At 35.9% G+C, this 72,089-nt stretch overlaps 3 protein-coding genes and 1 non-coding gene across 4 annotated transcripts in view; 1 reads left to right on the forward strand and 3 right to left on the reverse strand.

Moving 5' to 3' along the window:
* The first annotated feature begins 22,876 nt into the window (after nt 1–22,876).
* Nucleotides 22,877–26,443, forward strand: LOC112722003 (subtilisin-like protease 4). Its single transcript, XM_025772991.3, has one exon. The coding sequence runs from the start codon at nt 23,171–23,173 to the stop codon at nt 25,448–25,450; it is 2,280 nt and encodes a 759-aa protein (XP_025628776.1). The 5' UTR covers nt 22,877–23,170; the 3' UTR covers nt 25,451–26,443.
* Nucleotides 25,969–27,536, reverse strand: LOC112722004 (uncharacterized). The gene is made up of 3 exons (XM_025772992.3): nt 27,202–27,536; nt 26,913–27,028; nt 25,969–26,730 (listed from the first exon to the last, which is right to left on the reverse strand). The coding sequence occupies exons 1-3, from the start codon at nt 27,337–27,339 to the stop codon at nt 26,244–26,246; spliced, it is 741 nt and encodes a 246-aa protein (XP_025628777.1). The 5' UTR covers nt 27,340–27,536; the 3' UTR covers nt 25,969–26,243.
* Nucleotides 27,537–43,189: 15,653 nt separating this feature from the next.
* Nucleotides 43,190–43,297, reverse strand: LOC112724444 (small nucleolar RNA R71). The gene has a single exon (XR_003163605.1). It is a non-coding gene; the product is annotated as a small nucleolar RNA R71 (small nucleolar RNA).
* A 28,521-nt stretch (nt 43,298–71,818) lies between these two features.
* The window catches only part of LOC112723918 (alpha-amylase 3, chloroplastic-like), a 2,000-nt gene continuing 1,729 nt past the window's right edge, over nt 71,819–72,089 (reverse strand). Inside the window, exon 5 of the mRNA XM_029290013.2 lies at nt 71,819–72,089. This exon is cut by the window's right edge and continues 195 nt beyond it. The gene's annotated coding sequence lies outside the window, so the exon portion shown is untranslated.

A 72,089-nucleotide genomic window follows, 5' to 3' on the forward strand; every position in this document is an offset into this window, starting at 1 on the left:
AAAACTCCTCCTTGGTGGATGATGCATTCCCAACACCAAACTTAGGTTTCATATCAGGCAGAATTATATTGATTTTCACCAGAGGAGGCTTGAGCTGTAAATCTTGTTGTGCATTATTAGGAGGTTCTTGGAGATTTGGAACAATAAGCTCAGTCTGCATGCGGTTGCCCTTTTAACCTGAGTGATGTATGGGTTTAAAAACCTTGAAGATTCATTGTTCCTCATGCACCCTTGTAACACCCTACCACACAGAGCTTTACGCTTAAGCCATAAAACAGAGGTGGTGTGGTATTACGACCTCTAAAATAAAATATATACATAGTAATATTGAAGAGGATGCAGTATATGAGGAGCCTTGAGAAATGGATAAAGCAAAGATGCGAAATAAAAAGTGCAACGCTCCGGAGACAAGATTACTTGTGTGCGAAAAAAATTAAGGTTTATGAGCATAACTAAACAGAAAGTAGGAATAGAGGGTCAAAAGTACGAAATAACAAGCTCCTAACTCAGCCTACGAAGCTAAGGCTGGCCGGAGAATATATACACACATATATATACATAACCTGAAGTCTAAAATACATATATAAATCCTAGTTCTCCTTAATCCTCTAAGAGGTACAAAATAAAGCAAGTTCTTCAGAGAGTTAAGTACATAAGATTAACTAAAAATATATACCAAAATAAAATCCCAGGAACCACTTCACTGCAGAACCCCAGACGCCTAGCAAGGTGCCTTTCGACCTACATCTGAAAAATAACAACATTGTATAGAATGAGAACCGGGGGTTCTCAGCATGGTAAAGGTGCCACGCACATAAGATATAAAGTCCTGGAAATGCCAGAGGCATTCCTAGAACGCCGGCACTCAGATTATAAAGCTTAAAATACTAAAACAGAAACCATAACGGATGGCTGGTGCACGAAATTGTGTTCCATGTAAAAGTAGTACTCCTTGTTATTGTATGGAATCATTATTATGGCTCTTTACTATGTGTGGACACAACTCCGTACAACTAACCAGCAAGTGCACTGGGTCGTCCAAGTAATACCTTACGTGAGTAAGGGTCGAATCCCACGGAGATTGTTGGTATGAAGCAAGCTATGGTCACCTTGTAAATCTCAGTCAGGCGGATATAAAGTGATAATGGAGTTTTTGAATAATAATTGATAGAATAGGGATAGGGATACTTATGTAAATCATTGGTAGGAATTTCAGATAAGCGAATGGAGATGCTTTTCGTTCCTCTGAACCTCTGCCTTCCTGCTATCTTCATCCAATCAGTCTTACTCCTTTCCATGGCTGGCTTTATGCAAGGGCATCACCGTTGTCAGTGGCTACATCCCCTCCTCTCAGTGAATCATTATGCTCACGCACCCTGTCACGGCACGGCTATTCATCTGTCGGTTCTCGATCATGCTGGAATAGGATTCACCCTCCTTTTGCGTCTGTCACTAACGCCCAGCACTCGCGAGTTTGAAGCTCGTCACAGTCATTCAATCATTGAATCCTACTCAGAATACCACAGACAAGGTTTAGACCATCCGGATTCTCTTGAATGCCGCCATCATTCTAGCGTACGCCACGAAGATTCCGGTTAAGAAATCTAAGAGATACTCATTCTAGCTTAATTCATGTAGAACGGAAGTGTTTGTCAGGCACGCGTTCATAAGGGAGAAGGATGATGAGCGTCACACATAATCATCACCTTCATCACGTTCTTGGGTGCGAATGGATATCTTAGAAGAGAAATAAGAAGAATTGAATAGAAAACAGTAGTACTTTCATTAATCTTTGAGGAACAGCAGAGCTCCACACCTTAATCTATGGAGTGTAGAAACTCTACCGTTAAAAATACATAAGTGAAAGGTCTAGGCATGGCCGTGTGGCCAGCCCCTCTGATCTAAGAACCAGACGTCCAAAGATGTCAAATACAATAGTAAGAGGTCCTATTTATAATAAACTAGCTACTAGGGTTTACATGAGTAAGTAATTGATGTACAAATCCACTTCCGGGACCCACTTGGTGCGTGCTTGGGCTTGGGCTTGAGTGTTACACGTGCAGAGGCCATTTGTGGAGTTGAACGCCAGTTTCTGTGCCAGTTTGGGCGTTCAACTCTGGTTTTGGATCCTTTTCTGGCGCTGGACGCCAGATTTGGGCAGAAGGCTGGCGTTGAATGCCAGTTTACGTCATCAATTCTTGGCCAAAGTATGGACTATTATATATTTCTGGAAAGCCCTGGATGTCTACTTTCCAACGCAATTGGAAGCGCGCCATTTCGAGTTCTGTAGCTCCAGAAAATCCACTTTGAGTTCAGGGAGGTCAGAATCCAACAGCATCAGCAGTCCTTTTTCAACCTCTGAATCTGATTTCTGCTCAAGTCCCTCAATTTCAGCCAGAAAATACCTGAAATCACAGAAAAACACACAAACTCATAGTAAAGTCTAGAAATGTGAATTTAACACAAAATCTATTAAAAACATCCCTAAAAGTAACTAGATTCTACTAAAAACATACTAAAAACAATGTCAAAAAGCGTATAAATTATCCGCTCATCAGTGGCCTTCTAAAATTTATCTTAACCAAACCTTAAACTAGGTTAAACTCCCTAACTTCCCCGCCTTTCCTCAAATCCTCCAACACTAGTGATACCGTACAGACAAACAGGCAAACAAGGGCAAACACAGCTAGTATACAAGTACTGCATTTAGCAAATATAATAATTAACATAATAATTCACTTAGGCATTCTCAATTAATGCACAAGCAAGCACAGCAAATAATATGCACATGATGTATGCCGGTCCTATGACTGATGAGTCTCATCTATCAGTTATCAAGCCAAACCGACAAGTCCAGCTGCTAAACCCTGGACTATCCCCCGTCGCGCATCCCCATGAGTCTATGCATAGCTTTTTCTCTTATCATTCATAATTCATACATGCATATATATATATATATATATATATATATATATATATATATATATAACTTTACTCAATAGGGGTCAACCTTCCCGGGAATTTATAAGTGCCCGGTCACCTCTTACGACGTAGGGTCAACAGAGTATCGAGTCTCAACCTGGAACACGTAGTGGCAAGCCACGGTACTTTACCCAGGAAAACTCGTATCTCAGATAATAGAGTGTATAAGCCAATTAAACATTCATAATCATTTGAAATCATTGCACAATCATATCATTAAAGCCATGGAACCACATACACTCTAAGTATTCACATTTTCTTATATAATTCATCAATTTTCCAACCTTGCTTCACTCCCAAGTTACCACCATTTCCTAATTCCCTCTTGTTACTAGGCTTACTAATAAGACCTAAGGTTAAAAGAATGAAAATAGAGGTTTGGAGGTTAAAAATTGGGTTTAAAATACAAAATATTCATTTGCTGAAAAACAGGGCTATGCGTACACATATCATGGTATGCGTACGCATAGGTCCCCTTTTGGCCCAAGATGCGTACGCATACACTTGTCCGCGTACGCATGTACACTGGACAGAATCGCATGCTCACATATGCCCCATGCTCGCGTACGCATAAGCCCTTTTTTTCGGGCAGTATGCATATGCATACACATGTCTGCGTACGCATACATACCTAACAGAAATGACCCTTCGCGTATGAAGGGTATGCATACGCATGCAAGGGTGTTTTATAAAAAATTTGGCTAAGTCTGAAAGTCTGCAGAATTTTAGTTTTTAACCCTAAACTTCCGACGTGCATAACTTTTTCGTTTTAAATCATTTTTCATTCATTCTTTGAATGGCGTAAAATTCACGGACCCAATTTTCATATGAAACAAGTTTGAACCCATTTGAGGGTCCGGAAGCTAAGTTACGACTTACCAAATTTTGGCCAAAAACACATATTTACACAAAAATCTCAAACCTCACTTTTCACTAAAACCAAACTCAACTCATACTTCCTTTACACATATTCAACACAGCAATATACCATTTTAAATGCCAAAACCTCCATAACCTATGTCAATCAATTAAACCTCAACATATACATAATCTCATACCAAACATTCATTACTTAATCAACAAGATTCATCAACAAACCACCACAATATTCATATTCATCCTCCTACCTTAAACATAATCAATTCATCATTTAGAATTTCACACCAATATCGATCAACAAATAAAAACTCAACTTTGTTCAAGATATATCATTTAAGCACTAAACAATTTACAAACTCTAGCATTCATTCTTATCCTAAGGTCGTTTAGGCTAAGTTTGAGTGAATCCTCTAGCAACGAGCCTTACCTTATGGCGTTCTACTTTACCATTAGATTTGAACTTAATCTTAAAAACTCATTTGCAACTGATTGCCTTCTTTCCAAAAAAAGAAGTCAGCTTCCATATTTTATTCTCCTCAAGATCCTTTAATTAAGCACTTATTGTCTTATGCCAACAATTATAAAGGATGGCCTCTTCATAATTTTTTAGTTCTATAGCGGATATATCAATTGAAAAACTTTATGCCTTATTGATAGTGTGTTGTAAGATACATAGTTAGAGATAGGATACTTCACTTCAAGAAAAGTTGGAGATAGTTGAGCTGAAATATTGACTTGCATGCAATTGTATTCTTACAAATAGGATGACTGTTTTCTTTACTTGCATGATCTTCTAAGTTTACTAACCTAACATGTGCTATTTGGACTATTTAATGATGCAGCAGGATTCAAATTATTTGTTTCAAAAATAGAAGGTTGTACTGGAGAAAAATCATGAGATGCAAATTCAAGTGAGTGAGAATTAAGAGAGAATGATGCATGAGAATTAGATGCAGGTGCATGAGGTTTGGATGGAAAAAATTTTTCATTAGAATGCAAGTTTCTTGATCTTGTTGGATTGTTTTGAGAATTAGAAAGAGTGTCCAAGTTAAAAAATTTATTTGATGTTTCACTATTGCAAAAAAAATTAGAAAGAAAATTGATTCCAAAATGAGAAGAATTAGAATTTTGAGAGTACGAATTTTTAATGCATAAAGATTGATCATGTGAAGACAAAATCTCCTTAAAGAGAAAATAAAATTCATAGAAAATATTTCAAGAAATAACAACTTCTTTGATTTTAATATCAAGCAAAATATAACCTTTTATCCCTGATTTATATCCAAAAAAGACACACTTTCGTGCTCTATGATCCAATTTCTTTCAATGAGCATATAAAGTGGAAGCAAAGGATAAACAACAAAAAATTTTTAGATGACTTAAATTTGGAATGGTGTCATTAAGAATCTGATATGGGATGTGTTTCGATGCAACTTGAGGTACTCTATTAATTATATGAATAGTATGAGCCACCGCATAGTGGCAGAAACAATTTGAAAGGTTGGAAGCAAATACTGACCACATTTAGAATATTTTGATTTCTTTCAATAAGCCATCAAGAATTCTTGGCCATTATCAGTTCTAACGGCTTTTACCATGATTCGTCTGTGTAGATTATTTCAACAAAATTTTAAACCTACTCTTATCCTCAACAATAGTTAGAAAGTATCTTTGGCCAGAAATAGATGGTGTTGCAATAACCCCTTATGGCCAAAAATAAATTTTGTTGTAATAGGCCCCTAAATATCAGCATGAATCAAATCAAACAGAAATTTAAATTTACTCAAATTATTAGAGAAAGGTAACATCTTTTATTTTGCAAAATGACATAGATCACATGGTATATCATTGTTTGGACATGAGATGAATGAATATATTTTTTCTAATTATTGTAATCTACTAAAAAAAATATAACACAACCTATAATACCAAAGAACACTTTGTGAAGTGTGTGAAGTATGTATGTCTTGCTCTTCTGCCATAACATGCAAAATCTTTTCTTCTAATTTACTAAAGTTAATAGCCATCTTTGCTTGAGTATTCATTGCGTATAGTCTTCATTTTTTATCAGCAGCATAGCGCAAGTCCAATCATCCTTAAGGTAGGCCACTCCTAAATCTCACAATTATGAGCATTGAATATAAAACAACAAGATAAGGCATTGATAACTTTTGAAATAGAAATAAGATTGCATTTAAAACTTGGCACGTATAGTACCTCGGTCAAATAAAATTCAATTGAGAAAAAAAATTGTTCTATATAAAGTTGTAATAGCCTGTGAACTATTTGTCATGATAATTTTAACTGGATTAATATGTTTAATAAAATAAAAATGTTTAAGACTAAAGTAAACGTGAGCAGTTGCTCTAATATCTAAAATCCAATCTTGCAAATTCAATTTAAATATGGAAAGAGAAATGAGGTGAAATATACTGATTAAAAGAGCATGAATGATTACCAAATTTTCATCATGAAGAGGTTTTTTATGCTGCTGGAATAGTCCAATAAGTGCAATAAGTGATTCTTTCTTTTTATCCTATCCAAACTGATATTGCCTTCACTTTTGATAACAGGTGTAGGGTTGCATTCTGCATTACTCGCAGCTACCACTGAGTTCACTGTATTAGCTGAATATGGTACTCCAGTGATTTGGTTGCAAATGTGGTAGGAAGTCATGCTTCTGATAATATATATCCACCAAATGACCTTACTTTCCACAATGAGAGCAAAACTTGGAAGCTCCTTTTCCAGTACCTCTGTCACCTTTACCTCTACATCTCCTTCCTCTTTCTTTAACATTGTTGGCCCCAGATCGACCTTTTTCACCTCCAGTATTAACGAATTTGGTACTGTCTTGGCCACTCTAGTATGTCTTAAAGGCATTGACAGCTACAAATTTAGTGTGAACAGCATTCACTAGCATTATAGAATCTGGTTTAGTGAGATGCATCATTTGTCTTTCTTGTTGAAGAAGATGAGAGAAAGCAGTATTCACATCTAGAACGGACTTAAGCAACATAATCTAAGAGTGCACACTTGCATATTGGTCATTTAGATCTCTAAGAAAATGAATCATATAGAATTGCAACCTATATTGTCTCATTACATCTAATCCACAGCTACAATTACTCAAGCAAGCACAAATTGATATAGGTTTGAATTCATCTAGTTCTTCCGAGATCCCTTTCAATTTTGTATAGTAAGAAGTGATGGATAACTCACTTTACATTGTGCTAAACAGATCCTTCTTAATTTCAGCAATCCGAAATAGATCACTCGTATAGAATTGATGTTTGAGGTCCTTCTACACTCTACAGAATTTCTAGGCTCAATGATCCATGTAGCCATGACAGCACAAAAGTATTGCAACAGTCCCAAGCATCATGTGAATCATCTGTTGAAGCTAGTTTGAGCAATGTGCCATCAATGAATCTAATTTTATTCTTCGATTTCAGACAGATCCACATAGATCCTGACCAGGTGTGGTAGTTCAGTGTGGTCAATGGAGTAGTTGTAAGGGTGATCCGAGGTGTTTCACTTGAGTGGAGGTAGTATCAACTTGAAAGATCTTGAAGAAGATTGGTATTAGATCTGGAAGTGGCTTGAAAAGCTTGAAACTAAGTTATTATCCTTGCAAAGATCTGAAAATTTGCTGCAGTAAAACTTTGTTGGATTCATCACTTTTTTTTTCGTGATTCATTGTCATTGATAAACAAATCGGTTAGATCTATCTCTCACAACTACTCATTCTATAAGTTCTCATATATGGTGATAGATTAATACTTCGTTGCAAGCTCCACATTCACCGCACCATGATAAAATTCTGTTTAAATCTACAGAGTTAAATAGTAAAAAAGTGGAACAAGTACTATATGAGAGAAAAATTCTGAAAGAAAAAAAGAGAAATAATTGAGAAATGAAATCACGTTTTTATTATTACCATCATTTATATATACACCTTTATTCACTACATAAAGTACCAAATAATTAAACTCTAATAAACTTACTCTAACAAGCTATACAAATTAGAGTACTTGTGAAGTAATTAAAAAATACCTAATTCACAAAGTAAAATACTGACTAAATTTACATAATAACATATGCTAACTTATAATAATATTAGTAATATATAGCCTCACTTACATTTCATCGGATTAATTTTCGAAAATATATGCATCATTCATTTTCTTTCTCTCTTTTAATTTTGGTTTATTATTTGATTTATTTATATTAATATATGTCGATCAGTATAATAATTAAAGTTAATTAGTATAGCATTTAAAATAGAAATTAATATAGAATAGTGTATAATTTAAGTTTTAAGTTGAAATATTATGATTTTTGTAATATATATATATTATTTTCTCAAATTCCTCAAATTCAATTATTATTTTAATTTCATACATGTTTAGAAATTTGGGTCAACTATTATTTGAACCTTTTAATTACGGTGACTAATTTGAATTTTTTAATATAAAAAATTAATATTATAATTAATCATTTTGATAGATTTCCGTTTGATTTCATATCATCTCTTTGACAAGTCCAATGACAATGGTTTTATTGATATCCTAAAATTTATTCTCAGTAATGGACAATTTATTTAAATAAATTGTTTTGAGATAGATATTATTCAATTATCTTGATTGCAAATGGTTACATTTTGGTATAGATTCATTTTTATGTAATTTATTAAAGTTTCCTACGAATTATGCATTCGAACATAGTTCATTATAGTTTAAAATGGATTAGGAGGAAAGAAAAAGTTAACATAATTGCTGGAAGCTGCAACGAACTAAGGAGATATTCCACTTTAAGGTAATTCGCTAGTTCCACGTAAGGATATTCACCGGTCAGGTTAGTTTAGATTTTAGGTAAAACTATAGTATGTTTCGTATCTGTACGGGATAATATATAAAATTATATAAAAAATTTTATTAAAAAATTAAATAAAATATATATAATAATTATTATTATAAATATTTTATAAACTTATAATTAAAATTAAATTTTTAGAATTTTTAATATTAAAATATTAAAAATAATTAGTATTTATCTTAATCAATTTAAGTTTGTTGAGTGATTATCTTACTCGTCCGCTTAAACAACTATTACGAGTTAGAATCTTGTATTGTGTGTGTCGTAATCCATTGACTAGCGATAAACCCTTAATAAATGGAGCATCAATATGTGGTTAGATTTGGCAGGAGTGCCCGAATACATGGGTACCCGACCCATCCATACCCAGGTGAAGAGGGTAATAACTTGACTCGAGTCGGAACAAATTTTGCTCAGGACAAGGCATGGTCGGGTTTAGGATGTATCCGCCCCGGATATATACATATAAACACCTTTTAGGAATTCAGATTTGCCTCACATCACAGATTCAGTGATTCACAACTTCAGTCCATACTCTATAGCCATGCAGAAACCCAGTCATTCTCATTCAGAGTCTTCTTTTTCTTGGCTTCTTCACAAAAAAAATCCCAGAACTTCCGTCATCGTCGTTGTTAAGTCCATCACCGCCTACCCCTTCACAGCTCTCATCTTCCTTCACATCTCATGTTGCCATCGTTGCCTATCCCTCCCTCCCTCACATTGTGAGTCTGTTAAGTTCTTCTCTTCTTCTTTCACAGACTCATCACTTAGTCGTCGTTGCTATGAGCCCGGAAATTGTCGTTGCAGTTTCAGCTGAGTCTATCACTGAATAAAATAGAATTTTTATTCAAGTTGGACCAGTTAGAAATAAACATGCATGAGATTATTTTTACCTGTAATTTCTGAATTTTCTCATCCAAATTTGATCTGTGGTTGAGTATTTTAGTACGACGATCATCGTGGTTTCGTTGTGACACTAATGTGATAAAAGCTGCTATAATTTCATAACTAATATATGAGACAGACCAGAATATTAAAGTAATCAGGGAAATAATATTCAGATGTGCGCATAAAATTTATAAGATGTGATTATCTCACAAAAATATATATGTATAGCCCAAGTGGAAGATTATTAGAAAATTATTATTTCTTAATATATTTATGGGCAATACATATATTAATTATAATTGCAAATTAAGTAATTTCACATTAAATGACTTATATAACAGTGATCTCTTATAAATGTTGAATTAAATATTATTTTTGATTTGGATAAATGAGATTAAAACCATAGATACTATTTTATTTTAGGGTTTAATGAGTGTCACACTCAAATATAAATAATGACTTCAGAATTTTGGTTTCCAACACATCAAATTTGCCACCGTAGCTCTTTTTCTACAGTGGAGTTGTGATTCAGCCCTATCAGAGATACAGAAGATTTTGGTTGACGAACATCAAAGAACTACAAAAGCCAAACTTTCTGATCTCAATCATGCTCTCGAATGAAAGGATGCTTTCGCGCTCTCAATTATATTTCTTAATGATTTAACATGGATGATCTTGAGGTTGAGAAATCCTAAAATTTTTAGATAAAATAAAATTTTTATTCAATCAAATGATGATAAATAATTTTGTTGAATTAAATTATATTAATGTGATCATTGGATGATAAAAAATGCTAGAAAAATAAATAAATAATATTTTAAGAGTATAAAAATATTAAATTGTCATTTTAATTTACTTTTTTAATCAACGACAACAAATATCTTGAATTAATTAAATTTTAACAAAAAATTATATACCTAAAATTATCTCATTTCTTCAAAAAAATTTTGACCATACAATGGTTCAATAAGAAATTGACTATTGAGAATTGAATATATTATTTTTAAATTTGTATTTTCAATAAAAAGATATACTTAGTTCTATCCATCCTAAATAACTCTATATTCACTATTACTTACCCATCTAAAAAACTCTAACATTGATAGAAGATTGTTTTTAGATGCAAAACATTTAAAATATATTTATTCTATTTCAAAAATCAATATTCATATTTAACTTAGGATTTCAACAAATATGGTAAAAAATATTACATTTTTTAGTTAAAAAAGTAAAATATCTTTAAATATATTTTTGTACTTTAGGTTTAGATTTTTCAAAAAAAATTTGGCAAGTTAATGAAATCAAATAATATTTTTATAACATATATAAGAATGTATGTTACAGATGAATAAAAAATGTTACGTATAATAAGAACAAATACATAAATTAAAGTAAAATTTAAAAAAATCAGAACCTGCAATAAAATATTAAAGAAAAAAAATATAAATAGAAGATAAACAAAATTATTAGACGAAAAAAAATTATTTAATAATTTATGTGTATATAAAAAAGGAATAAAAAGAAGATAAACAATATCTTATTTAATTTAACAAAATTTATGGGAATAAACACATAGAATAAAAGAATAAAAAATAATAATAAAAAAATTAAATATTTGAATTAATATCAAAAATAAAAAATAATAAAATAATAATAATCCATCGTAATCTTAATTTTTTAATATAATTAATTCTAATTAAATAATCAAATAAATTGAATATAAATATGTCTAATCTAATCCTATAAAAAAAAATAGTAAATGCATCAACTGAAATATAAATATTAAAATTATATTAATGCATCAATTGAAATACATTATTAGATTAAAAAGTTGCAAGAATTAAAATAACTGAAATTTATTAACTTTAATTAGTTAAATTATTATAAAATAAGAAAGAAATGATTAATCATATTAAATAAATTAAAAAATATTATTGAGTAAAGCAAATATCACAATAATTATATTACTAATTAAAGAAAAATATATTCAATCAATTTAAATTTTTATTTAAAATAGACAATTAAATATTACCAATGAATAAAATAAATGGCATCTAATAAAGAATAATTTTGGGAGTATAAATAATTAAATTAAATTATTATATAAAATTTTTACTTTTTACCTTATTATAATTCGAGTTAACATTAATGGGAAAAAATTAAATTTAAATAGCCTCAATTTATATTTTACAACGTAATTAAAGCACAATTTATAATTTTTTTTTTTGTGATTAATCAACATTTTTTAAATTTTTTGGTTAAGTCTTATGTATTTTATTATTGATAAATTTTCTCTACAAAACACAAATTTGTGATGAATTATTACAATAATAATTAATTAAGAAAATCAAGAAAAATGATAAAAAAAAACAAATAAAAGATAAAAAATAGAGTAAAAATTTATTTTGAAACTAAAAATTTGTTAATTGTGCTAAAAATTCTAAAAATTTGTATCTTATTATATAATTAATTTTGTTACTCACTTCAACTTCATTATCCTTTTGTTTCCAAAAAAATATATAATGTCACACTTATTTTAAAAAGGATGAAACTCTTCAAATACACGGTATAATATATAATTTAAGAACAATAAGATAAAAAATATCTAAAATTTTATAATAGTATTTAAAATTTTCAATGACAATAATACAAAGAGTTTAAAATCTACCAAATGAATTCAATAGTTACCCTTTGTACATCTTATTTAAATTTAAATTTTAAAATTTAATTTGCATCTTTTTTTCTCCTAATATAAATTATTTTTGACAAAAAATAGAAAAAAATTTATTAGACCAAAAAAATATTCTATCAAAGAATTATTATAAGGAGATTTATAATTAGAGAAGAAAATAATAAAAGCATTAATAATAATAAAAAAAAGAAATAAAACTCATATTAAAGAATGTTATAAAAGAAATAATAAACTTAATAACAATAACAATAACAATAAAAATAACAATAATAATAATAATAATAATAATAATAATAATAATAATAATAACAACAATAATAATAATAATAATAATAATAATAATAATAATAATAATAGTAATAATAATAGTAATAATAATAATAATAATAATAAGGAATGATGTTACTGCTTTAAGCTTTTAGTCTCCGTTTTTGTTCATAATTTTTTTTATTACTTTTTTATTTAAATTATCAAGTCATAAAAAAATAAAGAACAATTCAAGAAAACAAAAACAGCAAGATCAATAGTAACTATACAAATTAAAATACACGGGAGAAAAACAAATTATTATATGATAGAATTAACGTAAGTATATTTCATCATTAAATAAACGAAGTTAACGCAAAATAAAATTACACGTAAAGAGAAAAAAAAAACAAAAAAAGAGTGAAAATATCCAAAGTGATAAAAAAAATTATTTTTACAATTTTATTCTGTCATGTTTATATATATAGAAGACTCTAAAACAATGAACTTCTAACTACATTAAATTGTATTTATTATTATTAGAAATGGTAAGAGAGAGCAGTAGAGAAAAGACTTGTGTGTATTCAAGTTGTGTAGAATGATACAATATAGAAGGATATCTATTGGTGCTAAGAGAATCAAAATAATAAAGACTTAATATCCTATAATAAATATTCAGATATGTTAAATAATGCTAATTGATCTAATTGATCCTAATTATACTCTAAGATCCCCCATCAAAATCAAGTTACACTTGATTTTGAAACTTATTTGAAACAACTAAATAAAAAAAGCATAAACTGATAGAACGGCGGGTGCATGCGAAACTGCCTGAAGAAAGTGCAGACGGAACTGCCACAAGAAAGCACAAACGGAACTGCTACAAAGAAACGCATAAGGAACTATCGGAAGGAAGCGCGGACGAAACTGTCGAAGGAGAGCGCAGACCGAACTGCCGCAAGAGTGGTCAACTGCCAAAAAACTGCTAAAAAGATAGCAAACTGCCGGAAAACTACTGAAAAGTGACAAAGTGCGAAGAGATGACAAACTATCAAAAGGTGACAAAAAGCATATAGTTTCTCTATAAAAATAAGTAAGTAGTGGATGAGCTAATCAATGAGGTCAAAAAAACATCAAAGCATTGACAAAAGAGAAGGGAAAAGAAAATGACACGGAAAAAAGTATGAAAAGTACAATAATTTCACCAAAAGAAAATCAACTTATCCTCCTCAAGTAGGATACCATGTTAGAAAGGGGATAGAGAGCAATAGAAAAAAGGTTTGTGAGTATTTAAATTGTGTAGAATGATACAAGATAGAAGGGTATTTATAGGTGATAAGAGAATCAAAATAATAAATACATAATATCCTATAATAAATATTCAGATAAGTTGAATAATGCTAATTGATCTTAATTATACTCTAACAATTATATTCAATTAATTGATATACATAATATTAAATTGTGTGATACCTGATGTTTAATCAAATCAATTAGTTGATATAATTAAGCCATCGTAATGAATTGTATTTAATGAGTTAAAAGAAATAAATCAGGAAACACTCTCACAAGCATGCCACGTCTGTTTTATTATTAAGTGCAAAAACCCGATTTTTATATAATAGAATAGATTAAACGGAACCAGTTGAATTATAATTGGTTTAAATTAGTTTGAATTTATGTTTTTTTTCTTTGTATGTTTACCCAAATTAAATCAAATCAATTAAGAATAAATTGATTCGGTTCGAGTAATTGAGTACCCAATAAAACAAAAATTCATAAAACAATAAAAAATTATTTTAAAAATCCAATTAACATAATAATTAATAAACATGTAAAATCAATAAACAAGTCAATAATATGCTAACAATAATAAAATACCCATAATAATCCACAATTATAGCTAAATACTTAAGTTATTGTCGTAAATAATTAGTAAAAGTTATATATATTTTAAATTTATATATTTTTTAATTTAATTAATAAAGGGTTTGGGTCTACGAATTGCATCGGGTTCCACACTCCAGAACTATTACCTAAACCAATTAATAGATAGTGTCATCGATTTGGTTCGGGTTGTATTCGATTACCCATTGGTTTTAGAATCAATTTAATTGGTTCGATTCGAATTCAGACGAGTAATTGGATATCCGATATCCGTGAACACCCCTAGTTCCACAAGTTACACATTCGAGTATAGTTCATAACAGTCTAAAATAGAGTAGGAGAAAAAAAAGTCAACATAATTCACTAGAGACTATGGCAAACTAGGAGACATAATGCATTAAGATAATTCTTTTAAGAGTATGCTTCTACCGTTTCACATGAAATATACTCGCAAACCCATTTTACGCCCATGAAATAGGCAAATTTTTATTTCGTGTCTGATGAGCGGATAATTTATACGCTTTTTGGCATTGTTTTTAGTATGTTTTTAGTATATTTTAATTAGTTTTTATTATATTTTTATTAGTTTTTAAATAAAAATTACTCTTCTGGACTTTACTATGAGTTTGTGTATTTTTCTGTGATTTCAGGTATTTTCTGGCTGAAATTGAGGGACCTGAGCAAAAATCTGATTCAGAGGCTGAAAAAGGACTGCAGATGCTGTTGGATTCTGACCTCCCTGCACTCAAAGTAGATTTTCTGGAGCTACAGAAGCTCAATTGGCGCGCTCTTAATTGCGTTGGAAAGTAGACATTCTGGGCTTTCCAGCAATATATAATAGTCCATACTTTTCCCGATATTTAATGTCCCAAACAGGCGTTCCAAGTCAGCTCAAGAATTCTGGCGTTTAACTCCAAAACTGGCACAAAAGCTGGAGTTAAACGCCCAAACTGGCACAAAAGCTGGCGTATAACTCCAAGAAAAGTCTCTACACATGGAAGCTTCAATGCTCAGCCCAAGCACACACCAAGTGGGCCCGGAAGAAGATTTCTGCATTAATTACTGATTTCTGTAATCCTAGGCTACTAGTTTTCTATAAATAGGACCTTTTGCTATTGTATTTTCATCTTTGAATTATCTTTTGTTCATCTTTGGACGTGTAGTTCTTAGATCATGGAGGCTGGCCTCACGGCCATGCCTAGACCTTGTTCTTATGTATTCTCAACGGTGGAGTTTCTACACACCATAGATTAAGGTGTGGAGCTCTGCTGTTCTTCATGAATTAATACAAGTACTACTGTTTTTCTATTCAATTCACGCCTACTTCTTCTCTAAGATATCACTTGTTCTTCAACTTGATGAATGTGATGATCCGTGACACTCATCATCATTCTCACCTATGAACGTGTGCCTGACAACCACCTCCGTTCTACCTTCGATTGAGTGTGTATCTCTTGGGTTTCTAATCTAAGATTGGAACCTTCGTGGTATAGGCTAGAATTATTGGCGGCCATTCATGAGATCCGGAAAGTCTAAACCTTGTCTGTGGTATTCCGAGTAGGATCTGGGAAGGGATGACTGTGACGAGCTTCAAACTCGTGATTGTGGGGCGTGTGACAGACGCAAAAGGATCAATGGATCCTATTCCGACATGATCGAGAACCGACAGCTGATTAGCCGATGTTGTGACAGAGCATCAGGACCATTTTCACTAAGAGGACAGGATGTAGCCATTGACAACGGTGATGCCCAACATAAAGCTTGCCATGGAAAGGAGTATGAATGATTGGAAGAAGGCAATAGGAAAGCAGAGGTTCAAGGGGAACAAAGCATCTTCATACGCTTATCTGAAATCCACCAATGAATTACATAAGTATCTCTATCTTTATTTTATGTTTTATTTATCTTTTAATTATCAATTCTTCATCACCATCTGAATCTGCCTGACAGAGATTTACAAGATGACCATAGCTTGCTTCAAGCCGACAATCTCCGTGGGATCGATCCTTACTCACGTAAGGTTTATTACTTGGGCGACCCAGTGCACTTGCTGGTTAGTTGTGCGGAATTGTGACAAAGTGTGATTCACGTTTGAGAGCACCAAGTCTTTGGCGCCATTGTTGATGATCACAATTTCGTGCACCAGTATCACTAAAAGTGAACAACAAAGTCTTATCCTACTAAATAAGATTGACTATATAGATCAAACAACATTATTTGTACCATATCATGTATCATGTTTGTAGTGAGACTATATACTCATAAATCTCTTTTGACGACTTTCTGTATGTCTTTCTTGAGTCTTCTTCTGTCATTTGTCCATGTCTACCTTTTATCTCATCCACTTTTTTAATTGATGCTCAGCAGATCTTCTCCCTACATGTCCAAACTATCTTGAGGTGAGATTTACTATCTTCTCTATAATATGCGTTGCTCTAACTTTTTCTCATATATCCAGGAGCGGAGCCTCATGCAACTAGTCCCCAAATTTCAATTTTTTTTATAAATTGTATATGAATTTTAGTTTAGCCCTTCTTAAAAGTTTTATTTTACTTTTTTTATTACAAAATTAATTTTTGTCCCGTCTCCAAAATTTAACATTGCTTTGTTCTTGTTCTTTATTTTGTTCATATATATGTGGCTATTCATCTATCTCAATATTTACATTTCTATTATATTTAACTTATATTTATGCTCATCTTTTGCCGTTCAAATATTTTATTCCATATAATATAGCCAGTCAAATGAACCTAAAATCTATTTTTGTGGGTATCTCATGTGTATGCATTAGAATACAGAACACTTTTATTAGTCAGACATTTTGAAAATTAATATTTATTTAGATAAAAGATATTTGGTTTGTTTTTGTCTAAGAAACTGCAAAAATTTCTAGAACAACAGTAATAAGTTGTTATATGTACGTACTTTATTTTTTTTTTTACTGTAGCTAAACCATTAGAGGGAATGTGAAATCTAATTAACATAAATCTTATACTTCATTAAATCGTAGATAAGAGTATATCAATTGTGTCACGGAAAACATTTACCAAAACCATTTCTCAATAGAGTTAAACCCCAAAGTGATCTCTGAAATTCACGGTTTGCACCAATTTAGTCCTTGACTTACCAATTGCACCATTTATGTCCCCGAATTTGTTAAAATTGCACAAGGTCGTCCCTAGCCACATCTCCGGGCAAATTAACTACCGCCGGTAGTGACCTGGCACTGAGAAGCCACGTTGGGTGCCACGCTGGAGTGCAATCTTGGCGCTAAAAATGTGGATGGATGGAACGGCGTCGTTTCATGTATGTTTAGAAACAAAATCCAAATAACCCAAGTTCTATGATCACTTCATCTTCCTCTTCATCTTCTGAAAACCAAAACAATGCACCATGAAATCCTGAATGCTGGCCATTGTATAGGATTTGAAGGTTGAAAACGTTTGGCTCCGTGGAGTTCGCTGCCACTGTGATAGTGTTGTGCGGTCGTTGTTGGTGAAGGAAGGAGAAGCAGTTCATCGTGATCACACGAAGGTACATTTGAACTCGAAAAAAATATTGCTTTTCAACAAAAAGAATAGCATCAATGTCTGTGTTTGTTGAAAATTTGATTTTGGTTGATGAAAGTTGAAAGTTTTTGATTATCTATTAGGGTTTTTGTGTGTAGTGGTGAAATTTTTTTCATGCTCTGTTTTGAATGCAATCTTAGTTGGGTTGGTTGATGGGTGTTTCTGGTGTTTTATAAGTGGTTGAATGTCAATGTTTGTTTTTGCATGTGTGAATCTGATTGTTTGGTTCCTCAATTTGGTTTTTTGCATAATGCAGATGGAGACTTTGATGGATATCATGTTCCATCATGGGGGAACATTTAAAAAAATGATGATGGAATACTAGTGTACTCACTAGATAATAGAACTTGCTTAGGAGATTTAGATGAGGACACGTTCGATGTGTTCTTTGTAAGGAACTATTACAAAGAGCTTGGGTATGACAACATACTTCAGTGTTGGTGGCTGCCTCCTGGGAGGAGCTTAGATGGTGGACTGAGGGCTCTTACATCTGATGGTGAATTAAGAGAGATGTGTTTTGCTGCATAGAATAATGATGGAGTTGTTGATGTGTACTTTGAGAATGGGGTGTCCACACCAGAGGTGATTGCAGGGAAGGAGGTTGTAGTATGGGTTGATGATACTTGTGAGGGAGACTTGGTGAGCAAGAAGAACACAAGTGAGGGTCCCGAAGCTGATGGTAACACCTCGAACCCAACTACAGAACCGAATCCTATCCCAAATGCAAACCCAAGCCCCATAAACAATCCTATTCCAATCCCCCTGAAACCAACCCTGTTACTATTTCAAAACCCATTGATGATAACACAACCCCAAATCCAATGCCTGCTAAGGCTCATAAGAAACCCAATCTGAAGCCCAATTCTAATCCAAAGCCTAAGCATAAGTCAAAGTCAAACCCAACATCCATCTTCAGGCCCAAATTGACTAAAAAACCCAATCAGAAGCCCAACCCAAGCCTGAAAACCAAGCTGAGAGAGACTACCAAGGCATGCTCCACAGCCAATTGTTTTTGAAACATAGTGTAACAATGTCCTGCAGGGTTTACTTCAAGCTATCCAGAAGGTGATGCCAAGAGTTCACCACCGTTTTTGCGTTTGGCACCTCTGGAGGAACTTCAACAAACAATGGAAGGACCTTGAGTTGAGGGGACTGCTTTGGGAATGTGCTAGATCTACAACATTCCAGGATTTCATCGATAATATGAACAAGATTAAGAGGGTGAACGAGGAGGCTTGGGCATATCTCAACAAATGGCCTAGAGAGTCATGGACAAAGTCCCAGTTCAGCCATAGGCCAAAACTGGACAACATTTGCAACAACGCCTGTGAAGTTTTCAACGCAAGAATCAAAGAGGCTAGAAGCAAACCCATCATCACATTACTTGAGAAGGTGAGAATGTTTGTGATGAGAACTATTGCGAAGAATAAGGTAAAACTGACAAATCATGTTGGTATACTCCCCCTATAATTCAAAGTCGCCTAGATAAAATCAGAAAAGAATCAAAGAACTGGATGCCTATCTAGACCGGTGATGAAGACTATGAGAAATTTGAGGTTCATGGCCATCCAACAAACATGGTGGTGAATCTTGGAAAAAGATTATGCACTTGCCAATTCTGGATACTGACCAGTGAGCTTTATCAAACTCTCTAACTTAATCATTAACATTTATGTACTTTGAAAACTGTGATTGTCTTACTATGCATTTGTGTTACTAACTGTAGGTATTCCATGTGTTCATGCCTGTGCTGCCCTTGCAAGGGTAAACAAGAGGCCGAAAGACTTTTGTCACCAACTGTGTACTATGGAGGCATACAACAAGACTTATGCCCATCACATTAACCCTCTTTCTGGCCAATCATTGTGGGAGAAATCCTTGTACACTCAACCACAGGCCCTTAACATTAGGAGGAGGCCTGGAGCTTTGACAAAGAAAAGGAGAAAAGATGCTGATGAGGGCAACAATGGTAATAAGAAAACCAAACCAAGTGGAGGTTTGAAAAGGTATTTGAAGCCATCCACATGTAGGTATTGTGGGGGGTAAAAGGGCATACTAAGAGAGGGTGCTCAAAGAAGAGACTGGATGAAGTAGCTGCTGCTGTTGCAGCTGCAAAAGCTACTGCAGATAAAGCCAAATCAAATATTACTGCTTCTGCTTCTGAGGCTGGCCCTCCCCCTCAAACTGATACTGCTGCTTCTGCTTCTGAGGCTGGCCCTCCCCCTCAAACTGATGCTACACCAGGTGATAACCCTCCTGCTGTGGAGATTGACATATCACAACCAAACTACGAAGGATCACAAATAATACACTTCTCCACGTTACAACAGCACACAAGTATAATTTTTTTGTTATTTGGGCTCATGTGTTGAACTGTTTATCTGCTGTAGGACATAGCAGGACCTGCTGCACCTGCACCACCAAGGCCACAAAAGTTGCCCACCAAAAGGACGAGCTCACCACCACCTCAATCCATTGGTGTGGATCCAACGCAAGGAGCCAGTGTGGCTACATCTTCTAGATTGCACAACTTTATGAAGTTTGTTCCAACTTCCGGTTTCAAAGTACCAAGGAAAAATAACAATTCATGAATTTGACATCAGGATGTTTAGGACAATACTTTGTTGTTTTGTTAAAGGCAGTTAGTAGATAGTTGCTTGTTTAGGACAATTGTCATAACTTTTGTATTGCCAGCCTTGATAACTATGCTGTGGCACTTCTTTTGTTCCTTTAATGTTTGCAACTCAAATAGGTTAATGTTTGCTACTCAAATATGTTTATCTTTGCTTCTTTTGTAATTATGCATTATGCATTATACTATTATGATGTCAGATGATCTGTAATTATTTCTCTTTATGATAACCAGTCAATCAGAAACGAGGCATATATCTCAAGATAAAAAACCACCTCTTACTTTCATTCATCTATGAACACATTACATACAACATTGTCAGAACTTCAAAGTCATAATCAATACAGCAACTACAGTGAAAAACATCACTATGCCTAAGAATTGTATCATAGATTTTTGGGTCCTCACTTCAGCTTCCAATTTTTCAATCCTCCAGGCTAAATTCACTCTCACTTGCTCATTATCAACTGCAGTTGCATCTACTCTTCCTTCATGTTCCTCTTCTTCTTCTATATCATCAGCCCAGAGAAAAAATCCACACCATGTTTTGCCCCTAGTCTGAATATGAGATATCATAAGAAGGAAAGAACAGAAAACAACTAATCAATTTTTCTTACCAAAAAATCACATTGTAATTTGGACAACCGAAGAAGGGCTTCTCTGGGTTGGTAGTTGTTCCGAACCAACGAAGCACCGGCCGGCAGCCGCACCCACACCGCTCTGGTACCCGCAACGGTCTGGTCCGACTCCGCGTTCTCGTCGTCGATCGTGTAGAGCTTCCTTGACCCTGGCTCGCACACCCAATCATGGTTTTCGTTGCAGTTCAACGAGTAGGAACAATAAAGACAATGAAGAACGTTGCTGGGCAGAGAGAAGAAGATGAAGAGGGGTGACGATGCCATGCTAGAAATTGGGATTAAAACTAGGTATAGGGACCACATTGGGTCAAACAGTTTCAATTGTCACCTCAACTTGCCTTTATCTACGCCAGCGTGCCTTCTCAGTGCCAGGTCACTGCCGGCGGCAGTTAATTTGCCCGGAGATGTGGCTAGGGACGACCTTGGTGCAATTTTAACAAAGTCGGGTACATAAATGGTGCAATTGGTAAGTCAGGGACTAAATTGGTGCAAACCGTGAATCTCAGGGACCACTTTGGGGTTTAACTCTTTCTCAATAAGTAGAAACAATTCTGTTAGGTAACAATTAAGGTACTAACCAAATATTAGTTAGGTCGCAAAAAAAATTCAAAAAACATAAAGAACAACCTGTAATTCACTCCAAAAATTAATTTTATTACTATAACAAAAAACAAAAATCATCTGAAATCTTAATCATTTTATTTCTCTCTCCCATATTTTTCTTTCTCACGAACAAAAGCCTCCTTTCACAGTGCTTTCCTCCGTCGTACATGCGCTTACTTCTGCCAAATGTGTGCTTCTCTCCACCACGCCCTTACTTCTCTCCGCTATGTGTTCGTTTCCCTCCATCACGCCCTTGCTTCCCTTTGTTGGGCCATTGCCCCACTTCCGTGTGCATCTCTCCGACGTGGTTAACCTCTCCGCCATGTTCGAAACATCCAAAACCGAAAAAAAAAAAACATCCAAAAATAAAAGAAACATCCGTTGTTGATTATTGTTATGTTTTGATTTTTTAGATTTTTTTTTATTTTAAAAAAGAAACATCCAAAATATAATAAAAGAAACGTCTAAAATTAAATGAAAAGAACCATCTAAAATCATTGTAAAAAAGAAGATTTAAAGCCTAACAAAAAAATATTTAAAATTATTGTACAAAAATTTCAAATGTGATCCGGAAAAAGAAGAAACGTGGAGGGAGAGGCCTAACAAAAAAATATTTAAAATTATTGTACAAAAATTTCAAATGTGATCCGGAAAAAGAAGAAGCGTGGAAGGAGAGACAGTGGGGAGGGAGAGGCGGCACGAAGGGAGAGACGCAGAGACAAAAAAGAGACGCTGAAAAAGAGGTGAAGAGAGGTGAGAGGACATAAATTTTTTTAGAGTAACTAATTTTTCAAATTTTAAAATAACAAATTTTTAAAAAGTTGGCTACATATAAAATTGATTCCCTATACTTTTTGAAGTAAAAATGTTCAACTTGGCAAAGACAAAAGGACATAAATTGCAGAAAGTATAGACATAGGAAGGTAATGTTCAACAACGCGGGACAAGAATTGTCTAAAGAAATGCAATCTGCCGAAGTTAAAATGAGGATCATGATTCCCGACAAACATAACCATGTTGATCAAAATCATTTCATGACACTGGTGACAAGTTACTTTATTATTACTTCTTTACACCAAGATAAAGACTAGTCCACGACCACTTGTAAATGCCGGCTTCAGTTAATTGCTGAATTGTGCATGCTCCAGTTATCATTTGTGTGTGTATATATATATATTGAGATATATCCATATTCAAAACACATCAAACTAACAGAAAAGCCTTCCTCTTCCATAATTGTCCATAAAGCAGAAATCAAAGTTTCCTTCTACCTAACATGGATGTTTTCTATTTTGTTGCTCTTATTTTCATGTTGAGCTTCCATATTCATTTTACTCAAGGAAGTGTACTGAACCCCACCATTGAGAAAACTGAGACAAACAGTTTTCAAACATACATTATCCATGTGAGAAAGCCAGAGAGTAAGATATTCACGCAGTCAGAAGATTTGATGAACTGGCACAACTCATTCATGCCGCCACCTGCCACTACGACGAGCACTATGGAACAACCACGAAGAATGCTTTATTCATACCGGAATGTGCTGAGTGGTTTTGCTGCAAGACTCACTGAAGAGGAGCTGAGAGGGGTGGAAAAGAAGGATGGTTTTATCTCAGCTCATCCACAAAGGATACTCCATCGTCAAACGACGCATACCCCAGAATTCTTGGGGCTGCAGCAACAAATGGGACTGTGGAAACAATCAAATCTCGGCAAGGGGGTTATTATTGGGGTGGTGGACTCCGGCATCACACCTAATCATCCTTCGTTCAATGACGCAGGAATGCCGCCCCCACCTTCGAAATGGAAAGGGAGATGCGAACTAAATGGAACAGCTTGTAACAACAAACTAATTGGTGCAAGGACTTTCAACGTTGCAGCAACAGCAATGAATGGAACTCAAAATGTGCCACCTATTGATGAAGATGGACATGGGACTCACACAAGCAGCACTGCAGCTGGTGCCTTTGTGGATTATGCAGAAGTATTGGGAAATGCCAAAGGCACAGCTACAGGGATGGCTCCTTTGTCTCACGTGGCAATGTATAGAGTATGCTTCGGAGATCCCTGCCCCGAGGCTGATATACTGGCTGCATTAGATGCAGCCGTGGAGGATGGGGTCGATATAATATCAATATCCCTTGGCCTAAGCGAGCCACCTCCATTTTACAATGATAGCACTGCAATAGGTGCATTTGCAGCAATTCAGAAAGGAATATTTGTAAGTTGTGCAGGAGGAAATCTTGGCCCCTCTAATAGCACTATAGTTAATGGAGCCCCATGGATTCTCACTGTTGGAGCAAGCACTATTGACAGAACCATTGTAGCAACAGCAAAGCTTGGAAACGGGGAAGAATTTGATGGTGAATCTGTTTTCCAGCCTTCTAGTTTTCCTTCAACATTGCTGCCCTTGGCATATGCTGGCAAGAATGGCAACCAACAATCTGCAGTATGCGCTAACAGATCCTTGAGTGACACTGACTTCAGAGGAAAAGTTGTTTTGTGCGAAAGAGGAGGAGGAATAGCAAGAATTGCAAAAGGGGATGAAGTGAAAAGAGCTGGTGGGGCTGCCATGATTCTCATGAATGATGAAATCAGTGGCTTCAGTCTATCAGCTGATGCACATGCGTTACCTGCGACACATGTAAGCTATGCTGCTGGATTGAAGATAAAAGGCTATATAAATTCCACCGCGACACCTACAGCCACCATTTTATTTAAGGGAACTATCATCGGAAACTCCCTGGCTCCTGCTGTTACATCCTTCTCATCAAGAGGTCCGAATTTGCCGAGTCCTGGTATTTTGAAGCCAGATATCATAGGGCCAGGCAGTAGCATATTAGCTGCCTGGCCATTCCCCCTCGACAACAGCACTGATTCTAAATCCACCTTCAACATTATGTCCGGCACATCAATGGCATGCCCACATCTCAGCGGAATTGCTGCTTTGCTAAAAAGCTCTCATCCTGACTGGTCACCAGCAGCCATTAAATCTGCCATAATGACTTCTGCAGACACGCTAAATTTAGAACACACACCCATCGTTGATGAGAGAAATCAACCTGCAGATCTCTTTGCCACAGGTTCCGGCCATGTGAATCCATCGAGAGCAAATGATCCAGGACTAGTTTATGATATTGAACCTGATGATTATATACCTTATCTTTGTGGTTTAGGCTACAGTAATAGGGAAATTGGGTACCTTGCACAGAGAACAATTAAGTGCTCTGAAACATCAAGCATTCCTGAAGCACAACTCAATTATCCCTCATTTTCTATTGCACTTGGTTCCTCGCAGACATTCACAAGGACTGTGACAAATGTTGGTGAGGCCTACTCATCTTATGATGTCATGGTTACAGCACCAGAAGGGGTTTCTGTGACAATCCAGCCAAATAAACTTAACTTTTCGGAAATAAACCAAAAAGAGACATATTCAGTGGCATTCAGCCGTACAGATTCAGCTGATAAGACAGCAGATTATGCTCAAGGGTCACTAGCATGGGTCTCTGCCAAACACATTGTAAGAAGCCCTATCTTGGTAAAGTTTGTATAACATAGAATCAGGTGAATTAGTAATAGTAACAACTTGTACTACCAAAGTCCAGACAATCAGTTCCATTGTCAGAAACTAGCTACTACATGTAATAAGTGCAAAGAAAAGCTGAAATCCTACAATTTCACTATCTTTGTTTCTATTTTCACTCCATTAATGTGATGCATAAACAAAATTCAACTATATCACCATAAGATTTTGAAGCCTTACTTTCAAGTATGAGCAAATATTTTGGGTTTGGCACTGCCAAGCAAGTTAAGGAAGTGAAAGTATTATTGTTCACAATGTCATGGAACAGTATACGCTGAAGATCTTTGCAAAGACAGATACTAGAATTTTAAAAAATTATGCAGCTATTAAATATGGGAAATATGCCTAACAATATAACCTCTCCAAGGAATACATCATTTCTTTGTATAAAGCAACTCAACAAATAGTAAAACAAAAGCTCTAAAAACTTAGCCTAACCAGTCTACGTTCAGGGTATAATAATGACAAATAAACAGAACACTCGTAAAGATTTCAAAAATGTTCCTTGTAAAGATCTAGCATCCATTTTGGACAACTTTTCAGGATGATTTCCAACAAAACATGGCAGATAATATCTAACCTCATGCTAATTTAAAAGAATAAGGGACCCAAAATAAGATTCGGATGTAAAGAGACATTTTCAGAATGGCACATATTTTTAGTTGGCTCTACATAAACAATTGCAGAAGAATTGGCATCTGTGGTATCCAACCATAAAAGGGTAGTGCCTGGAAAGGAAGAAATTGAAACAAATTGCAATTCATCAACCAAAACCAGGAGGCACATCAGGATCTTCATCACTACAATCAGACAGATGATTTTGCTCGTCAGAACTCAAAAAACCAGGAGGCGCATTGTTATTATCATCGCTTTCACCGGGTGGATCCAGTGATACATGGGAAACTTCGGGCTGCTCTGCAGAAGATCCTTGCCCATGAGATTGTGGCTTCCCTTGATCATGGTCTTGCTTATTGTTATTCACATTATTATGTAAGGTGAATCCTGGTGGCTCTTCAGGCTCATTCTCGTGCAACATATCATCAATCTTCTCGGTAACTGAACCTGTTTCACCTTGTTGTCTCTGAGTTGGCACTGCCTTGGAATTTGAAACCGTAACCTCCTCTTCCCCCTTTGGATTCACCAGCTTGTCATACACAGATTGCACTGTCTCCGCAATTTCAGTTTTCATACCATCATTTGATCTAATTATTTGCCACAAGCTATCAGATATCTGACTCATTACTTTGTCACTGGGAACAAACAAACGATAGAGCAAATAAAAATTCCATACACATAAACTCACTCAACTATAAGTAGAATACACAATTAAAATGCAATTCAATCAGAAAACTCAAGTAAAAGAGCTAACAACTATGAACAAGATGCAATTTGAACAGAATAACTGAATACCTGAGGATGGGGATTTACTTACCCAACTTCAAGATATATGGCATCAGAAAGTTGTCTAGGTTTCTTATTCTCAGCTCCGGCACCATTAAGAGCCGCTGATTGCTTCACAATTGAGGCAATATGTTGTCGCAGCTCTTCCTGTAACAATAAATTGCGAGGTTCACTGTTACTGATACACAAGATAATCTTATATTGCTGATAATTAGAAGAACATAAATCAAATTAGGAATTTGAAACCCTAAAATAAGGAAAGGGAAAAGTGGGAGTGAGGGTGGGAAAGAGAGAAAGAGAAGGGAAGGGGGAAAGCGTACATTGTCCTTGAGCTTACGAATGATCTTCAAACGGAGCCTGTCAAAGTCGCCGTCGTCCTTGAGTTTCGCTATTACATCTTCTTTGCCAACAGCTACTCCTCCACCACCACCACCGCCACTACCGCCACTGCCGCCCATCACATTGACGACCCTAACTCGCTCCCTCCTAAGTCTTCTTACCTCACCGTGTGAAGTTCAAATTGAATAATTAATTAAGAAATTACCCATACTCTTATAAAATAACTAAATAAATAAATAAGATAGAGGTAACAAATATAAAATATAAAATATAATTAGATAATTTTAGTAGTAATATTCATTACAATTAATATTATAAAGAAGATGATTCATATATAGTAGTAGTAGCGTATGAAAGAAAGAGAGAGAAAAAATTTTCATATATAGATAATAGAGAGAGAAGATTATTGTTATTGATGTGTGTTATACACTGAGGTTCAACTATTTATACATGAAATGAGGCTTCATTTTTTACTATCATTAAAAAAAAAGTCTAGGGGGCCAGCAACTTTGTTAAATTATGGCCAATATGTAACCAGCAAAGAAAAGTGAGCCATTAGATGAAAGTTCACACCAATCTCACACCATTAAAACCATCATTGATGGCTATTTGATGGCTACAAATCACAAAAGTTACTGCCCCCTAGCATTCCTCATCATTAAATGTAATAACTTTGGAAACTTAGCATTTCAATATGGGAAAAGATGAGCCACCTATGGTCATCCACATTATTCTTATCGCAACACTCCCCCTTGGATGACCATTTAGAATTATTGCCTCGTTAAAACCTTACTAAAGAAAAACCCAGTGGAAAAAAAAATCTTAGTGAAGGAAAAAGAGTACAATATCCTTTAGTGATAGGGACTGCCTCATTAAAAACCTTATCAAGAAAAACCCAATGGAAAAAAATCTGACCAAGGAAGAAAGAGTACAGTCTCCCCCTCTTGCCGACATCAAATCAGTACAGTCTCCCACTCTTACCGACATCATTTAATGTCTTGAAATCGGCGCATCCCAATCTCATGTACCAATCTTTCAAAGGAGGATTTTGGGAGTGACTTTGTAAATAAATCTACCAGATTATCACTTGAGCAGATCTGTTGGATATCAATTGTTCCTTGATTTTGAAGATCATGAGTGAAGAAGAATTTGGGAGAAATATGCTTTGTTCTATCACCTTTGATGTATCCGCCTTTAAGTTGAGTAATGCATGCTGTATTATCTTCAAATAGGACAGTTGGAGCTATCTTATGATCAATCAATCCAAATGATGACAGAATATATTGAATCAGGCTCCTCAGCCAAAAACACTCGCGACTAGCTTCATGAATTGCTAGTATTTCAGCATGATTAGAGGAGGTTGCTGCTATTGTCTGTTTTGTGGACCTCCATGATATAGCTGTACCACCATATGTGAATAGGTATCCTGTTTGAGATCTCCCTTTATGTGGATCAGACAAATATCCAGCATCTGCATAGCCAACTAATTGTGACTTGGATTCATAGGGATAAAACAATCCCATATCAACCGTTCCATGAAGATATCGAAAGATCTGTTTGATTCCACTCTAATGTCTTCTGGTTGGAGAGGAACTATATCTTGCTAGTAAATTCACCGCGAATGATATGTCAGGTCGCGTATTATTGGCAAGATACATCAGCGCTCCAATGGCACTAAGATATGGTACTTCAGGACTAAGGATATCTTTGTTCTCTTCTTTAGGACGGAATTGATCCTTTTCCACATCGAAAGATCTTACGATCATTAGGGCACTCAAAAGATGTGACTTATCCATATAAAATCTTTTCAAGATTTTTCTGTGTATGTTGTTTGATGAATAAAGATCCCATTTTTTGTATGCTCGATTTGCAGGCCGAGACAAAATTTAGTTCTTCCAAGTTCTTTCATCTTAAACTCTTCTTTTAGAGTTTTTATAATTGTTGGAATCTCTTCAGGAGTCCCAATGATATTTAAATCATCAACGTACACAGCAATTATAATGAATTCAGATGCAGTTTTCTTTATGAAAACACATGGGCAGATATCATCATTCTTGAATCTGTTTTTGACCAAATACTCAGTAAGACGATTATACCACATTCGTCTAGATTGCTTTAGACCGTATAAAGATCTTTGCAATTTAACTGAGTATAACCCCTGCAAAAATTCATTGGATGGTTTAGACATCTTTAGTCCTTCAGGAACTTTCATATAGATATCCCGATATAATGAGCCATATAAATAGGCTGTTACCACATCCATAAAATGCATATGTAGTTTATGATATGCAGATAAACTGACCAAATAACGCAATGTTATCGCATCCACTACTGGGAAATACGTTTCTTCATATTCTATACCAGGCCTTTGTGAAAAAACTTGTGCCACAAGTCGGGCTTTGTAGCGCACAACTTCATTTTTCTCATTTCGTTTTCTTACAAATACCCATCAGTATCCAACAGGTTTTACATCTTCAGGTGTACGGACTACGGGTCCAAAGACTTCACGTTTTGCAAGTGAGTCTAATTCATCCTTCATGGCTTCTTTCCATTTTGGTCAATCATTCCTTTGTCGACATTCTCCGACTGATCTTGGCTCAAGATCCTTACTTTCATGCATGATATTTAATGCCACATTATATGCAAATATTTTATTGACAATTGTCTTATTTTGGTCCCATTTCTCTCCTGTAAAGACATAATTTATCGAGATCTCATCATTTTCATAATTTTCAGGTACCTGAATATCTTCTGGTGTTAAAATTATATAAGAATTTTGGACAACTGCAGGTGTCTTTACTATGTCTTTTTCAACAGGAATAGTATTTTTCTCTTTTCTCTTTCGAGGATTTTTATCTTTGGAACCGACAAGTCTGCCACGCTTCTGGTGTGTATTTGCTTCTGTGGCTATTTGTCCTACTGGGACATCAGGCAATTTATTTGCTATTCTTTACAAATGTATAATCTTTTGAACTTCTAGTTCACATTGCCCTGATCGAGGATCTAAATGCATCAACGATGATGCATTCCAATTAAGTTCCTTTTCAGGAAGCTTATTCTCTCCCCCTAATGTTGGAAATTTTGATTCATCAAAATGACAATCCACAAACTGGGCTTTAAATACATCTCCCGTTTGTATCTCAAGATACCTCACTATAGAAGGAGAATCATATGCAACATATATCTCCAATTTTCTTTGGGGTCCTATTTTGGTGCGATTAGGTGGTGCAATGGGAACATATATCGCGCACCCAAATATTCTTAAATGGGAGACATTTGGCTGCTGGCCAAAAGCTAATTGCATAGGAGAGAACTGATGGTAACTCGTTGGCCTCAAACGAATAAGTGCTGTGGCATGTAAAATAGCATGCCCCCAAACCGAGGTTGGGAGATTTGTTCTCATAAGTAAGGGTCTAGCAATCAATTGGAGGCGTTTAATAAGTGATTCTGCTAACCCATTTTGTGTGTGAACATAAGCTACTGGATGTTCAACACTTATTCCATCAGCCATACAATAAGCATCAAAAGCTTGGGAAGTAAATTCACCAGTATTATCAAGGTGAATTGCTTTGATTGGATTTTTAGAAATTGTGCTTTTAATCGAATAATTTGAGCCAGTAATCTCGCAAACGTCAGGTTGCGAGAAGACAATAAGCACACATGTGACCATCTCGAAGATGCATCTATTAGGACCATAAAATATCTGAAAGATCCACATGGTGGATGAATAGGTCCACATATATCACCTTGAATCCTTTCTAGGAATTCAGGGGACTCAAATCCAATCTTTACTAGTGATGGCCTTAAAATTAACTTTCCCTGAGAACATGCAGCACAACAAAATTCACTAGTTTTAAGAATCTTCTGGTTTTTTAGTGAATGTCCATGAGAGTTTTCAATAATTCTCCTCATCATGGTTGTTCCCGAATGACCCAATCTATCATGCCAAGTTATGAATTCATTTGGGCTAGTAAACTTCTGGTTTACAATGGCATGTGATTCAATTGCACTAATCTTGGTATAATATAACCCAGATGAAAGTGAGGGCAACTTTTCTAATATAACTTTCTTATTTGAATCATGAGTTGTGATACATAAGTACTCATGATTTTTCTCATTCATAGTCTCAGTATGATATCCATTTTGGCGAATATCTTTAAAGCTCAACAAGTTTCTTCGAGACTTAGTAGACAATAGTGCATTATTTATTATGAATTTTGTTCCTCTAGGGAACAAAATTATAACTCTTCCGAAGCCTTCTATCACATTGCCCGAGCCAATAATAGTATTAACATATTATTCTTTTGGCACAAGATGGGTAAAATATATATCACTTTTAAGAATAGTGTGCGAACTTGCACTATCCGCAAGGCAAATATCTTCAGAATATGTCCTTGCCATTTTTCTTCAAAAACAAATGATAATTATAAAATGAGTAGAAGTACACGCACAGTCAAATTATTCACATGAATACTTAACAAACACATACACATATCAAACTATGCCATCATTGATCAAATAGCCAATATTATCTTCAGAATCCTTAAAGAAATTAGATACATCATAATGAGTGGTGGAATTTTCATCATTTGAAACAAAATTTGTTTCCTTTTCTTTGTCATCCCTTTTCAAGAATGCTTGATAAAGATCAACTAGGTGCCTTGGGGTACAACAGGTACGTGACCAATGGCCCTTTCCACCACAACGGAAGCATTTATCCTCAATTGATATACTTTGCCCATTATTTCTTTCTTTATCCCACTTCTGGTGAGATCTTTCTTGTGAACATAATTTCTTTTCCTTCCATAATTTTTCTTGTTATCAAAATCTTGCCATTTACCTCTTCTGGGGTTAATTGCCGCATTTACTTCAGGAAATGGGGCGGCGCCAACTAGGCGCGCTTCATGATTCCTTAAAAGTAACTCATTGTTGCGTTCAGCAACAAGAAAGCAAGAAATTAACTCAAAATATTTTTAAATTCTTTTTCTCGATACTGCTGCTGCAGGAGCACATTCGAGACATGGAAGGTCAAGAAAGTTTCCCCTAACATATCGGGTTTGAGGAAGTATCACATGATTGTACCTTTCTTCAAAGTCTTTCCACAAATCTGCAAGATCTTTTAATGTGGGATATTCATTTTTCAATCATTCGTCAAGATGACGATGAAGGAAAATTATGGCCTTGACTTTTATCCTTATGGGATGTATTATTTTCAGCCTCAACGGTATCTTCAAGATCCATTGAATCAAGATGGATTTCAACATCTATATCCATGATAAATAATTATTTCCAAATATATCAAGAGCATTATATTCAAGATGAAAGAGTTTCGACATAATAAAAATTTGTTACCTGGAGTCTTCCTAAAATTTGATTAGAGTCTCGTGCTGATAACGTTTTATAAAATAACTAAATAAATAAATAAGAAAGATGTAACAAATATAAAATATGAAATATAATTAGATAACTCTAGTAGTAATATTCACTACAATTACTATTATAAAGGAGATGATATATATATATATATATATATATATATATATATATATATATATATATATATATATATATATATATATATATATATGATGCACAGACACTGACACCGACACGGGACACGACACGACACGGGACACGCCGACACGCGAATTTTAAAATCTTATAAGACACGGGGACACGCATACATATAAAATATGAAGTATTTTTTTAGATAAATCATAATGGTATTTTGATATTTTATTGATACTAAAATATAAATTAATTTTTTAATTATTTTTAATATCTTATTTTAATTATATCAATTATTTAAAATATTTTTTGTTTTAATAAATAATAATATATACTATATCTAAATTTATCTCAAAAATATATGTTAAGAATAAGATTGGAAACGCTGACACGTGATGGTATTTAGGTGTGTCCAAGCGTGTCCGGTGAAGAATTTTTTATTTTTTATTAAGACACGGTTTGGACACAGCAGACACGCATGTCGGACGAGTGTCAGTGAGTGTCGTGTCCAAAATGTGTCCGACACGCGGACACGGCAACTCAGCGAAGTGTCCGTGCTGCATATATATATATAGTAGTAGCGTATGAAAGAAAGAGAGAGAGAAAAGTTTCGTATATAGATAATAGAGAGAAGATTATTGTTATTGATGTGTGTTATACACTGAGATTCAACCTCTATTTATACATGAAATGAGGCTTCATTTTCCACTATCATTAAATGTAATAACTTTGGAAACTTAGCATTTCAATATGAAAAAAGATGAGCCACCTATGGTCATCCACATTATTCTTATCGCAACACATACACCCGTGTTTAGCATTCTTATATTCATTTAAAAAAAACTGTGACAATAATTTAGTGAGCAAACTAGTATTTTTAGTTTTTTACCCATAATAAGGAATAACATTACGAAAATAGAAATTTTTTAAATTAAACTATGAATTTTTTATTCCCATTTTTATGTACGAGTATGATTAACCACTACTAAAATATTTATAAAATAAATCTTATTTTTTATCTTTGAAAAAATCAGTAATTAGATATTGATCCTTCTAATTATTTTTTTAGACATTTCTCTTTTTTTTAATTCCAGATTCAAAGAAAAAATTCTTGACTCTATTAGATTTTTGTCTCTTTCACTCACATTACTTGTTCTATATTCTTCTTTATCTGCACAGTTGCTGGTTCTCTCTTGCACCGTGTTTGTTCTCTATTCCTCACCGCAACACGCTTCCGTTGCCGCCCACTACACTTGGGTCCACCACTTTATTGCTTTCTATTGCCTCTCTGTTCCTCTTCTTCATCAGCGACTCTGATCTCTGTCCTTCTCCCTCCACCTCTGCCTCTGCGACCTAATCTTTTAAGGTTTCATTTTATTTTTATTTTATTTTATTTTTTATCAGCCTGTTTGGACACCTTTAAATGATGAAATTAGAATTTAATTCCATAGTTTGGAACAACTAACTCATTTAATGAGATAGAATTGAATTCCATTATTTGGAATGACTTGTTGATGAATTACATTATTTCTCTAAGATATTTTTACCCCTCAATAAATATTAAGTATAATTTTATTTATCAATTAAATTAGATAATATAATTATATAAATCACTTATAAGTAAAATTGGTCTAACACAACCTCACCAATTAGACAAATCTCACCCATGAAATCATGATAGGTAGAATTTTTTTAAAAACGAGAAATTTAAATTATTTTAAAAAAAAATCAACATCTCATAATTTTTTCATTTTTTTTCTATAATCTTATTTGTGTGTGATTATGACACTCATTTGATATGATCATGTTTTTGTTAAAAAATAATAAAATTAAAAATGAGATAACCCCATAAGCCATAAACATAACAAAGTTTAATTTAAAACAAAATACTCATAATCCATATCAATAAATCAACCTCACATGACCCTCATAGAAGTTTTGAGTTTCCATCACGCTAAACATAACATAAAAGTCTAAATAGTAGAGATTTCATCATACTAAGTATAACATAAAAAAGGAACATTAGTTTAAATCTAAAAACATTGCCACAAATTTCTAAAACTCAAAATCCATTTTTCCCAGACGAAGCTTGACGTGGCGAAAATTGGCGAGTTAAGAAATTATTATAAGAGATGCGTTGCAAGTATAGTTCTCAACCAACCAAAATTTCGCTTATCAATTTAAAAGGATTGTCACAAAATTAGAATTAAAATACTGGGAGTATGAATCCCAGGTCGTCTCCCAATGAATTGCAGAAAGATGTGCTATTTTATTAATCAGATATTTTCTAAAAATGGTTTGAGTTGATAAACAGGAAATTAAATTAGAGAATTTATGTAATTTAAATAAAAACCTTGACCGGGAGTAGATTAGTTGGAAGCCCTATTCTTGTTGGAGCACTCTCAAGATTAATTGATAATTGAGGGTTGTCTGCTTAGTTAGCCTTTACTATGTAAAAGAATGTCAAGCTAGTTGGAAAGCTATTTCTATTTACAAGTTCCAATCCTCTCCCTTTGAAGGGATTGGTGTTAGTGACTAGAGGGCAATCCAACAATAAACCCAATTACAATTTTTCTCTTGAGTGTTCCAACTCAAGGTTCTCCTTTCAATCAACTCCCAATCAAGTTATGGAACTACTCGCTCATTATGAATGTAAACTTCACAACATAAGAAAGGGAAATAAAGAAAGACATGATAAATAATAATCAAAAGATCAATTAAAAATAAAAATAGTTCTTGTATTAATAAATTCTAAAAATAATCCAATAGTAATTCTGAATAAATTGAGGACATGGAAGAGTAAGAGACAAGTAAGGAAAACAAACTAGAATAATGAAGTCTTGGCGGAGGTAATAACTCTTCTCAATATCCCAATCCAAAAAAGCAATAAAAACGAATTCCTAAGAACTATCAATGTGTAGAGAGAAAACCTAGAGGAGAGGTAAAATCAGATCTAAAACTAAAATTATGCGGAATGAATGTTGTCCTCCGGTCTCTGCATGTTTCCTGGCTCTAATCTGCTTTTCTGGGCCGAAAACTGGGTCAAAATAGGGCCCAAAATCGTCCCCAGCGAATTCTGCAGATTCTGCAGATCGCGCACGCCACGCGATCGCGTCATCCAGCGTTTTGCCTTGCCACGCGTGCGCGTCGTCCACGCCTTCGCATCACTTGTGCAGTTTTCAATCCGCGCGGTCGCGTGAGCCATGCGTCCGCGTCACTACAATTTCCTCTATGTCGCGCGGTTGCGTGAGCCATGCATCCGCGTCACTTCTCGCTGGTCATCTCCTCAATTTCTTGTGTTCCTTCCATTTTTGCAAGCTTCCTTTCCAATCTCCAAGTTATTCATGCCCTATAAAGCCTGAAACACTTGACACACAGATCACGGCATCGAATGGGATAAAGGAGAATTAAAATACATAATTAAAAATCTCCAGGAAGCAAGTTTTCAACCATGAAGTATTTTTAGGAAGAAATTATAAATGCATGCTAATCATATGAATAAGTGGGTGAAGATTTGATAAAACCGCACAATTAAGCACAATATAAACCATAAAATAGTGGTTTATCAACCGTCCCACACTTAGTCATTAGCATGTCCTTATGCTTAGTTGAAAGAGATAAAATAAATGAGTGGGAACATGTAAAACTCATGCAATGCAATGCAACCTATATATGTGAATGCAACTATATGATTCTTGTCCACTTGGTCAGAAGTGAATAAGCTCTTCAAGACAATCACAAATCAAATTCCACTAATTCAATTCTTATACAGTAAGAACAGATAAAAATGCAAAAAGGTAGCTCATAAAAGCAGGGAACATAGAACTTAAGCATTGAACCCTCACTGATGATGTATGTATGCTCTAATCTCTCTAGTGTATAGGGTAATCACTCCATCCTTCTCTAATCATGCTTTCTAATTTTTGTTCTTCTCCTAACCAATCAACAACATTTAATATACCAATGCAAACATCATGAGGTCTTTTCAAGGTTGTAATGGGGCCAAGGTATGGGTAAGGGTACATATATGGCTAAGTAAGCTTATAAATTGAATCTTTAATTAACCCAAGCTTTCACCTAATCACACATATATATTCTTTATAGCTTAAATTTCACACCTAGCTACCCAAAATTTTCCTTTCACATTCCTCACTCATGTATCAACTTTTATTTTAATTTTATCATACATGCATTAATCTTTGAATTCTTAACTTAACATTGGGGTAATTTTGTCCCCTTATTTATTTATTGAATTATTTTTGGATTTTTTTTCAATTAAAACATAAGAATAAACATAGCTTATCAATGCATATAGATTTTTAATTTTTTTTATAGTTTTACATGAGTAGGTACCCAAATTCCCATTATATCATCATGACACATTCCCCTATTATCTTTTATTCCCACAATTTTCCCATACTTAATTAACACATAATTCCATCTTAAGCTAACCAAAGATTTAATTGGGATATATAATTGTTTTTCCGCTTAAGGCTAGTAATGTGGTAAAATAAAGAACAAACGGGATTTAAAGGCTCAAAGTGGCTAACAAAGGTAATTGAAAGGGTAGGCTTATTTGGGATAAGTGAGCTAAACAAATAATGGCCTCAATCATATGCAAGCATATAAATATATTAAACATTGGACATATAGGATGAAACAAAATATAAATTATAATCATAGAGAAGTAAACACACAAGAATAAAATAATTATGGTTAAATAATGTAACCATGTATAAAGGCTCAAATCTCACAGGTTGTGTGTTCTTTAGCTCAAAAACCATGTTCCAAATATAACTTCAAGCAAATTTAACACAAAAATTTTGATTAAAATTAGTGAAATTTTGTTCTAAAAATAGGGTCTTAAAAGAAACTTATTGTCTTTTCAATCAAGTAGAACATGCATGCAACTAATCTATTTCTATGCAATCTATCCTATTCTACAAAAGAAAAACTAACTAAATATCCTATTTTATTGGTGTTAGGGAAGAGAATTTACCTCCGGAAGTCAGGTACTGACCGACCTCCCCACACTTAAGGCTTTGCACCGTCCTCGGTGCCATTGTCAGGAACAAGGGTGGGCTGGTAGCAGTATCTCCACAGTCGGGACCGTCATGGCTCCCTGTGCTGGTAAAGGAAGTGGAGTCTGGGGTGTCGGAGTCTCTGTATTTTCCCTTAAGAAGCTCCTTGAGGTGTGTGAATCGGCGCTTGTTACGGCGCTCTCTTAGCTTTGCTTTGTGTTCCTGCCGATCCAACCTTTCAAGTATCTGATGGAGCAGTTGATTGGTTGTAGGTGCTTGTGGTGTTGAAGGAGGAATGTCTTCAGCCTGTTCAGTAGGCTGGTTTGTAGTGGCGGTTGGAGGTCTGATATATTTCCCGTTAGGGACATACTGATCATCCCGTGGAAGCATGGCTTTGGTGTCCCCAGCTCTGTAGGAGACTCCGGCTGCTAAGACAAGAGCTGAGACCAAGGCGGGAAAAGGTAAGTTGCCCGCAATTTGTACGTGTCCCATAGCATTCCGGATGTGTCTTGGTAGGTTCAAAGGTTGATCTGTAAGGATGCACCATAGTAGAACGGCCATGTCTGCAGTGAAGGAGGGCTCGTGAGTGCTCAGAAAGACGTAATGGGACATAATCTGTGCCCATACGCGAGCCTCCAAGGTAAGTGCGGAAGCCAATATTCCCTTAGGACGGGAACGATGGTATCCATAAATCCATCTGCTGCCAGGTAGTGCGATAACTCTGAGAATGGCGTCCCAGTCAAATTGGTACATCTGGCGCTTGAGTGCGGCTTCTTGAAATGCGTCCAGTCCTTCTGGAGTAGGGGGAAGATCCAAAGCTCGTTGAATGGCCTCTTCTGTAATAGGGACTTGCCTCTGACGGACATAGACAGACTGCAGGGTTGGCAGGTGGAAATTAGAGTAGAACTCGACTACCCAAGAAAGATTAACCTACCGTGGCTGTCTCTGAAGGAAACCCCATTGTCTTCGTTCAATTTGCGGCTCAACAAATTCAGCAATACGGGTCGGGAGGATAAGAAGGTATTCATTGTTGTAACTCCTTTCTGCCAGGATGGGGAACATCTGCTCACAGAAACGATTAGGAAATCGCGTAGTGTCCTTTGCTGGGAAGGATTTTTCTTTGTCATCGACCTTTATAATCCTCTTAATTCTTTTTGTTGAGGGTTTAACGGCAGTTGAAGAAGGCTCTGCCACTAATGCTCTTTTTGTTCCTCTCTTCGCTGGTGGTTTAGGAGTAGCTTTCTCTTTACCTTTCTTGGTGGCCATCCTGAAAAGGGAAAAAGGAAAGTAATTTGAATTCAAAGGGATAGAGCAAGGAAGAGGATGGTATAGGAGGTAATCAATGCACATTAAAGATGAATGAAGTTAACACATGGTCATGACTACATGTGAAAAATTATCATGGGGAATATAGTAAGTGCATATGATGACAATTAAATGCAAGGTGTTTATTGGCATGCAGGCAAAGGCATAAGTAGCATAGAACAAGCATTCAATGTCCAAGTTAGATTACCAAGTCTTTCATACTAACAATCTGTTTGTAATGACAATTATATTAAATTAATATGATATGAAAAAGGATTTTGTGAAAAGCAAGCATTTTAGAGTAGTAGTGATGAGCGGATAATTTATACGCTTTTTGGCATTGTTTTTACATAGTTTTCAGTATGATTTAGTTAGTTTTTAGTATATTTTTATTAGTTTTTAATTAAAATTCACATTTCTGGACTTTACTATGAGTTTGTGTGTTTTTCTGTGATTTCAGGTAATTTCTGGCTGAAATTGAGGGACTTGAGCAAAAATCATATTCAGAGGTTGAAGAAGGACTGCAGATGTTGTTGGATTCTGACCTCCCTACACTCAAAGTGGATTTTATGGATCTACAGAACTCCAAATGGCGCGCTCTCAATTGCATTGGAAAGTAGACATTTAGGGCTTTCCAGAAATATATAATAGTATATACTTTGATTGAGGATAGATGACGTAAACTGGCGTTGAACTCCAGTTCCATGCTGCATTCTAGAGTCAAACGCCAGAAACAGGTTACAAACTGGCATTCAACTCCAAGAGAAGCCTCTACACGTGTAAAGCTCAATGCTCAGCCCAAGCACACACCAAGTGGGCCCCAAAAGTAGATTTCTGCATTATTTACTCAATTCTGTAAACCCTAGTAACTAGTTTAGTATAAATAGGACTTTTTACTATTGTATTTACAGCCGGGGGATCTTTGATTAGTTTTATGCTATCTTAGACTTTTGTGAGGGCTGGCCATTCGGCCATGCCTGAATATTTATCACTTATGTATTTTCAACGGTAGAGTTTCTACACACCATAGCTTAAGGTGTGGAGCTCTGCTGTTCCTCAAAGATTAATGCAAAGTACTACTGTTTTTCTATTCAATTCAACTTATTCCACTTCTAAGATATTCATTCGCACTTCAATATGATGGATGTAATGATCGTGACAGTCATCATCATTCTCAACTTATGAACGCGTGCCTGACAACCACTTCCGTTCTACCTTAGATTGAATGGATATCTCTTGGATATCTAATACAGGGGACCGAGTCCGAGTTATTAGTGTCTTCGTGGTATAAGTTAGAACCCATGGACGGCCATTCTTGAGAATCCGAAAAGTCTAAACCTTGTCTGTGGTATTCCGAGTAGGATTCAGGGATTGAATGACTGTGACGAGCTTCAAACTCGCGAGTGCTGGGCGTAGTGACAGACGCAAAAGGATAGTAAATCCTATTCCAATATGATCGAGAACCGACAGATGATTAGCCATGCAGTGACAGCACATTGGACCATTTTCACTGAGAGGACAGGTGGCCATTGACAACGTTGATGCCTAACATACAGCTTGCCATGGAAAGGAGTAGGAAGGATTGGATGAAGATAGCATGAAAGCAGAGGTTCAAAGGGACAAAAGCATCTCTATACGCTTATCTAAAATTCTCACCAATGAATTACATAAGTATCTTTATCCTAGTTTATATTTTATTTATATTTTATTTCTCTTTTACTTATCAATTCATAAAATCAGTTGAATCCGCCTGACTGAGATTTACAAGGTGACCATAGCTTGCTTCAAGCCGACAATCTCCGTGGGATCGACCCTTACTCACGTAAGGTTTATTACTTGGATGACCCAGTGCACTTGCTGGTTAGTTGTACGAAGTTGTGAAACAGAATTAAGAACATGAACGTGCGTATTGAGTTTTTAGCGCCGTTACCAAGGAAGGAATGATCACGATTTCGCACACCAAGTTTTTGGCGCCGTTGCCGGGGATTGTTCGAGTTTGGACAACTGACGGTTTATCTTGTTGCTCATATTAGGTAATTTTATTTTAATTTTAAGCTTTTTATTTTTTATTTTCGAAAAAAATACAAAAAAATTTTTTTTTTCATCTTTTTCGTTTTTCCTAATTAATTTTCGAAAAATCAAAAAAATTTAACAAAATCATAAAATAAAAAATAATTTGATGTTTCTTGTTTGAGTCTAGAGTCAAGTTTTAAGTTTGGTGTCAATTGCATCTTTTTAATTTTCTAAAAATTATTTTCGAAAATTTCATGCATTGCATTCTTCATGATCTTCAAGTTGTTCTTGGCCAGTCTTCTTGTTTGATCTTCATATTTTCTTGTTTTGTGTCTTTTCTTGTTTTTCATATGCATTCTTGAATTATTAATGTCTAAAGAATAAAAATCTTTAAGTTTGGTGTCTTGCATGTTTTTCTTTTCTTGAAAATTTTCAAAAATAAGTCTTGATGTTCATCTTGATCTTCAAAGTGTTCTTGGTGTTCATCTTAACATTCATAATGTTCTTGCATACATTAGTTGTTTTGATTCATAATTTTCATGATTTGTTTCAATTTTGTGTTTTTCTCTTTCATCATTAAAAAATAAAAAAAATATCTTTATCTTATTTCACTCATAAATTTCGAAAATTTGAGTTGACTTTTTGAAAACTTTTTAAAATTTAGTTGTTTCTTATGAGTCAAGTCAAATTTTCAATTTAAAAACCTTATCTTTTTCAAATCTTTTTCAAAAAAAAAATCAAAGCTTTTTCATTTTTCTTTCACAATTTTCGAAAATTTCAAATTAATTTTCAAAATATTTTTCTTATTTTTATTTCATATTTTCGAATTTAATACCAACATTTAATATGATTGATTCAAAAATATTAAGTTGTTACTTGCCTATTAAGAAAGGTTCAATCTTTAAATTTTAAAATCATATCTTTTTGTTTCTTGTTAGTCAAGTAATCAACTTTAGTTTTCAAAATTAAATCTTTTCAATTCCTTATCATATCTTTTTAAAATTGATTTTCAAATCTCTTTCAATCAATCTTATCTTTTTGTTTCAATCATATCTTTTTCAAATTCAATCATATCCTTTTCAAAAACAAATTTCAAATCTCTTTCAATCAATCTTATCTTTTTGTTTCAATCATATCTTTTTCAATTTCAATCATATCCTTTTCAAAAACAAATTTCAAATCTCTTTTAATCAATCATATCTTTTTGTTTCAATCATATCTTTTTCAAAACTGCCCAACTAACTCTCTACCTTTAATTTTCGAAAATTCCTTCCCTCCTTTTGAAAATTTCGTTTTAATTAACTAATTATTTTAATTTTAATTTAATTTAATTTCAATTTTAATTTTCGAATTTTAAATTTAAATTTAAAATATTTTTATTTTATTTTGTTAAAATTTTCAAATTCTTCTCTCATCTCTAATCTCCTTCTATTTATTTATTCATCCATTAACACTTCTATCCTCACCCTTGTGTTTGGATTCTCATCTTTTCCTTCTTCTATTCTTACTCTCTTCTACTCATATAAAGGAATCTCTATACTGTGACATAGAGGATTCCATATTTTCTTTTCTGCTTTTTCTTCTTTTTCATATGAGCAGGAACAAGGATAAGAACATTCTTGTTGAAGCTAATCCTGAACCTGAAAGGACTCTGAAGAGGAAGCTAAGGGAAGCTAAAGCACAACTCTCTGGAGAAAATCTGACAGAAATTTTCGAAAAAGAAGAAGATATGGCCGAAAATAATAACAATGCAAGAAGGATGCTTGGTGACTTCACTGCACCTAATTCCAATTTACATGGAAAAAGCATCTCAATCCCTGCCATTGGAGCAAACAATTTTGAGCTTAAACCTCAATTAGTTTCTCTGATGCAACAGAACTACAAGTTTCATGGACTTTCATCTGAAGATCATTTTCAGTTCTTAACTGAGTTCTTGTAGATCTGTGATACTGTTAAGACCAATGGGGTTGATCCCGAGGTCTACAGGCTTATGCTTTTCCCGTTTGCTGTAAGAGACAGAGCTAGAGTATGGTTGGACTCTCAACCTAAAGATAGCCTGAACTCTTGGGATAAGCTGGTCACGGCTTTCTTAGCCAAGTTCTTTCCTCCTCAAAAGTTTAGTAAGCTTAGAGTGGATGTTCAAACCTTCAGACAGAAAGAAGGTGAATCCCTCTATGAAGCTTGGGAGAGATATAAGCAACTGACCAAAAAGTGCCCTTCTGACATGCTTTCAGAATGGACCATTCTGGATATATTCTATGATGGTCTATCTGAACTATCAAAGATGTCATTGGACCATTCTGCAGGTGGATCCATTCACCTAAAGAAAACATCTGTAGAAGCTCAAGAACCCATTGACATGGTTGCTAATAACCAGTTCATGTACACTTCTGAGAGGAATCCTGTAAGTAATGGGACGCCTCAGAAGAAGGGAGTTCTTGAAATTGATACTCTGAATGCCATACTGGCTCAGAACAAAATATTGACTCAGCAAGTCAATATGATTTCTCAGAGTCTGAATGGAATGCAAGCTGCATCCAACAGTACTCAAGAGGCATCTTCTGAAGAAGAAGCTTATGATCCTGAGAACCCTGCAATAGCAGAGGTGAATTACATGGGTGAACCCTATAGAAACACCTATAATCTCTCATGGAGAAATCACCCAAATCTCTCATAGAAGGATCAACAAAAGCCTCAACAAGGCTTTAATAATGGTGGAAGAAACAAGTTTAGCAATAGCAAGCCTTTTCCATCATCCACTCAGCAAAAGACAGAGAGTTCTGAGCAGACCCCATCTAGCTTGGCAAACATAGTCTCTGATCTATCTAAGGCCACTCTAAATTTCATGAATGAAATAAGGTCCTCCATTAGAAATTTAGAAGCACAAGTGGGCCAGCTGAGTAAAAGAATCACTGAAACCCCTCCTAGTACTCTCCCAAGCAATACAGAAGAAAATCCAAAAGGAGAGTGCAAGGCCATTGAATTGATCATCATGGCCGAACCTACAAGGGAGGGAGAGGACATGAACCTCAGTGAGGAAGACCTCCTGGGACGTCCAGAGATCAATAAGGAGTTTCCCTCTGAGGACCTGAAGGAATCTGAGGCTCATCTAGAGACCATAGAGATTCCATTGAACCTCCTTATGCCATTCATGAGCTCTGATGAATATTCTTCTTCTGAAGAGAATGAAGATGTTATTGAAGAGCAAGTTGCCAAGTACCTTGGTGCAATCATGAAGCTGAATGCCAAATTATTTGGTAATGAGACTTGAGAAGATGAACCTCCCTTGCTCATCAATGAACTGAGTGATCTGGATCAACTGACATTGTCTCAGAAGAAATAGGATCCTGGAAAGTTCTTAATACCTTGTACCATAGGCACCATGACCTTTGAGAAGGCTCTATGTGACCTTAGGTCAGGGATAAACCTCATGCCACTCTCTGTAACGAAGAAACTGGGAATCTTTGAGGTGCAAGCTGCCAGAATCTCATTAGAGATGGCAGACAACTCAAGAAAACAGGCTTATGGACAAGTAGAGGACGTGTTAGTAAAGGTTGAAGGCGTTTACATCCTTGCTGATTTCATAATCCTAGACACTGGGAAGGATGAGGATGAATCCATCATCCTTGAAAGACCCTTCCTAGCCACAGCAAGAGCTGTGATTGTTGTGGACAGAGGAGAGTTGGTCCTTCAACTGAATGAGGACTACCTTGTGTTTAAAACTCAAGGATCTCCTTCTGTAACCATGGAGAGGAAGCATGAAAAACTTCTCTCACTGCAGAGTCAACCAAAGCCCCCACGGTCAAACTCTAAGTTTTGTGTTGGGAGGCCACAACCAAACTCTAAGTTTGGTGTTGAACCCCCACAACCAAACTCTAAGTTTGGTGTTGGGAGGTTCCAACCTTGCTCTGAACATCTGTGAGGCTCCATGAGAGCTCACTGTCAAGCTATTGACATTAAAGAAGCGCTTGTTGGGAGGCAACCCAATGTTATTTAATCATTTTTTATTTTATTTTCTCTTTGTTATTTCATGTTTATTAGGTTGATGATCATGTGGAGTCACAAAAACTACTGAAAAATCGAAAACAAAATAAAAAACAGCATTGAAAATAGCACACCCTGGAGGAAGGGCTTACTGGCGTTTAACGCCAGAACAGAGCATGAAAATGGCGTTAAACGCCAGAAACAAGCAGCAGTCTGGCGTTTAAACGCCAGGATTGCACCCAGAGGAAAGCTGGCATTAAACGCCAGAAACAAGCATCAGACTGGCGTTTAACGCCAGAAACATGCACCATACTGGCGTTCAACGCCAGAAACATGCTATAGACTGGCGTTGAATGCCCAAAACAAGCAAGGAAGTGGCGTTTAACACCAGAAACATGCTGCAATCTGGTGTTAAACGCCAGGATTGCATATATAGGGCGTTTTACATGTCTAAAAGGTGCAGGGATGAGAAATTCTCAAACACTTCAAGATCTGTGGACCCCACAGGATCTTCACCTACTTCTTCTCTCCTCTTCACACCTTCCCATAACTCTCTTCCCCAAATACCCCTCACCAATCAACTCAATCACTCTTCCCCATCACCTCTTCACCAATCACATCCATCCTCTCTTCCCCAAAAACCCCACCTACCTTTAAATTCAAAATAATTTCCCTCCCAAACCCAACCCTAAATGGCCGAACCCTAAACCCCTCCCCACTCCTATATAAACCCCTCATTCCCTCTTCATTTTCACACAACAAAACCCTCTCTTCTTCCCCTTGGCCGAAACCATCTCTCTCTCTCTCTCTCTCTCTCTCTCTTCTCCATTTTTCTTCTTCTTCTACTTCTTTCTTTCTTCTTTTGCTCGGGGACGAGCAACCATTTTAAGTTAGGTGTGGTAAAAGTATAGCTTTTTGTTTTTTCATAACCACTCATGGTACCTAAGGCCGAGAAACCTCTAGAAAGAGGAAAGGGAAGGCAATTGCCTCCACCTCTGAGTCATGGGAGATGGAGAGATTCATCTCTAAGGTCCATCAAGACCACTTCTATGAAGTTGTGGCCAAGAAGAAAGTGATCCCTGAGGTTCCTTTCAAACTCAAAAAGAATGAGTATCCGGAGATCCGACTTGAGATTCAAAGAAGAGGTTGGGAAGTTCTCACTAACCCCATTCAACAAGTCGGGATCTTAATGGTTCAAGAGTTCTATGCAAATGCATGGATCACTAGGAACCATGATCAAAGTGTGAACCCAAATCCAAAGAATTGGCTCACCATGGTTCGGGGGAATTACTTAGATTTCAGTCTGGAAAATGTAAGGTTGGCGTTCAACTTGCCAATGATGGAAGAAAACGCACGCCCCTACACTAGAAGAGTCAACTTTGATCAAAGGTTGGACCAAGTCCTCATGGACATATGTGTGGAAGGAGCTCAATAGAAAATTGACTCAAAAGGCAAGCCGGTTCAACTAAGAAGGCTTGACCTCAAACCAGTAGCTAGAGGATGGTTGGAGTTCATTCAACGCTCAATCATTCCTACTAGCAACCGGTCTGAAGTTACTGTAGACCGGGCCATCAGGATCCATAGTATCATGATTGGGGAGGAAGTGAAAGTTTATGAGATCATACCTCAAGAAATCTACAAGGTGGTTGACAAGTCCTCTAATTTGGCAAGGTTAGCCTTTCCTCACCTCATTTGCCACCTCTGCAATTAGGCTGGAATTGACATAGAGGGAGACATCATCATTGAAGAGGATAAGCCCATTACTAAGAAAAAGATGGAGCAAACAAGAGATCATGGACCTCAACATGAGCATGAGGAGATTCCTCACCATGAAATCCCTGAGATGCCTCAGGGGATGCACTTTCCTCCACAGAATTATTGGGAGCAAGTCAACACTTTCCTAGGAGAATTAAGTTCCAACATGGGACAACTAAGGGTGGAGCATCAAGAGCACTCCATCATCCTCCATGAAATTAGAGAAGATCAAAGAGCTATGAGAGAGGAGCAAGAAAGACAAGGAAGAGACATAGAGGAGCTCAAGAGCACTATTGGTTCTTCAAGAAGAGGAAGACGCCACCCTCACTAAGGTGGACTCATTCTTTAATCTCCTTGTTTATTTATTTTCCTGTTTTTTTTATTTTTAAGCTTTATGATTATTTATATTTGTGTCTTATTACATGATCATTAGTGTCTAAGTGTCTATGCCTTAAAGTTATGAATATGAATCCATCACCTCTCTTAAATGAAAACTGTTCTAAAAACAAAAGAACAAGAAGTACATGGTTTCGAATTCATCCTTGAAACTAGTTTAATTATTTTGATGTGGTGACAATACTTTTTATTTTCTGAATGAATGCTTGAACAGTGCATATGTCTTTTGAAGTTGATGTTTATGAATGTTAAATATGTTGGCTCTTGAAGAATAAGGAAAAAGGAGAAATGTTATTTGATAATTTGAAAAATCATAAAAATGATTCTTAAAGCAAGAAAAAGCAGTGAATACAAAAGCTTGCAGAAAAAAAAAGAGAGAAAAGAAAAAAAATAGCGAAAAAAGAAAGAAAAAGAAAAAGCAAGCAGAAAAAGCCAAAAGCTCTTTAAACCAAAAGGCAAGAGCAAAAAGCCAATAGCCCTTAAAACCAAAAGGCAAGGGTAATAAAAAAGATCCAAGGCTTTGAGCATCAGTGGATAGGAGGGCCTAAAGGAATAAAATCTTGGCCTAAGCGACTAAACCAAGCTGTCCCTAACCATGTGCTTGTGGCGTGAAGGTGTCAAGTGAAAACTTGAGACTGAGCGGTTAAAGTCGAGGTCCAAAGCAAAAATAGAGTGTGCTTAAGAACCCTAGACACCTCTAATTGAGGACTTTAGCAAAGCTGAGTCACAATCTGAAAAGGTTCACCCAATTATGTGTCTGTGGCATTTATGTATCCGGTGGTAATACTGGAAAACAAAGTGCTTAGGGCCACGGCCAAGACTCATAAAGTAGCTGTGTTTAAGAATCAACATACTGAACTAGGAGAATCAATAACACTATCTGAATTCTAGGTTCCTATAGATGCCAATCATTCTGAACTTCAATGGATAAAGTGAGATGCCAAAACTATTCAAGAGGCAAAAAGCTACAAGTCCCGCCCATCTGATTGGAGCTAAGTTTCATTGATATTTTGGAATTTATAGTATATTCTCTTCTTTTTATCCTATTTGATTTTCAGTTGCTTGGGGACAAGCAACAATTTAAGTTTGGTGTTGTGATGAGCGGATAATTTATACGCTTTTTGGCATTGTTTTTACATAGTTTTCAGTATGATTTAGTTAGTTTTTAGTATATTTTTATTAATTTTTAATTAAAATTTACATTTCTAGACTTTACTATGAGTTTTTGTATTTTTCTGTGATTTCAGGTAATTTCTGGATGAAATTGAGGGACTTGAGCAAAAATTATATTCAGAGGTTGAAGAAGGACTGCAGATGTTGTTGGATTCTAACCTCCCTACACTCAAAGTAGATTTTCTAGATCTACAGAGCTCCAAATGGCGCGCTCTCAATTGCGTTGGAAAGTAGACATCCAGGGCTTTCCAGCAATATATAATAGTCTATACTTTGATTAAGGATAGACGACGTAAACTGGTGTTGAACGCCAGTTCCATGCTGCATTATGGAGTCAAACGCCAGAAACAGGTTGCAAAGTGGAGTTAAACGCCAGAAACAGGTTACAAACTGGCGTTCAACTCCAAGAGAAGCCTCTACACGTGTAAAGCTCAATGCTCAGCCCAAGCACACACCAAGTGAGCCCCAGAAGTGGATTTCTGCATTATTTACTCAATTCTGTAAACCCTAGTAACTAGTTTAGTATAAATAGGACGTTTTACTATTGTATTTACAGCCAGGGGATCTTTGATTAGTTTTATGATATCTTAGACTTTTGTGAGGGCTGGCCATTCGGCCATACTTGAACATTTATCACTTATGTATTTTCAACGGTAGAGTTTCTACACACCATAGCTTAAGGTGTGGAGCTCTACTGTTCCTCAAAGATTAATGCAAAGTACTACTGTTTTTCTATTCAATTCAACTTATTCCGCTTCTAAGATATTCATTCGTACTTCAATATGATGGATGTAATGATCGTGACAGTCATCATCATTCTCAACTTATGAACGCGTGCCTGACAACCACTTCCGTTCTACCTTAGATTGAATGGATATCTCTTGGATATCTAATACAGGGGACCGAGTCCGAGTTATTAGTGTCTTCGTGGTATAAGTTAGAACCCATGGACGGCCATTCTTGAGAATCCGGAAGTCTAAACCTTATCTGTGGTATTCCGAGTAGGATTCAGGAATTGAATGACTGTGACGAGCTTCAAACTCGCGAGTGCTGGGCGTAGTGACGGATGCAAAAGGATAGTAAATCCTATTCCAATATGATCGAGAACCGACAGATGATTAGCCATGCAGTGACAGCGCATTGGACCATTTTCACTGAGAGGACAGGTGGCCATTGACAATGGTGATGCCTAACATACAGCTTGCCATGGAAAGGAGTAGGAAGGATTGGATGAAGACAGCAGGAAAGCAGAGGTTCAGAGGGACAAAAGCATCTCTACACGCTTATCTGAAATTCTCACCAATGAATTACATAAGTATCTCTATCCTAGTTTATATTTTATTTATATTTTATTTCTCTTTTACTTATCAATTCATAAAATCAGTTGAATCCGCCTGACTGAGATTTACAAGGTGACCATAGCTTGCTTCAAGCCGATAATCTCCGTGGGATCTACCCTTACTCACGTAAGGTTTATTACTTGGACGACCCAGTGCACTTGCTAGTTAGTTGTACGAAGTTGTGAAACAGAATTAAGAACATGAACGTGCGTATTGAGTTTTTAGCGCCGTTACCAAGGAAGGAATGATCACGATTTCGCACACCAAGTAGGATAAAAGATATCGCAAACAGTGCATAATGGCATACGGACATTTTCACAAACACATAGCATGCATGGTAAATAAGCTATTGAAAGTATTAAATTGAACATGCAAGCAACCCTTTTAAAAAGTAATATATAATTGTCAAACAATTCCTGAATAATTCACAAGAAAATCATAGGAAAGAATAGTGATCCAAATAAATTTCCAACACCAAATAAAAGAGAAAGAAAGAAAAAGAAAACATGAATAATGAAGGTAAAAGGAGAAGAAAAAGATAACATAAAAACAAGAATAGAAAAGTAAGGAGGAAAGAAGAAAAGAAAAACCTTGTTAATGGTGGTGAGAGAGAGAAAAATTAGAGAGTGAGAAATGAGGAAGAAGGAGGAAGGAAGAAATAAGGAGGGAAAAGAAAAAATAGGAATTGGGGAAGAGAAAGATAAGATACTTTGGCAGATTAGGGTGAGCTGTGCGGCGCAAGCGACGCGGACGCGTGGGATACGCGTTCGCGCGAATTGCGCTTAAACGAATCGACGCGGTCGCGTCGGTCACGCGGTCGCGTGACATGATCGGTGCGAGTGGTGCGAGGGCAGCCTCATACTCGCACAACTCTCTGTTCAAAACTTATTATTGCCAAGTATTTGGGTGACGCGGTCGCGTGGTGGACGCGATCGCTTGGATGGCCAATTTTGGGAGATGACGCGGACGCGTGGGGCACGCGTTCGCGTGGTAGGGACTGTGCGTGCAGCGCCAGTCCAGCACCACTCTAGCACGACTTTCGGCCATACACCCTTTTTGACGTCGATTTTCAGGTCACGCATCTGCGTGGGTGACGCGGACGCGTCGGCAACGCGGTCACGTGGGGCGATTTGTGCCAAAGGCACGCCTCCAGCCACACTCTCGCGTGACTTTCTGTTTGATTTCTTATTCTCTCTGAGCCTCCTGCGACGCAGACGCATCGCCGACGCGTCCATGTCGCGTGCTCTCCTTTTTTTTAAATAAAAAAATGCAAATGCAGATGCAAACTAAATGTACTAATAATGAGAAGAGTTATTGAAAAAGAAAACTAAGAATAAAGAAAGGAACGATCATACCATGGTGGGTTGTCTCCCACCCAGCACTTTGCTTTAACGTCCTTAAGTTGGACGCTCCACTAGCTCAATCTTCTGCTGTGGGTGGATCTTCCAAGAGGAAGATCTCTAGCTCCTTGTTTTTCTTCATCTTCTCGCCATGATATAGCTTTAAACGATGTCCATTAACTTTGATGAATTCAGAGCTTGAAGGATGACTTAAGTGAAAAACTTTGTACGGCTCAGCCTTCTCTACTCTATATGGACCTTCCCACCTTGATCTCAATTTGCCTGGCATGAGCCTTAGTCTAGATTTGTAAAGGAGGACTAAGTCCCCAGGTTGGAACTCTCTCCTCTTGATGTGCTTATCATGTACAACCTTCATCTTTTCCTTGTACAGCCTTGAGTTCTCATAAGCTTCTAGGCGAAGGCTTTCCAATTCTTGCAATTGCAACTTCTTTTCAGCTCCGGCTTTCTCAAATCCCATGTTGCTTTCCTTTACTACCCAAAAGGCTTTATGCTCTACTTCAACTGGGAGATGACAGGCTTTTCTATAAACTAAGCGGAAGGGACTCATCCCAATGGGTGTCTTGTATGCTGTTCTGTATGCCCAAAGTGCATCTTGTAGCCTGGTGCTCCAGTCTCTTCTATGAGGTTTGACTATCTTCTGCAATATACGCTTTATCTCTCTGTTTGATACCTCGACTTGCCCATTAGTCTGAGGGTGGTAGGCTGTTGCTACTTTATGAATTATCCCATGCTTCTTCAGTAATCCTGTTAGTCTCCTGTTACAGAAATGGGTGCCTTGATCGCTCACGATTGCTCGTGGTGATCCAAAGCGACAAATAATATGGTTTCTAACAAAGGAAACAACAGTGTTAGCATCATCAGTGCGGGTAGAAATTGCTTCCACCCATTTGGAAACATAATCCACGGCTAACAAAATAAAAAAATAACCATTATAATTTGGGAATGGACCCATGAAGTCAATGCCCCAAACATAAAAAATTTTACAGAAAAGTATAATCTGTTGAGGCATCTCATCCCTCTTAGATATATTACCAAATTTTTGGCATGGGAAACAAGATTTACAAAATTCAGCAGCGTCTCTAAAAAGAGTGGGCCACCAGAATCCACAGTCTAAGATTTTTCTAGCTGTTCTTTGAAGGCCAAAATGTCCTCCACTCTCAGATGAGTGACAGGCCTCTAAAATGGACTGGAATTCTGATTGAGGCACACACCGTCTAATTACCTGGTCAGCGCCACATCTCCATAAATACGGGTCATCCCATATATAATATTTAGACTCACTTTTTAACTTGTCTCTTTGATGCTTAGTAAAGTTTGGAGGAAAAGTGCGGCTAACTAGATAATTAGCTACAGGTGCATACCAAGGGACTACCTCAGATACTGCTTGCAGGTTATCAAATGGGAAATTATCAGCTATAGGAGTGGTGTCATCTTTAATGTGCTCAAGGCGACTCAAGTGGTCCGCCACTAAATTCTAGTTACCACTCCTATCCTTAATTTCTAAATCAAATTCTTGTAGAAGCAGTATCCAACGTATAAGCCTTGGCTTGGATTCCTTTTTAGCTAATAAATACTTTAGAGCTGCGTGGTCTGAGTACACTACTACCTTCGTACCAAGTAAATAGGCTCAGAATTTATACAGAGCGAAAACAATAGCAAGAAGCTCTTTCTCAGTAGTAGTGTAATTAGACTGAGCGGCGTCTAAAGTCTTAGACGCATAAGCAATTACAAAGGGGTCCTTACCTTCACGCTGAGCCAGTGTTGCTCCTACTGCATGGTTAGAAGCATCGCACATGATTTTAAATTGCTGGCTCCAGTCAGGTCCTCTCACAATTGGAGCTTGAGTCAGGGCAGTCTTCAGCTTATCAAACGCTTGTTTGCAATCCTCACTGAACTCGAACTCAATATCTTTCTGTAGTAATCTGGATAAGGAAAGTGCTACCTTACTAAAGTCCTTAATGAATCTTCGGTAAAAACTTGCATGGCCAAGGAACGAATGGACTTTCCTCACAGAGGAGGGGTAAGGCAAACTAGAAATAACATCCACTTTTGCTGGATCTACAGAAATGCCAGTATTAGACACAACATGTCCTAGTACAATCCCTTGTCTAACCATAAAGTGACATTTTTCAAAATTCAATACAAGGTTTGTATGGACACATCTATCTAATACTCTAGATAAACTATCCAAGCAAAGGCTAAAAGAATCACCATAAACGCTAAAATCATCCATAAAAACCTCCATACAGTCCTCAATGGGATCAGAGAAAAGACTCATCATGCACCTTTGGAAAGTAGCTGGTGCATTGCACAAGCCAAAGGGCATTCTCTTATAAGCATAAGTGCCAAAAAGACAGGTAAAAGTAGTCTTTTCTTGATCTTCAGGAGCTATATGGATTTGAAAATAGCCTGTATAACCATCTAAGAAACAATAATGGGATTTACCTGATAGGCGATCAAGCATCTGATCAATGAATGGCAAGGGGTAATGATCCTTGCAAGTGGCTTGGTTAAGACGCCTATAGTCAATGCAAACTATCCATGAATTCTGCACTCTAGTTGTCAGAAGCTCTCCATGCTCATTTCTTATTGTTGTGATTCCAAACTTTTTGGGCACCACTTGTACTGGGCTGACCCATTCGCTATCTGAGATGGGGTAAATAATATCTGCTTCAAGTAGCCTGGTCACTTCTTTCTTGACAACTTCTAAGATGGTGGGATTCAGTCTTCTCTGAGGTTGACGGACAGGCTTTTCTCCCTCTTCTAGGAATATTCTATGCTCACAAACTTGAGGGATGATGCCTACTATATCCGCCAGGCTCTATCCAGTTACTTTCTTGTGTTTCCTCAGCACATTGAGTAACTATTCTTCTTATTGGGCAGTGAGTTCCCTTGCAATGATAACTGGAAACTTCTGCTTGTCCTCAAGGTAAGCATACTAGAGGTGTGGAGGGAGGGGCTTTAATGCCAATTTCTGCTCATGATCAGGCTCTGGATTACTTGGGGCTGGTGATAATGGCAAAGTGCCCTCATTGTCCTCCAAGAGTGTCCCCACACTTGGACCTTGCCCTGTGTATTTCTCTTCTAACTCCTCCTGATGAACTTCAGCCACGATTTCATCTATGATGTCATATTGGGAGATAGAAAGGTCATCTGGAGGGTGCCTCAAAGCTCCATTTAAACTGAATTTCACGATTCTGCCATCTATTTCAAAGGAATAGGTTCCGGAAAATGCGTCCAGCTTGATCTTTGAAGTCTTCAGGAATGGTCTTCCAAGCAAGATTGATGATGGCCTTCCCGAGTCATTAGGGGGCATTTCTAGAATGTAGAAGTCAATGGGAAATGTGAGTCCCTTTATGCTCATTAATACATCTTCAGCAACTCCAACCACTGTAATAATGCTTTTATCTACTAACACAAAACGAGCTGCCGACCTTTTTAAGGGAGGGAGCCTCAAAGTATCATATATAGACAAAGGCATTATACTAACACATGCTCCTAGATCACACATGCAGTCAGAAAATATCACACCACCAATAGTACAATTAACCATACATGGACCTGGATCACTACACTTTTCAGGTATACCTCCCTTTAAAGCAGATATAGAACTACCTAAAGGAATAGTTTCTAATTCATTAATTTTGTCTTTATGTATACATAAATCTTTTAGAAACTTTGCGTATTTAGGTACCTGCTGAATAACATCAAAAAGGGGAACAGTTACCTCAACCTTTTTGAATATCTCTACCATTTTGGGATCAAGTTCCATCTACTTCCTGGGCTTCCTTGTAATTTGTGGAAATGGAATAGGGAGGGCGTTTACTGCAGGGTCTGCCTCCTTAGGTGCTTCCTTCTGTGGTTGATCTTCTACTTCTTTAACCATGTCTTGTATGTCCTCTTCCTCTTCAGCATCCTCTACTTCTACCACCTCTTTAGCTGAGGCGTGTTCTAATGGGATTGGCTCCTCCTGATTCCTCTCTTGCAGTGTGGTTTCGGACCTTAGGATGATGGCATTGATGCCACCCTTTGGATTGGGTAAGGGTTGAGAAGGAATTCCACTGGAGCTTGCCTGTTGAGTGTTTGAAATATTGGGTGGTGCTAGCTGAGAGATGAGAGCTTGTATAGCAGATGCTAGGCCATTAAGTGAACTTTCCATGTTCCTTTGTCCTTGTGCAATGGATTGAAGAGCCTCGTCACTCGGAGAGGAATTTGATTGAGTGATCTGCGGGACTTGTTGTTGGTTGTGCTGTGGTCCTTGGGGTTGCCTCAGGTGAGGTGCTCTGTAAGGCTGGTTCTGGTTCTGCTACCTGTTGTTGTTATTATTCCACCTCTGATATCCTTGATTGTCTCTGCCTCCTCTGTTATTGTTGTCCCTCCGATTCTGGTTAGAGTTATCTCTCCAACCTTGGTTAGAACTGTCCTGCCATCCATGGTTGTAACTGCCACCTTGATTGTACCCTTGGTTGGGGCTGTCATAGAAGTTATGAGTGGCTGCCATAGTGTTGTCTTCCTGCTGAAGCTGCGGACATTCATCAGTATAATGGCTGTAATCAGCACAGATCCCACACACTCTCTGTGGGACTAACTGTTGGCTTTGCTGTGCTTGTTATTGACTCAACTGCATCTGCTTCAGTAAGTTGGTCATCTCACATATACTCTGAGTCAGAGCAGTAGTCTCTTTGCTAGAAGATACCTCTGCAACAGCTTTTGAACAGCCTTGTTTCTTCCTATGATTCCGAGTAGATTCAGCTAAGTCGCTGATCAATTGCCATGCCTCATCAGTGGTCTTGTACTTTTTCATAGACTCATTGCTAGCACTTTCCAATGTGGTCTTATCTTGGGGCCTCATGCCCTGTGTGACGTAGCCGAGCAACACTATCTTATCAATCATATGGTGGGGACATGCTTCCAGAAGGTTGTTGAAGTGCTCCCAGTATTCGTAAAGAGTCTCGGATTTGTCCTGAACAATCATGGAAATGTCTTTTCTCAGTTTATCAGTAACTTCAGCTGGGAAGAATTTTTCTAAAAATTCTCTTCTAAGCGTATCCCAGTCAGAAATAGTTGCTGCGGGTTGAGTGTAGTACCACTCTCTCGCCTTTCCCTCAAGAGAGAACGGGAAAGCTTTCAACAGAATAGAAGTTTCATCTGCACCATCGCGCCTGACAATAGAACAGGCTGCTTGGAAATCCCTCAGGTGCTTGATAGGCTCTTGAGCAGGTAAGCCATGAAACTTAGGCATCAAATTGAGCAGTGCAGTCTTTATTTCAAAGTCTGTAGCTACTGTTGGGTGATGCACTTGAAATGGTTGCATTGTGAAATCAGGAGCTCCAGCCTCCTGGATAGTAATTCTTCTAGGTGCTACCATGTCACCTGCACGTGAATCAACTGAATCAGTAGAACGGGGGCTTGTTTCTTCCTCAAGTGACGTTTTAGATCCGCCCTCAGAGAGGACTAAACGACGCCGAGCTTGCCTTATACGTGAAATAGTTCTTTCAATCTCAGGATCAAATACTGGCAAGCTTGGATCAGGAAGTGAACGCGTCATTTAACGAAAGAAACATGCAGCTCATAGTAACAAAAATAAAATAAAATGCAAATAAATAAATTCCAATCAATAACTTAGCACTCTATTGCAACTCCTCGGCAACGGCGCCAAAAATTGACGTGGCGAAAATTGGCGAGTTAAGAAATTATTATAAGAGATGCGTTGCAAGTATAGTTCTCAACCAACCAAAATTCCGCTTATCAATTTAAAAGGATTGTCACAAAATTAGAATTAAAATACTGGGAGTATGAATCCCAGGTCGTCTCCCAACGAGTTGCAGAAAGATGTGCTATTTTATTAATCAGATATTTTCTAAAAATGGTTTGAGTTGATAAACAGGAAATTAAATCAGAGAATTTATGTAATTTAAATAAAAACCTTGATCGGGAGTAGATTAGTTGGAAGCCCTATTCTTGTTGGAGCACTCTCAAGATTAATTGATAATTGAAGGTTGTCTGCTTAGTTAGCCTTTACTATGTAAAGGAATGTCAAGCTAGTTGGAAAGCTATTTCTATTCACAAGTTCCAATCCTCTCCCTTGAAAGGGATTGGTGTCAGTGACTAGAGGGCAATCCAACAATAAACCCAATTACAATTTTTCTCTTGAGTGTTCCAACTCAAGGTTCTCCTTTCAATCAACTCCCAATCAAGTTATGGAACTACTCGCTCATTATGAATGTAAACTTCACAACATAAGAAAGGGAAATAAAGAAAGACATGATAAATAATAATCAAAAGATCAATTAAAAATAAAAATAGTTCTTGTATTAATAAATTCTAAAAATAATCCAATAGTAATTCTGAATAAATTGAGGACATGGAAGAGTAAGAGACAAGTAAGGAAAACAAACTAGAATAATGAAGTCTTGGCGGAGGTAATAACTCTTCTCAATATCCCAATCCAAAAAAGCAATAAAAACGAATTCCTAAGAACTATCAATATGTAGAGAGAAAACCTAGAGGAGAGGTAAAATCAGATCTAAAACTAAAATTATGCGGAATGAATGTTGTCCTCCGGTCTCTGCATGTTTTCTGGCTCTAATCTGCTTTTCTGGGCCGAAAACTGGGTCAAAATAGGGCCCAAAATCGCCCCCAGCGAATTCTGCAGATTCTACAGATCGCGCATGCCACGCGATCGCGTCATCCAGGCGTTCGCGTCATCCAGAGTTTTGCCTTGCCACGCGTGCGCATCGTCCACGCCTTCGCGTCACTTGTGTAGTTTCCAATCCGTGCGGTCGCGTGAGCCATGCGTCCGCGTCACTGCAATTTCCTCTATGTCGCGCGGTCGCGTGAGCCATGCGTCCGCGTCACTTCTCGCTGGTCATCTCCTCAATTTCTTGTGTTCCTTCCATTTTTGCTAGCTTCCTTTCCAATCTCCAAGTCATTCATGCCCTATAAAGCCTGAAACACTTGACACACAGATCACGGAATCGAATGGGATAAAGGAGAATTAAAATACATAATTAAAAGTCTCCAGGAAGCAAGTTTTCAACCATGATGTATTTTTAGGAAGGAATTATAAATGCATGCTAATCATATGAATTTTGGGTGAAGATTTGATAAAACCGCACAATTAAGCATAATATAAACCATAAAATAGTGGTTTATCAAAGCTCTTCCGGTAAGCAGAAAAATACTCCAAGAGTAGAATGAGTAACAAGCCATTCAAGAGCTTCACAAAATGAGCGGCCCTACAAACCTAATTTAGTTAAAGCTTCCCTCATATCAGATGTCTTCCAAACTTCAGGATGCGAACTTATGATAGCATTTGCAATATCTTTTATTGCCATAGTCATGTCTTTCATATCTCGGGAATACTCGTCTATTATTGCCACTTTTCTTTTTTTACCTTTAGCAGATGAGGTATTAGACACCGATGGAATAGATGATGGTGGAGCTTGTGAGGTTAGACTTGCTGGCATACTTTCATAATCAAAGGGATTAAAATTCTCCAAATGCACCTCATTGTTTGCTTGTATTTCATCAATGTCATCAATATTAACGTATGTATCTTCCTTTTCGCATCTTCTCACTTTTTGTTTACCGGTCTCAACCCGCATTCCATTTGCTAAAAGGTTACCAAGGAGTAAGAAAAGAATGATACATATTTTTAGATCAAGGTTACCAAAAAATGGTGTGTGGAAACAGCTAAAAGGTCAAAACCGCCACTACAACAAATATGGCATTTAGCAACGCCAAATTTTGCAATGCCTTAAAACCGTTCTCTTAGATAGTTTTAGACAACGGTTTTTTGTAGTGTTACTGTTGAATTCAATTTTTCATTATTTTATAGCAACAAATTAAAACCGTTCTCTTTGACTATTTTAAAGAACGATTTTATAACCGTTAGAATGATTTATTTTTAGCCAACTTTTTCGTTGTTTAAAGTATTGTACAAAAGAAACGCATTAAAACCGTTGTTGAAATGCTACACTTTAAAACTGTTTCATTAGATGGTCTCAGACAACGGTTTTTACAGTGTTGCTGTTGAAGTTCATTTTTTCATTACGCTATAGTAACAAAATAAAACCGTTCTCTTTGACTATTTTAAAGAACGGTTTTACAACCATTACAACAGTTGTTTATGAAACAACCATTATCTAATATTATTTAAATAATTATAACAAATTAAATAATACCAATAAAAATAATTTCAGATAATTATATAAATTTAAACTATTTTTCTATAAATACTAAATTTATAAAATACTCAAAACCTATTGTTATAAACAAATAACAAATATTATTTTTAAAAAATAAAATTAAAATAAATTTATAATAAATATTATATATTATTATTATAAATATATAAAAAATATTATATTTTGAAAACATAAAGTTATAATAAATTTATAATAAATATTATTTATTTTTATTATAAATATATAACAAATATTAATATAAAAAAATAAAATTAAAACAATTTTAAAATAAATAAATAAATATATTAAAACAATTTGTCACTAGGAACTAAGAAGGGCCTTCAATAGAATCAGTAGAGACACGCGCTTTCATTCTTTTCTTCGAAACCACAAAGAGCAGCGCTCTTCCTCCCTCCACCTTACCATCAACCCTAACCCACGTCTTCAGATTCCGAGATCAAATCGCAGCTCACCAGGAAGCTCGAAATCGCAAGTCAGCAGGAGCAGGAAGCCCTAAATCGCAACTCACCATCCTCGCACATCATCGTCGCTGTGTCTTCCCCAAATCGTCGCGACCTCCTCCTTCCTGGCATCACTGAGTCTCTCCTCTCCGCGGCTTCAGTGCTTTTCCGTTCTTCGTAGCGTCCTTGCGTCTTCTGCTTCGCTACCTCTCCCCTGTTCTGCTTCGCTGCTTCTGCTTCACTGGGTTGTGCTTCGCCACTTCTTCTTTGCTGCTGCTGCTTCACTGCATTGGTGGTTACGGGTTGTCATCTGTGGTAAGTGTTTTTCTTATCTGATTTGCTGTAGTTTAGTTAGGGCTTGATTGGCTGTTGGGACTTGGGTACTTTTGTTGGATTTAAGAGGAAGAAAGGAAAGTGGTAATGTTTGTGAACTGTGAACTGCATAATTTGGACTGCATAATTGTGAACTGTGAACTACATAATTTGGACTGCATAATGTTCTGGTATATCCCATTTATTAAAGTTGCAGCTATTCCTTGTGCATAGTTTAGTTAAAACTCAACAAGCTAGCACTGTGTAAGCACTTATTTTACATTAGCTTTTAAAAATTCATATGCTGGTATGGGGATAACACTCATTTAAAAAAGGGTACCCAAATAACAGACCTATTTTTTTATCGCACTTGATGATTTTCATAATAATTCAAATAAGTTAATAAGTTAATTCAACGAAACTATCAATCTCCCATTCCCTTTGGAATATTCTAAATTTGTCTTATACACATGTATGATATGTTACTTGATTATAATGGTTGCTGATTAATTATTTAATAGGAAGTTAGAAGTAGTACTCCCTTAGTACTCCCTAGCTTTAGTTAGGCAATTTGTTGAAGTCTGTTATCATTAGTTTTGTTGAGCTGTACAAAGTTAGTTAGAATAGTATAGCCATATATATAGTTTCTATTGTAGCTTAGTTAGGGCTTGATTAGCTGTTGGGACTTGGGTATTTTTGTTGGATTTAAGAAGAAGAAAGAAAAGTGGTAATGTTTGTGAACTGTGAACTGCATAATTTGGACTGCATAATTGTGAACTGTGAGCTGCATAATTTGGACTGCATAATATTTTGGTATATCCCATTTATTAAAGTTGCAGCTATTCGTTGTGCATAGTTTAGTTAAAACTCAACAAGCTAGCACTGTGTAAGAACTTATTTTACATTAGCTTTTAAAAATTCATATGCAGGTGTGGGGATAACACTCATTTAAAAAAAGGAACCCAAATAGCAGACCTGTTTTTTTATCACACTTGATAATTTTCATAATAATTCAAATAAGTTAATAAGTTAATTCAACGAAACTAGTGTAACACCTACCACACAGAGCCTTACGCTTAAGTCGTAAAGCAGAGGTGGCAAGGCATTACGACCTTTAAAAGAAAAGGATATGTACATAGATATAGTTGGATGAAATCATATCTAGGAGTCTTGAAGGATAAGCTAATAAAAAACGATAAACAGAAAATTGTGTCACACTCGCATGGATATTTGTAAAACGGACAGGAAAGATCAAAAGGAAGCTGAAAACATATATATATATATATCAATGTTCCAAAACTTAGATAGCAAGCTCCAGACTCGACCTGTGAAGCTAAGGCTGGCCAGAGTATATGATTATATATAATAAAACTCAAACCACAAAGTAAACCCCTGTATCTCCAAGCTGACCTCTAGGAGGGACAAAACACAAAATGTACATGTGGAGATTCTATAAACATTTATACATAGCCCAAAATCAAGATATAACAGTAAAAAAGGTAGTTCTTTGCTTGAAAGGAGGATATCCAGACGCTCAACGAGGTGTCTCTCGACCTGCATCTGAAAAATAACAACATAGTATGGGATGAGAACCGAAGGTTCTCAGTATGGTAAAGATGCCTGCATAGTTAATGTATAAGGTCCCGGGAAAGCTAGAGGCATTCCTAGAACTTCAACACTCAGACTTTATCTTAAGGATTCAACTAAACTAGAATTAGGTAAGTTATCTAAGATATTCAAGTTCTGAATCTAAATTTAACCTAACATTCTACTTTCTGTCGCTTCTAATCCTCTGAATCTCCCGTAGGACAACCTTCTTCACACCTCCGTCAAGAGGAGTTTCTCAAAAAAACATACACATATAATTCAAGCAAGGAAAACACAGATAGAGAAGCATTTACAGCAAGTAGAACAAGTAGCAGATAAGCAAACTAAAACGACACACACTCAAACAAAGCAAACAAATGCATATGATACATGCCTGTCCTATAGCTGATGAGTCTCATCTGTCGGTTATACAGCCAACCCGACAAGTCCTGGTAGTTAACCATTGGACAGTCCCTCTGTGCGCGCATCCCCAAGCTCAATAATATTCCATGGAGTTAAACTCCAAGCTCAAATATAATATTCCATAGAGTCACACTCCAAGCTCAATAATATAGTATTCCATGGAGTTGAACTCCAAGCTCAACAATATAGTATTCCATGGAGTTGAACTCCACGCTCAATAATATAGTATTCCATGGAGTCGAACTCCAAGCTCAACAATATAGTATTCCATGGAGTTGAACTCCACGCTCAAATATAATATTCAATATTCATATATATGCATGCACATGGGAGAATCTGGGGAGTTAAAGTGCCTGGTCACATCTTGTGACAGAGGGTCAACAAATAGTCTCAAATACACAAGCTACATGATAATCTCTTTCTTTTAAAATATCGCTTTAAATCGAAAACTTCAGCTCTTATAAAAACTTTGGTAGTACCTCCTTTAAAACTCAAATTTCTGCCACTCTTCAAGTGTCCCAACTACCAAACCAAATACCTCTCAATCATTCAATTCACTTCCAGTAACAAATTATTTCAAAACCAAACAAATGCCAATATTAAATCTTTTTCCAAACCGACCAACTTCAACAGCAAATTATTGACAACAGCTAAACCTCACATTTTATACCGTATACACAATCCATCAATTATTCATTCATTTCATTCCTATCTTAAGGTCTTCTAGCCTAAGTTTTCACATGACATTAAACATTAACTACGAGAAACCAAAACCATACCTTCGTACGGAATCAAAATATTTGAAGTTCCGGAGAAACTTTCTGACTGAGCTATCGAAGAAGAAAATGTCCAGAATCGTCTATGCCTCCTAAAATTCCCGTTGGCCAAACCCAAAGAAAAGATGAGCTATGTCACTGTCAACTTCCACTAATCAAAAATGGTGCCAACGTGTAGAAGAGGAGGTTACGAATACTCTTACCGGATTAGATTTTTTATTGGAGTTACAGATTTCAAGAAATCGAAGCCAAAAGCTTGGAAGAGTTTACGTTTTCTCTCTTTCTCTCTTCGTTATGCTCTTCCCTCCCTCTTACGATATTCACGTGTATATATATATATATGACCGCCTTGACTTTCTTTATTATTATGTTTAAACCGCCTTGGGTTTCTCTCTCTCTCTCTATATATATATATATATAACCTAATGCATAATGATAATAATAATATATATGTAACCTAATGTAAAGTATAAATCACCTTTTATTTTCTATGCTTTATAATCAATAATAGTAATAATAATACTAGCAATAGTAATGATGGTCATGTAATAATGATAATAATAAACGTAATAATAGTAATAATGATAGTAATGCAATGAATATAATATATATAAACTTATAATGAAATTTAATACTTACGGCAGTTATATACGATGTTTATAATAATAATAATAATAATAATAATAATAATAATAATAATAATATGGATTTGATTAAATTTAAATTATTATATAATTAGTTCAATTACTGATAATAAAAATAATTTTTCTAAAAATAAGGAATTCTATTTTTATAAAATAAATTATAACTTATTTATATTTATATTTTTAAAACTGAGAGTCGCTACATTTTACTTACCTTATAAAAATTTACGTCCTCGAAAATTGATATAAAATGAAAAAGATTCATACTAACGTAACTTTCCTTCTTGAACATGTCAAAGAGAAATAGAAAGATTTGATATGGTTTGTTTGTAAATCCAGGATATTCTTATGGCTTAAAAGTCTACGCAAAACGGAAGATACAAGATAGCTCGATGCAGAAAGGTTATAAGGCAGGCCGGTACTAGAATGGCGGGTTTATCGTCCCTAATACTCGCTTCATCTAGCTCCTAAATTCTGCCGATTCTAATGGTGTCACCTTACGTAATACAATCGAAACTGGTTCAGCTTCTGACACTAAATCTGTCACAACTTACCTTTCTCTTGACACCTAACTGATTATCAATTACGGGTTCAATCTATGTCATGTCTCTTCCTCATAACTTACCATCTCTGGGTTTCAGGTAATTATCCTGCACAGCTCTCAACATTTCCAGTTTCATATGTATAACTTAAGTTGTATACTTATAATAGTTCGACGCACTACTGCTGCGCCACTCTTATTATTATTCTCCAAGAATTTAGTCACTTTTCTAGGCTAACCAACTATCGTTTTATCTCACCATTCGAAGGTCTTTAGTCGATCGCTTAGTTGAAAATCACAAGGCTCATAACTCGGTAATGTACTACAATGAATGCTACGTGTTATTTACTATGCAAGGCAGTCAGAAATTTCGATTATCAGTGCGTGATTACCTCTAATCGGAGTATATGTGCTTCCAGCACCATCTGCTGTCATAGTGAACACGCGTCCCTGATGTTGTGCCTTTCCAGCTTCTTGATTCTTCTTCTTTTCTGGACAATTCCAAGACAAATGGCTATCTTCACCACAGTAATATCATACACCTAAACCAACCCTGCACGGAGTATTCAGGTGGTACTTTTCACACCTCCTACAAGTTAAATCATTCGATGGGGTCTGAGCTTGCTTTCCTTTGCCTCTTCCCTGACTGTTGTTATTACTGAATCTCTGGAAGTTATTCTGACTCAAATGTGGTTGTAGGGTATAACTGCCTCGCTTAAAATCTTGTCCTCTAGAGGCGAAGTTCCTTCCCTGATATCTCCTAACAAAAATTCGCTGATCACTCTTATCTGATGTCGCCTTTCTCAGACAATCCTCAGCAACTTACTTTTGTTTACCAGTTCCGAAAACACTCTGATCTCCATTGGTGCAACGAAGCTCAGAATATCACTTCAAAGACCTCCCTCATACTTAATACATTTCCACTCAACAAAATCTTCAGGCGCACCTTGACAGATACGAGAAAAGCGACATAACTCCTCAAACCTGCTAGTATACTCAGTAACAGTCATCTGTCCCTGCTTTAACTGCATCAGTTCAAGTTCCTTGGCATTTCTGGCTGAATTAGGAAAGTATTGCTTATAAAACTCTGTTCGGAAAACCTCCCAAGGAATCACAGCGCCATCTGGCTGCAGGATACGTCGTGTCCCCTACCACCAATACTGAGCCTCACCCTGCAGCTAATAAGTTCCAAACTCAACCCATTGCTCCTCAGGAACCTACTGAGCCTGCAGTGTCCGTTCCATAGCCTGAATCCAATTGTCTGCATCAGTGGGATTTGAGGTTCCCCTGAAGGTCAGAGGGTGAACTTTCAGAAATGTAGCAAGTGTCATGGGACCGTCCTCATCATTATTGTTTCCGTGATTACCCTGGTTTATCTGATTATCCAGTGCCTCAGCTGTCGCCTGCATAGCCGCAGCCATATTTCCCAGGGTAGCCATGAAGTCTACTGGATCATTCCCTGCTGGGCCAGGAGTAATGGTGCCTTTCCTCCCTCTACCTCGCCCGCGACCGCGTCCGTGAGTCGACATCTGGTCCTTTTACACACCAAACAAGTGATATTAAGTTGATCAGTCTCAATATCGCAAGTCTAATGCTTCAAGTTCCAAATGCATGCTCATAAACATTGCCACATATATCAATCAGATATCCTAATAGCACATACACACACCCAGAGTATGCCCAGAAGCATAATCAGTCCATCCCTCAGGCTCTACAGGAACGAACTGCTCTGATATCATAATGTAACACCCTACCACACAGAGCCTTACGCTTAAGTCGTAAAGCAGAGGTGGCAAGGTATTACGACCTTTAAAAGAAAAGGATATGTACATAGATATAGTTGGATGAAATCATATGTAGGAGCCTTGAAGGATAAGCTAATCAAAAACGATAAACAGAAAATCGTGTCACCCTCGCATGGATATTTGTAAAACGGACAGAAAAGATCAAAAGAAAGCTGAAAACATATATACATATCAGAGTTCCAAAACTTAGATAGCAAGCTCCAGACTCGACCTGCGAAGCTAAAGCCGGCCAGAGTATATGATTATATATAATAAAACTCAAACCACAAAGTAAACCCCTGTATCTCCAAGCTGACCTCTAGGAGGGACAAAACACAAAATGTACATGTGGAGATTCTATAAACATTTATACATAGCCCAAAATCAAGATATAATAGTCAAAAAGGTAGTTCTTCGCTTGAAAGGAGGATATCCAGACGCTCAACGAGGTGTCTCTCGACCTGCATCTGAAAAATAACAACATAGTATGGGATGAGAACCGGAGGTTCTCAGTATGGTAAAGGTGCCTGCATAGTTAATGTATAAGGTCCCGGGAAAGCTAGAGGCATTCCTAGAACTTCGACACTCAGACTTCATCTTAAGGATTCAACTAAACCAGAATTAGGTAAGTTATCTAAGGTATTCAAGTTCTGAATCTAAATTTAACCTAACATTCTACTTTCTGTCGCTTCTAATCCTCTGAATCTCCCGTAGAACAACCCTCTTCACACCTCCGTCAAGAGGAGTTTCTCAAAAAAACATACACATATAATTCAAGCAAGGAAAACACAGATAGAGAAGCATTTACAGCAAGTAGAACAAGTAGCAGATAAGCAGAATTTAGCAGATAAGAAAACTAAAACGACACACACTCAAACAAAGCAAACAAATGCATATGATGCATGCCTGTCCTATGGTTGATGAGTCTCATCTGTCGGTTATACAGCCAACCCGACAAGTGCTGGTAGTTAACCATTGGACAGTCCCTCTGTGCGCGCATCCCCAAGCTCAATAATATTCCATGGAGTTAAACTCCAAGCTCAAATATAATATTCCATGGAGTCACACTCCAAGCTCAATAATATAGTATTCCATGGAGTCGAACTCCAAGCTCAACAATATAGTATTCCATGGAATTGAACTCCAAGATCAAATATAATATTCAATATTCATATATATGCATGCCCATGGGGAATTCGGGGAGTTAAAGTGCCCAGTCACATCTTGCGACAGAGGGTCAACAAATAGTCTTAAATACACAAGCTACATGATAATCTCTTTCTTTTAAAATATTGCTTTAAATCGAAAACTTCAGCTCTTATAAAAACTTTGGCAGTACCTCCTTTAAAACTCAAATTTCTGCCACCCTTCAAGGGTCCCAACTACCAAACCGAACACCTCTCAATCATTCAATTCACTTCCAGTAACAAATTATTTCAAAACCAAACAAATACCAATATTAAATCTTTTTCCAAACCGACCAACTTCAACAGCAAATTATTGACAACAGCTAAACCTCACATTTTATACCGTATACACAATCCATCAATTATTCATTCATTTCATTCCTATCTTAAGGTCTTCTAGTCTAAGTTTTCACGTGACATTAAACATTAACTACGAGAAACCAAAACCATACCTTCGTATGGAATCAAAATATTCGTAGCTCCGGAGAAACTTTCTGACTGAGCTATCGAAGAAGAAAATGTCCAGAATCGTCTATGCCTTCTAAAATTCCCGTTAGCCAAACCCAAAGAAAAGATGAGCTATGTCACTGTCAACTTCTTCCACTAATCAAAAATGGTGCCAACGTGTAGAAGAGGAGGTTACGAATACTCTTACCGGATTAGATTTTTGATTGGAGTTACAGATTTCAAGAAATCAAAGCCGGAAGTTCGGAAGAGTTTACGTTTTTTCTCTTTCTCTCTTTGTTATGTTCTTCCCTCCCTCTTCTTCCCTCCCTCTTACGATATTATATGACCGCCTTGACTTTCTTTATTATTATGTTTAAACCGCCTTGGGTTTCTCTATTACATATATATATATATATATACACGTAACCTAATGCATAATGATAATAATAATATATATGTAACCTAATGTAAAGTATAAATCACCTTTTATTTTCTATGCTTAATAATCAATAATAGTAATAATAATACTAGCAATAGTAACGATGGTCATGTAATAATGATAATAATAAACGTAATAATAGTAATAATGATAGTAATGCAATGAATATAATATATATAAACTTATAATAAAATTTAATACTTACGGCAATTATATACAATAATAATAATAATAATAATAATAATAATAATAATAATAATAATAATAATAATAATAATAATATGGATTTGATTAAATTTAAATTATTATATAATTAGTTCAATTACTGATAATAAAAATAATTTTTCTAAAAATAACGAATTCTAATTTTATAAAATAAATTATAACTTATTTATATTTATATTTTTAAAACTGAGGGTCGCTACAACTAACAATCTCCCATTCCCTTTAGAATATTCTAAATTTGTCTTATACACATGTATGATATGTTACTTGATTATAATGGTTGCTGATTAATTATTTAATAGGAAGTTAGAAGTAGTACTCCCTTAATACTCCCTTGCTTTAGTTAGGCAATTTGTTGAAGTCTGTTATCATTAGTTTTGTTGAGTTGTACAAAGTTAGTTAGAATAGTATAACCATATATATAATTGCTATTAGTATTGTAATTAGTGTGATTCTTCATTAATGCAAGTTTATCACTTACTTTCATCTCAATTTCTCTGGTTATGTGTTCTTCTCCACTCACACATCAAATTTTAACATGGTGCGGTGAGCGTGGATGGAGGAACATGGAGAATCTGATTGAAGAAAGAGTGACTTGTTCTTTGATTCGTTCATTAATGAGATAAACTTTAAAGCTTTTAGCACACAGTGGAGGAATCTATTAAACAAACGGCCTAAATTCACATACATTTTATGGGATAAATTTTAAAGCTTTTACCACAGGTGTTAATCAATTAATTCAGTCAATAGCAAATATTTAATATAAGAGGATATTTTTTCAGAACACAACTAGATTATTGGTCCCACATTTAAAGCAGTTTGGCCTTTGGTACAAGTCCACTATTGTTGTGTTAGGAGCTTAGCTATGGTTTTTGTTTTAATTTTTTAACCCAATTTTGGCTAGTTGGGTACTGTTTGGTTTATCAGTTATTATGCTAATTTTTATATTGCTGCTGATTGCCATTTTCACTTGCTGCCATTTAATTCATAAAAATTGAGCTTGATTAGTGCTGATTTGGTTTTAGTGAGTTCATATGGGTTGATTTTGTTGTTTAGTGCTGATTTTGCTATTTGTGCTGATTTGGTTTTAGTGAGTTCATATGGGTTAATTTGTTAAATTCAGAAATATCATATTTAATGCCAGAATGCTGCCAAAATTTCTAAAAATTTGTGTTATTGAATTCCAATTTGTGAATCGAATTTGGTAATTTGTTACTTTAGTTTAATTAGTTTCTGTTTCTGCTTGCCATTTTCTGTTTCTGCTTCTTCTGTAGGTTCTCAATTTTTTTCCCTGGTTACATTTTCTTAGTTTAATTAGTTTGTTCAGTTTTTGTTAAATTAGTCAGTTTAGTTATGCATGTTTAGTGGATTATAGGTGGTTAGGAAGTATACTAATCTGATTTGTAGTGGATTTAGGTTGAACTTTTTGGTTGTTACTGATGCCTGGAATGAACGGTTTCAAATTGTTATAGTGCGTGCTGTTTTATCCTTGTTAATGGCTTATTATGCTAATTTTTATATTGCTGCTGATTGCCATTTTCGCTTGCTGCCATTTAATTCATATAAATTGAGCTTGATTAGTACTGATTTAGTTTTAGTGAGTTCATATGGGTTGATTTTGCTGTTTGTGCTGATTTGGTTTTAGTGTTGATTTTGCTGTTTAGTGCTGATTTTGCTGATTAGTTCTGATTTGGTTTTAGTGAATTTGTATGTGTATGTGTGGTGTGCCTTTTAACTCTATATAAATGCTGTTTGAATTGGACTTATAGGCTGCTTCTAAGGAAAATAATGAACCACCTACTCAAGCAGAAATATTTGTTGAGACTCGCCAAAGCACAAAGGGAAAATCATTGGATGAAGACACTCTGGATGTTATTGTAAGTATTAATTAGGAGTTAATTTGGTTAAAAAAGGTTTTAGATTTCTTGTGTCTTGGCAATTTTTCCATCACTTGTGGTTACTTTTATGCTTGCGTTGAGTTAAAGAATCTTGACATTATTTTTAATCTCTATTATTTGTTTCGATGTTGTCAAATGATATATGCCTTTAGTCCAATTGTGTATTCACTCTTATTTTATTACTATTATTTTTCTTCACATTAATATATGCACATTTGCAAGCTGAGAATAAAAAGTCTAAAGAATCAGCAATTAGAGCTTTCCAATCCATATTTGGGAAAGAGAAGGCAGAGAGAGTGCGATGTCACGGAAGAGTTACCACACCAACTTTGTTGAAGAAAAATGAGGAAATTGCCACCCTTAAACAGCAACATGCAACTAAGAAAGCAACATTAGAGAATAAGGTTGATGTGATGCAAAAAGAAGTAGATGAACTAAAATCGCTTGTTAAGATGATGCTGCAACAAAAAAACTCAGGAGTGGACCTTGACATGTTAGCTGCTCAATTAGGAAGCACTTTAGGGAATCCAAACAATGATGCGCATGAAGAGGTATTATTTGTTGTTAAAGTTTCTATATGTTCTCATATCTTAAATAATTGTTGATTATGATGATCTTGATTCAATTGTTTTGTTTATCTAAATAGAAGAATGTTATGATATATATGTTTGTCCTCTTTCTCTCGAACATTTTTATTTAACATTATTAGTATTAAAGATCTGTAGTTTTATATTTGATTTTTTTTTTATGTTTACAGGAAAACTATGTTGAAGGAAAAATCGAACTTGATTAAGGTCAACTTTTTAAAAGCAAATGTTACAGAGTAAAAAGTCATGAACTTGTGGACATGATGACTATTTGCTACTTAGCTATTTCAACTCTCTTTTGTTATTATATTTTTTGCAAACTTAGATGATATTGTGGATCTTACAACAATTTTTATAAGTTAAATTTGATGGGAAATGTTCAATTTTTTTTCTTTAGTGACTTAATTCAAATAGTTTAGATTATTTATTGACACTAAATAATTTAAAAAAAAACTGAAATTAATTTCATTCACGAGAAAACTATTGTAAATAAAAAATTATATATCACAAAAAATCGTTGTCAATAGTTACAAAAGACAATGATGTTAAAACCGTTGCCAAAATACGACTCCATAGGTAACGCTTTAAAACCGTTGTTTTAGATTACTATAAAATGGCAATGGTATTAAAATCGTTGCCGAAAACGACATCAACAGTAACGCTTTAAAACCGTTGTTCTAGATAGCTATAAACTGGCAACGGTTTTAAACCGTTGCCGAAACCTGGCACCAACGGTAACGGTTTAAAACCGTTGGCTATGTGAATAATAAAACCACAACAGTTTAAAACTGTTGCCTATCCAGTTATGGTTTTAAACCGTTGTCATGTTAATAGGAACGGTTCGAAACCGTTGCTTATTGAGTAACGGATCAAAACCGTTGTTTAAAATTTTCCATCAAAACCGTTGTCTATGCCACTAACTGTGGCAACGGTTTTTCTGTTACCGTTGTCTTAGGTAAAAAACCGTTGCCTTTAAGCATTGGTAACGGCCGCATATACCACAGGTCAAAAACCGTTGCCAAAGCGTTGCCTAAAGTTTTGGAAACGGTTTTTCAATCTACGGCAACGGTTTTTGACCGTTGTGGAAAGCCTTGTTTGTTGTAGTGCGCAAAACAAAGAGCACCCACAATAATACATATAAAGCCCAACTAAGGATCTTTTCGAACTTCAAGAGATATTACGATCCAATGAGTTTTCTTTCTTTTGACAAAGTAGAGATCAACCATATTGCTATTCTTTCCCTAGACTAAAATGGATATACTCCATAACTCATTTACATTTAAACTGAAAATACATTTCTTCTTTGTATTTTAGTTGCACCAATAATTCAATGGTTGTTCACTCTATTGATCATTATCTAAGCATCTTATGAGAAAGTGTTTGATTTAAAATACTTAAATACATAGGAGATGACCTATTAGAACCATGACCTATAGAGTATCATTGTACTATCATCTATGTGACAGTTGACACTCACTAAAGGAACAAAGAGCAATAGATGAAATAGCATATA

Source organism: Arachis hypogaea, chromosome 11, assembly GCF_003086295.3.
Source record: "Arachis hypogaea cultivar Tifrunner chromosome 11, arahy.Tifrunner.gnm2.J5K5, whole genome shotgun sequence".
Taxonomy (NCBI): Eukaryota; Viridiplantae; Streptophyta; class Magnoliopsida; order Fabales; family Fabaceae; genus Arachis; species Arachis hypogaea.

Excerpts from the sequence above, each read along its gene's own strand:
- LOC112722003 (XM_025772991.3), top strand. The coding sequence starts at position 23,171 with ATGGATGTTTTCTATTTTGTTGCTCTTATTTTCATGTTGAGCTTCCAT.
- LOC112722004 (XM_025772992.3), bottom strand. The coding sequence starts at position 27,339 with ATGGGCGGCAGTGGCGGTAGTGGCGGTGGTGGTGGTGGAGGAGTAGCT. Across the intron at positions 27,029-27,201 it reads TTCGTAAGCTCAAGGACAAT|GAAGAGCTGCGACAACATAT; the intron begins GTACGCTTTCCC and ends TTATTGTTACAG. Across the intron at positions 26,731-26,912 it reads GCCATATATCTTGAAGTTGG|TGACAAAGTAATGAGTCAGA; the intron begins GTAAGTAAATCC and ends GTTTGTTCCCAG.